Source organism: Sorghum bicolor, chromosome 4, assembly GCF_000003195.3.
Source record: "Sorghum bicolor cultivar BTx623 chromosome 4, Sorghum_bicolor_NCBIv3, whole genome shotgun sequence".
Lineage (NCBI taxonomy): Eukaryota > Viridiplantae > Streptophyta > Magnoliopsida > Poales > Poaceae > Sorghum > Sorghum bicolor.
The window spans coordinates 51,679,476-51,750,066 of NC_012873.2; the positions used below are offsets into that span (position 1 = coordinate 51,679,476).

The 70,591-nt window shown below is 43.1% G+C and overlaps 6 protein-coding genes, 1 long non-coding RNA gene and 1 other non-coding gene across 11 annotated transcripts in view; 3 read left to right on the forward strand and 5 right to left on the reverse strand.

Annotated features, from left to right (window-relative positions):
- On the reverse strand, positions 7,068–9,767 carry LOC8064222. Its single transcript, XR_002451922.1, has 6 exons — positions 9,623–9,767; positions 9,392–9,522; positions 9,235–9,282; positions 7,991–8,076; positions 7,845–7,917; positions 7,068–7,405 (listed from the first exon to the last, which is right to left on the reverse strand). It is a non-coding gene; the product is annotated as an uncharacterized LOC8064222 (long non-coding RNA).
- Positions 31,564–31,643, reverse strand: TRNAL-UAG. Its single transcript has one exon. It is a non-coding gene; the product is annotated as a tRNA-Leu (tRNA).
- On the reverse strand, positions 31,695–34,437 carry LOC8064223 (protein ORANGE-LIKE, chloroplastic). The gene is made up of 8 exons (XM_002453893.2): positions 34,116–34,437; positions 33,365–33,479; positions 33,144–33,257; positions 32,958–33,044; positions 32,771–32,847; positions 32,557–32,684; positions 32,262–32,386; positions 31,695–31,919 (listed from the first exon to the last, which is right to left on the reverse strand). Exons 1-8 carry the CDS (start codon positions 34,349–34,351, stop codon positions 31,842–31,844), a joined length of 960 nt encoding a protein of 319 aa, XP_002453938.1. The 5' UTR covers positions 34,352–34,437; the 3' UTR covers positions 31,695–31,841.
- On the forward strand, positions 36,950–37,995 carry LOC8064224. The gene is made up of 2 exons (XM_002452168.2): positions 36,950–37,170; positions 37,317–37,995. Exons 1-2 carry the CDS (start codon positions 37,026–37,028, stop codon positions 37,835–37,837), a joined length of 666 nt encoding a protein of 221 aa, XP_002452213.1. The 5' UTR covers positions 36,950–37,025; the 3' UTR covers positions 37,838–37,995.
- LOC8058654 (cysteine and histidine-rich domain-containing protein RAR1) lies at positions 38,483–44,694 on the reverse strand. Of its 2 annotated transcripts, XM_021458155.1 has the most exons (6): positions 44,454–44,694; positions 43,129–43,131; positions 42,967–43,049; positions 39,342–39,496; positions 38,924–39,144; positions 38,483–38,820 (listed from the first exon to the last, which is right to left on the reverse strand). In XM_021458155.1, the coding sequence occupies exons 1-6, from the start codon at positions 44,580–44,582 to the stop codon at positions 38,728–38,730; spliced, it is 684 nt and encodes a 227-aa protein (XP_021313830.1). In that variant the 5' UTR covers positions 44,583–44,694; the 3' UTR covers positions 38,483–38,727. The 2 variants fall into 2 exon arrangements, with proteins under 2 accessions (XP_021313830.1, XP_021313831.1); XM_021458156.1 differs by lacking the exon at positions 43,129–43,131 and having other exon boundaries at positions 44,454–44,692.
- LOC8064225 (mitochondrial fission protein ELM1) lies at positions 46,515–51,896 on the forward strand. The gene is made up of 10 exons (XM_002452169.2): positions 46,515–46,806; positions 47,010–47,242; positions 48,546–48,642; positions 48,910–49,059; positions 49,140–49,266; positions 50,167–50,279; positions 50,349–50,412; positions 50,503–50,596; positions 50,689–50,797; positions 51,339–51,896. The coding sequence occupies exons 1-10, from the start codon at positions 46,612–46,614 to the stop codon at positions 51,438–51,440; spliced, it is 1,284 nt and encodes a 427-aa protein (XP_002452214.1). The 5' UTR covers positions 46,515–46,611; the 3' UTR covers positions 51,441–51,896.
- On the reverse strand, positions 57,531–58,935 carry LOC8058655 (probable F-box protein At2g36090). The gene has a single exon (XM_002453895.2). It carries the CDS (start codon positions 58,756–58,758, stop codon positions 57,817–57,819), a length of 942 nt encoding a protein of 313 aa, XP_002453940.1. The 5' UTR covers positions 58,759–58,935; the 3' UTR covers positions 57,531–57,816.
- LOC8064226 overlaps positions 70,210–70,591 on the forward strand; it is a 3,752-nt gene continuing 3,370 nt past the window's right edge. For all 3 annotated transcript variants that reach the window (XM_002452170.2, XM_021460529.1, XM_021460530.1), the window contains exon 1: positions 70,210–70,407. The gene's annotated coding sequence lies outside the window, so the exon portion shown is untranslated. The remainder of the gene's footprint in view (positions 70,408–70,591) is intronic.

A 70,591-nucleotide genomic window follows, 5' to 3' on the forward strand; every position in this document is an offset into this window, starting at 1 on the left:
TTCCATGCCCATTAGCGAAAGAATGTCTATCTCCAATCGCCCGTCTAGCCCCTCAGGTTGATAGAACTCTCCGCTATTATCTTGTGGGTCATAGTTGTAGTCATCATCGTTTGGGAGAGGCGCTTTACCACGTGGCGATACCAAGTGCACAAGGTACCAACCCTCAAGATCCTTGTCTTTTTGGCACGCCCATGGGAGATAATAAACTTGCGTGGCCTGTTGAGCCACAATATAGACATCTTCTCCTTTATAGATGGAATCTTTTCGAATTTCGACTTGCCCAATGTCATCAGCTCTTCTGATGACCTCAGGATCGAACCAATGGCATTTGAACACCACTGGTTTAAGAGCTTGGCATTTGAACACCACTGGTTTAAGAGCGGGAGATTAGACCGTACCGGGACGAATTGCGGCTGGGGAACTCCGACGAACGCCTCGGGACTTGCGAGACCTCCTGGGCTCCCTACCCCCTGTCGCGTCGCGCCCTGCTGCTTGGTGTTTCCTCTGCTCTTCGGGTCCCTCCTCCTCCCTCTGGAGAGAGAGAGGACTCCTGCAGCGACCGTGCAGGATGCAGCGAGGCGGCGGCGGCGCACGGGGCTGGGGAGGGGCGAGCCAGGGCCGGGGGTGGGTGCGGTGTAGGCTGACTGCGGCGGATTTGGTCGACGGCGGTGGCGGACGGGGTGCGGCGGCGGCGGCACGCGGGCGGCGGCGGCGTGCAGGGTGAGCGTGTGTGCGCGTTAGGGTTAGGCGCGCGTGTCGGGCCGGGCGGCAAAGAAATAAGCTCATTTTTTTATGAAAACAGCCTTTGCCGAGGGCCGGCTAGTATGGCTCTCGGCAAAGACGCTTTGCCGAGGGCCGGCCAGCCTGGCTCTCGGCAAAGCCCCTTTGCCGAGAGCCTAACGCGCAGGCTCTCGGCAAAGAACTGCTGTCTTTTTCTATTCTTTTTGAATTTAGAGCTGAGTTTTTTTTTGTGTCCTTGTGACCTAATTTCTAAATATATTTTAAATTTTGGCATTAATTAGACTTTTTTTGCTATATTTAACTAATTAATCTTGTTTCTTTAAATTTTTTCACATAATTCAAATTTCAACTGCAGGTACATGAAATATTAGAACTCAATGATTCAAAAAATGATAGTCAAGATATTTGGTGTACGTTGAGGCCGTATCCACAACCACACTTGAAATCTCAACCCTCTCGCTAACATAACATGTCGAGAGATGTGAGGAAAAAGTGATTTATAATTATATAAATTCCAAATAAACTCTAAAAATCACGAAACTTGGCGACGTATCGTGTTATCGCATGTGGAGGCTGTGGTAAAAAATTCATAAAGTTCCTAGCAAGTTGCGACACCGGATGTCTAAAACCCAGACATCTCCACATGTTATCGAATGTGATCACATGCGGAGATGTTTGGGTTTTAGATATCTGGTATCGCAACTTACTCGAAACCTTATGATTTTTTTACCACAGTCTCCACATGCCATAACATGACACGTCGTCAAGTTTCGTGATTTTTGGACTTCATTTGGAATTTATATAATTAAAAATCACTTGTACGGCACATGGATGGTCATGTTTTATATACAAGAAATTCAAACTCTTGGGTGAGTTTATGGATACAACATCAAAATGCAGTCTTGAACATGAGTATCATTTTTTGAATGACTATATTTTATTATTTTTATACTCCTGCAGTTCAAATTTTCTTTTTCAAAAAAATACAAATAAAATAATTTAATTGTTAAAATATAGCAAAATGTTATAAAAAGCTCCCAAATTTGAACATGTGCTTATATACAATATTTAAGGGTTACAGAAAAAGTTTGGGTCCAATATAAAAAAAAACCTTTCTTCTTTGCCGAGAGCTTGACAAGGTACTCGGCAAAGACCTCCTCTTTGCCGAGAGCCTAACGCCGTGGCTCTCGGCAAAGGTGACGACAACAGTTGCCGTTACCAGCGCTGGTCCTTTGCCGAGAGCCTATCTTTGCCGAGAGCTAGGCTGTCGGCAAAGCTAGCCTTTGCCGAGGGCCTGCCTTTGCCGAGAGCTTGACCATCGGTAAAGGTTCTTTGCCGAGAGGCGTTTTTGGCTATCGGCAAAGGCTGTCTTTGCCGAGGGCTAGCTCTCGGCAAAGCTGAGCCCTCGGTAAAGCTCTGATTTCCCGTAGTGGTGGTAAATATTGTCCAATCATAGACTAACTAGGATGAAAAGATTCGTCTCATGATTTACAGGCAAACTGTGTAATTAGTTTTTTTTCGTCTATATTTAGTGCTTCATGCATGTGTCGTAAGATTCGATGTGACGGGGAATCTTGAAAACTTTTTGGATTTCGGTGAAAACTAAACAAGGCCTTACTAGTAGCGCTGGCATAGTGCAAAATTGTAGCTACGAATGGAGCAAATTAATTAAGATGAACAGACTTACAACTATAGCTAGAATTGCACTTTTTTTGGCACAGAAGCATTACTAATTATTTATTTCTTTAAATTTCCATACTATCATGTCATCAAGGAAGTACGCTTCCAGCAGTGGAAGATAAAAAGGTAAAATGCTTCATATGAATATTGCTTCTGCATATGCTTGTTAATTAAGTGTGGAACATTTATTTTGTATCTATACATGCCTGTATTGTCATGTTTATTTTTGCTGAATTGTGAACTGCACTCCAGCATTCATGTGCTAATTGAAATTAAAGAGCAAATCTCTTGTACAAGCAGTACTACCAGAAACATGATATGCATGGTCGATGCGCGCGTCATGACACCGTCATCACTCATCACACATCCTGTTGCACGTCTTGTTGTACTAACATCTTATCTGATGACTTTGGAGTAATATTGAATGACCGGGTACAAAAAAAAAAACCCAGGTGTTTCACGCCACCTCTCGCCGACGATCGACTAAAAAGCTTGTGGTGGTCAACTTAAAGAGATTGTCACGTTCGCCGCCTCGCTCTCTATCCCTTTTTGCGGAGAAATAATGAAATCCACCAGCTAGCTAGCAACCCACCAATTGTTCCGGAATGCATCCTGGTTGAACTTGTCGTGTCCCCCGTTTTTATCACAAAATGTGCGTGGCGCCGTACGTGATGACACGACCTTGTTTTTTTTTTCCCCTTCTAGGGCCCTGTTTAGTTTCCTACCAAAAAATTTTTCATCCATCCCATCGAATCTTTGGACACATGCATGAAACATTAAATGTAGATAAAAAAATAAACTAATTACACAGTTTGATTGAAAATCACGAGACGAATCTTTTAAGCCTAGTTAGTCCATGATTAGCCTTAAGTGCCACAGTAACTCACATGTGCTAATGACAGATTAATTATACTTAATAGATTCGTCTTGCAGTTTCCTGACGAGTTATGTAATTTATTTTTTTATTAGTTTCTAAAAACCCCTTCCGACATATCTGATGTGACATCCAAAAAATTTTCATCTACAATCTAAACAAGCCCTGGATAGTGGCATGCATTGCATTTCCCTGTCAAACGCTGGCTGCCGTCATACGCATGCGCGCAGTTATCCGGAAGCCGCCAATCCATATATAGTCGTAGACGATCGATCGACACTAGACGCTCAAAGATCATACAAGTCAGAAGGTGCGGTGCACGGCATGGCATGTTCTACATACATACATGCGTGCCATATGCATTGCCATGCCACTTGTACGAGTGGCGACGACGCCGGCCACTCCACGAAAAAGCGACGCCGCCGCAAGCCCTATAGCTAGGTAGCCTCGCGCGCGAGTACTAGAGACGGACGGCACCGCATTGTCATTCGCAGAGAGGAGAAGTCACGCGAGACAAGCACAGCTGGAAGAAAAAGTCCATGTCCATGGCATGCGTAGCTCTATAACAATATATGGCGAAGACGACGACAGCACAAGCATGCGCACCAACACTAGCTTTCAGTTCGTTCGTCAGCAATTAACTGGACACGATCGAACTAGTGCCACTGACAGAAGAATGAAACCTAGAGATAGAGAGAGGCCCGTCGCTTTTTTCTTCGATCGGCAAGACGTACGACAGCGGAGACAAGCAAGCAGGCAGGCAGGTCGATCAGTCGTCACCCCATTCCATGGAGATCACAAAGACCATGTGGCCGGCATTTGCCAATAGTGCGGAGGTGTATGTGGTGGGGCTTTGCGCGCTTTATTACTAGACTACATTTCTTTTGTTATTACAATCTTCGATTTTGTTTCCTTTTTTTTTTTTGAGAGGATCTTCGATTTTGTTTCCAACACCTATATAGTACTAAGGGCCCAGCCCGCCTCAGCTGACGGCCCTGTTGGGATGAACTCATCCATTGTGGCCAGCCCAGTTAGAAACACTCCATGCTAGTCCGGAACTTTTTTTTAGCCAAAAAAGAAACTATATAACATTTTAAAAGAGCATCCAAACCAAATTTTCAGGTGGCCCTTTAATTTTAGTCGTGTCAAATGATGTGGCACGCACTCCACTAAAGTCACGCCACATATAGTGTCCTGCCTAACTAGACATATATAGTGACATATTCAGAAAACACTTTTTGTGTAAGTTGTTGATGACATGGTATGAGACTTAGTCGTGTCACTGCAGATGGTGTGAAGCATTGTTTGCCTAAATGGTTCTGTTTAAACTTCTATTTTGTGACCAACTATTTAACGTTTAGCATTTAGGATAACAATGTGCCAAAGTGTATGGTTTGACTAAGCCCAAATCTCTAACTTCTCTAATCTTGGATAGTAAAATCTAGATCTCAAACTCTCTTTTGACCAAGACCAATGTAGCTAGTTCATGGCTAAAAATCATCTCAAATAGCTCAAATCTTGAGGTTAGAAGGGTATAATGCACCATGGTAGATACGCTCAATGACACCATAGAAACCCTCCTACACACATGCAAGGATCACACAAGCATTCGGCACCCATTCTAAAGACATCACACACTCTACAATCTCTTGTTGATTAGACGGACAATCCGTTAGATTTCATACTTAGTCATTTTCATCTAAAGTACAGTCACCTTGACAGACAGACCGTTAGAATCTCTTGGTTAATCCATCTCTTTATCCTTTCTTCCCCCTCCCTTTTCCTTCTTGGCTTGATGAAGTGCTATAGGTGGTGCTTGAGCAAGAACTAGAGAGAGCAGGTGATGAACGAGAGCGAGAGAGGTCATTAGAGTGAGGGATAGAGCGTAACGGAAAGTGTCATGGTAAGCTAAGGGCCTATTTGGTTAACCCCTACTAAAATTTAGTCAGCTAAATCTAGTCTCATTTAGTTACTTCACCCAAACACTATAACTAAATAGGACTAAATGGGTTTTACCCAACTAGTCACCAAAATATTACTAAATAGAACCTCATCTTTTAGTCACTTTAAAGCTAAACAACCAAACTAAAAAGGGACTAAAAAGCCTCTTTTAGTCACCCAAACCAAACACCCAGTTTAGAGCAACTCTAACAGTTTTGTATTTTTTATTTGGTAAAACATAGAGTTTGCTAACTCACAAATAAAAAAGGCAAAGCTAAAAAGAGTCAATCTTCAACCATTTTCCAAAATTCTTTTACAAAAAATAGAATTATGGACCCACTTGTTGCCCGCGCATTTTTTCTCGCGCGCCACGTCAGTTCGCGCGGTTTTTGTTTTCCTTCGCCAATTCGCCTAGTCGTCAGCAATTGTATCCAGCCGGCCAGCAAGTCCTCCTAGGGAGGCACGTCTAGCGGTCTAGGCTAGGTAAAAGGTTGCTGGAGACTCCATCAAGTCGACAAGTGGAACTCCGATGGAAGATGGCGACACCACAGAGCAATGAAGATGGCGACACCATAGAGCAATCGCGCGGGAACTTCGACGGCGGCGCGCGGGAGGAGTAGGCGTGCGAGAGAAGGATACACGCGCGGGAGGAGTCTCTCCGTCGTGCAAAAACACCATTGTCAAGCCTCGCGGACTTTTGCATATATAATTCGTCAAAGCCAATTGTCAAACTGTTGGAGAGTAACTTTTAGACTTTTTTTTCAAAAAAAAACAAAAATACCTAACTCAATTGCAAAACCGTTAGAGTTGCTCTTAGAAAGGAAAACAAGCAGGGCCTATGCGAGAAAGGTAATCAAAAATGAAAGAAGATGAGTTTTTCTTTCTTTTATCACTTAGGAGCCGTGCGAGATGAAAGTCTCATGCACGGTTTTGCATGAGAGAAAGAAGTGAGGAATTCTTTTTTCGACTCTGACTCCCCCACTTATGTCGTTGCTTTTCTTACTTCGAAAGTAGTTGGCTTTTCTTACTTCGAAAGTAGTTAGCTTTTCTTACTTCGAAAGTAGTTGTTTCAGCTTTAGCCACACAAATTCTCGATATTTCTTTTTATTTCTCATTAAACAAATGACATCTTCTTCTAGAAATCCTAGCTATTCTTAGCATGATATTAGAGAAGTCCCTGCATTGTCGTGCTACTGTCCATCAGGACTCCGTCGATACCTTAGGACCATCGATGCCTACCTATGCTAGTAGACTCCATCAAGTGCTAGTAGACTGTCCTGTATGGCAGAAAAGTGCAGTTTTAAAGTTTTCCAAAACTTTGGTCAGGCCTTGTTTAGTTTACAAAATTTTTGACTTTGACTACCATAGCACTTTTATTTGTATTTAATAATTTTTATATAATCACAGATTAACTAGACTCAAAAGATTTGTCTCGTAAATTACAGACAAATTGTACAATTAATTTTTATTTCATCTATATTAATGCTCCATACATGTGTTCAAAGATTCGATGTGCCGAGAAATCTTAAAAACTTTTTAAAAATAAACCAGGCCTTAGTTTGCCATAGCTCGCAAAATCAGATGGCACGGTCGTCTTTGAAACTAGAAAAGGTTTCAAGTCCTAGATAATGAAGAATTAAGACGTGATTAGACAAGATTAATTTTGAAAAAACTACCCATTAAAAACATGGTTTCTATATACAGTATTATATTATATAATTTAATAAATGTAGAAACTACCTGTGGTTTCTATTATTGGGACTGTCCTAACTGCCCTCAAAAATCAGCAGTGTAGACGGTTAACGAGAACATTTAAAAATAGAGCTAATAATAATAATTGAAACCACTATCACAACAACCAAAAAAAAAGTGGATTCTCCTTAATCGTGCCTTGCTATGTTGAATGCCACATAATTTGTCAAGAACGATTATAAACAGAAAACGTCCAAGAGTTGACACCTCAAAACTTCATTCAATACAGAACAAAAAACTTCCTCAGTAGGAGTATATTAGATGCAGACAGACTTGAACCGCTACATCTGACAGGGCGCCATGACACTTGAAGTTGCAGCCTCCTTCCTCTCCTACCACCCTTTCTGCGCGTTGCTGTCAGTGGGGACTGGATCGAGTAGCATCCTATGTACACAATGAAGTTCCGGGTTAACAAACCTGCAAGAGAACTGATGGTAAACTTTGACGTCATATAACTTTTCAAAGGAAGATAAATACATTCTACCAAATATTTCTAGCAACCGCGGTAAAGTTTGATTTGTCATAAAACCTTTTCATCAAAAGATAATTATGTCCAGTACATTCTACAATTTATGTATGATATCTAAAAGCAGATGTATTTTAATGGAGTTATGCCTCCGTCCAGGTTTGGTTCAATGATGCCAACAGCCAGTTGGGCAAACTATAGAACAATAGCCAAATTATGTTTTCACTTATTCATAGTAGCTCAAACACTAGGCTAAGACTAAGACACTACTTAGCTTGGTTCTGCATAACATACAGCAGCAGACATCAGTTCAGATGAATGAAAGATGCAGAAGGGAAAATTCATAGGCCAGCATGCCAGATCAAGCAAGGGCTCTAAGGGCAGACCTACCAGGGCCAGGGGTTTTGGTCTTGTTTCCACCAGTAGCACAGAGTTTAATGTGCAATGCTGTGATTCCAAGCTCCTGAAATGGAAAATAAGAAAATGAGAACCAACTTATCAACAACAAATCTATTTTTTCCACAGTAAGAAAATACCTTGCATCTTTGTGCAACATCCTGTGAGGGAAGCATCGCAGCATAAGATGAGGACTCATCACGATCAGCTTTAACCTTCATGCCACCTAAACAATGCAAAAATTGTCAAATTCTAGTAAAAAGAAAATGGAAGACCTGAGTGCCTAGAAAAAAAACTTCCAATTTTAAGAAACCAGGACAATAGGCAAAACAAGACATTAGCTTTAATCCAACTCAAACTGCTATACAAAACAAAACAATAAATAGCTGTCTGAAATCTCATAGCTGAACGACATATTACGTGCATCTATCTATATAGACTAAATCACAACTAACAGGTGATCAGGAGGCCAATTTACAGTAGCCATAAGTTCAGGTGTCAGCAAATCTTATACACTCAGCCAATCTGCAGTTATGTTTGATTCAGCACCCATAGAAGCCTAACATAACTGGCCAAGTCAGAGTACAACTGGATCAGACACAACTTTTTTATTTTTTGAGAAAACTGGATTGTGCACAACTAAACAGAAGATTCAACACAAACAGAAATCATGTTCCCTTCCATGATACAAGCACCTTCATTCAATTAGCAATGGTATCCAGCAGGAATGACTCAGCAAAATCAGTGCAAAAAACAACTGACTGAGACCAAGCAAACACCACAGGATACACAATAGCAAGATGAAGACACCTAAAACAAATAGGAAGAGAGAGGACCCAGAGAAAAACTCTCTGGTCCCTCATTATCAATGTTGCACAGCTATGACTCGAACGCTCCCATGTGAATGAAAGGGAGGCGATCTTAAGGGCTGTGCTTGAGAAAGACGACTAGCCACTAATACAAAGCACTACCATATAGAACTCCTTCTATTCTATCACAAATAAACCAAGCTAGCACACCAAGCCCATCCACTGTAATGCTAAAACAATGCAACTGAATGACAAGTTCGTCCAGCCAAACTAAGCAGCATATTCATCAACTACATCAACTACAGCTACATCTCTTTGCAAAGAAAGAGACGGTCAATAGCCAGCAACACAAATAAGCATATGCAAAAATAGCAATGTCATCGCAATCAGAGAGTAACACCAGGACCACAGATCAACTACAGATACATCTCTTTACAAAGAAAGAGACCGTGATAGTAAATAGGCTACCCAACATTACCAATGTCATTGCAACCGAACAGTACCAATGTCATTGCAATCAGACATAATCCCAGTACCATAGGGACTTGTAAAAGAAATGCGTGAAAGCTAGGTACCAGTGATGATGGGACGAGCGTCTCCCTTCCGGAGAGATCCGTCACATGCTGCAACACCACGCACAAATACACATGTAAGTTTCGATTTTTCGCTCGTTTCTCCGAATCCTTCGCCCAGAATCGGATGAGAATGGAATCGGGGGTTGCTGCGTCTTACGATGAATGTGTCATTGAAGGACGCGAAGATGTGTGCGACGCCGAAGACGTGCTCGGCTGCTCGCCCTCACGGACGGCGGGGTCAAGCGTCACGTTCTCCTCCTTGGGCTCCCGCGTCTTCTTCCTCCGAGACTGCACAGCATCGGCACAAAAACATCAACACGGCGGTCATGGCCAACGCGCTTTGAGATCTAAAAGAGGACGCAGAGGTAGAGGTGGCAGAGCTACATACCATGGCGACGGCAACTGCTGCAAAAGAGGGGTACGCTAGGGAGGACGGCGGCGAGTGGCGGCGGCAAAACCCTAGCACGCAGCGGTTGTGTTTTGGCTTCGCTGCTTGTATAAAGTAGCGGTCGACCATTCGTGGCTAATGGGCTTGTTTGGGCCATCCGTGGCTACGGGCTTGTTTGGGCCATGCGTGATCGTCGAACAGGTCTCCATCTCGTAAAGAAGCTAAATAGGATACTGTTTCTGAATGGTGGATTAATAATAACATCTTGTTTTCATTTGGTATATATATCGACTTGTCAAACTTGTGCTAGCTAGTTCTTCCAATTGCCACTATGTCAGTGAAAAAATTGGTGAAAATTGTCAAAACAGATCTAAGAAATCGTATTGGGGACGGATTTTATGAATAATTATGTCAGGCCTTGTTTAGTTCACCCCAAAAACAAAAAACTTTTCAAGATTCTTCGTCACATCGAATCTTGCGGTGTATACATGAAGCATTAAATATAGATAAAAACAAAAACTAATTACACAGTTTGTCTGTAAATCACAAGACGAATCTTTTAAGCCTAGTTGCTCCATGATTGGACAATATTTGTCAAATATAAACGAAAGTGCTACAATATCAAAATCCAAAAAAAAAATTGATCTAAACAAGGCCTGTCAATAGCTTTGTGAAAAAAGAATTCCTTGATGCGATTCCAAATGATGATATCATACTTCCCAGACCCAGAATATGGACGACCTACCATACACATACCCATAAAGTTAGGTTATGTTATTGTAAACAAATTTGTTTTCTATGTTATTGCTAGCTTTATCTTTTATGAATGTTTAGTTTTGCAATATATCATTGGGTATTATGCTCGCTTTAGATTGTTGTAAGTTTGGTCATAAGTATGTGTCGACCCTGGTGATAGTTTATCCTAAGTTCACCACTAAACTTAAGTTTCAGTTTGGTAGAGTTGAATAAAAATACCCACCACAATCACTCATTACACAAAACCATTTGTTTTTATTGTTTCATCGCCTTTCGTCTTTTTATTATTTCATCGCCTTTCGTCTAAGCAGCATCACTCGTCCCTGCCTTACTTGCGCGCCTCTCCGTCGGCCGCCTCCAACCTCCATGGCGGAGCATGTCATACATTGGTCGTTGTATCCGAGCTTGCACTTAGACATGTCTGACGCCACCATCCCCATCGTGATCGGCGAACCCCCATTGCGGCTAGTGAGCACGACCACTATAACACTCTGGAATTTGAATTTCAAATCATAGTTTAAATTTGATTTAAATTTGGTATAGTTTGGAATTTTTAGGCAATTATTAAATAATTTACAAAATAAATAAAATAAAATATAAGGTAGAAACATGATTGAATGCATTCATGCCGCTGCATTTATTTTTGTTTGCTTTTATTTTATATCTGCTTGTGCTTAATTTAATTTTGAGTCAAGAAAGAAATAGAAAATCTGTTTTTTATAAAAAGAAAAGGCTTTTTTCGCTGGGCCAGCTCTCTCTCTTCCTTTCCCTCTCCCTCGGCCCAACCCTCCCCCTCCTCCCTCCCGGCGTGAGCTAGCAGGCCGTGACCCAGCCGCCCTGCGCCGCACTCGGCCCGCAGCAGCACTGCAGCCCAGCACACACGTGCTCCCTCCGCCCCACCCGCTACCGCTGACAGTGGTGCCCGCGAGTGGGTCCCACCGTCAGGGAGGAGGTCACCCCAACCTCCCGCCTGAGTCGGATGCGGACAGCGGCGCTGCTCGGCTTTCAAGCCGCACGTGCCCCAAGGATCCCCCGCGTCTATAAATAGTGCCCTGCACTTGCGCCCACGCCCCTACACAACCCTAGCCGCCTACGCAAAGCCCTAGCCCCGGCTTCCCATCTCGCCGAGATCCGCCATCGTCAACCTCGCCAACGTCGCACCATCGTCGTAACCGCCAAGGTGAGCTCGCCCCTGGACTCGCCCCGTCATGCCGACCCCGCCCGTGCCTTCGGTGCGTTTTCCCGTGCCGCGTAGCGTCGCCGCCGGGAGCTCGCCGCGGCCGGCCATGGGGCGCCGCCGCGGCCCGGCCGCCCCCCCAACGTCGCGCGCCTCCGTCCCGCTCGGCCCGGTCCACCGTGGACCGGTGAGCCAGCCCCCGCGCCCCTAGTCCACAGCGCCGCCCTGGACCGGGCCAACTGCAGGCCGCCACGTGGCCGCCAAATCGGCCACCCCGCACTCCCCTGCACCTTTTGCGAAAACCCCCCTATAGTTTTAGGAAATAAACCCGCGGTCCAGCTAGTTCAAAATTAATTAAATCTAGGCCCCTGGTTTTACAGTTTAGCCCCTGCAGCCACTGGAATTTGTACATTTAATCCAAATTGCAATTTTTATTCAGTTTTAATTAATTTAAATGCGAGAAATAGTTCAGTTAATTCACAGAATTGCCACCCAACTTGCTTTAGCCATATTTTGCGTTTTAACTCCGATTTAGGTGATTCTGGTCTCTATAGTTTCGTATCGACGAGTAGAATACAGTAGTGCAGTTGCTTTCTGTTTTTGAATGCTTTGGTGTACTGTTTCTAATTAAGCTTGTTTGCTTGCATGTATCGCTCCTTTGTGTGATGTTTGTCGTGTATAGCCAACGAGACGCTCGTAAAGGAAGAGGAGCAGGATCCCGCTGAGTTCGAGCAACCCAACTTTGATCAAGGCAAGTGCAGACACCGTTTGATCATTTTGAACCTACTCATCAATGTCATTTACTTTTCATGCATGTGTCCAATGAATGCAAACCCTAAGGACCTGACTAGTTTTACTTACTATTCCTTGTGCACCTAGGGTTATGTATATGGGTAGACTAGGGTTTTAGTAGTAATGCTTAGCTGCTCTACTCACCTCATATACATACCTAAACAAGTAATACTCTCTACTCAACTTGATGCTTATACTGTGTTGAATCTTTGGTCACTGCGGTGATGGCGATGTTGGATGCTTACGAGCTTCGTGATGATGGTGGTGATAGGGGGAGTGGGTACTGTTGGTGGTCTGGTTGTCGAGCGTGCCCGTCTCTGCTCTCTGTAAGGACTTAGTCATGGAGCGGCCTCCTGGGACATACAGTGCAGCTCCAAGCTATATGGCTCTGGCTTGACTAATTAGCAGGACCTCCACTAGTAGGGTGTTACTTTCTGGGTAGGCGTGAGGAAGTAACTTGGGTAATGGATATTAAGACGTCGGTTGCTCGGTATGCCATGGCTATGGGTATCGACTGCCGAGCGCCCCGGCCAAAACTTGCGAGTGGCATCCTATTAGTTGGACCCTGTGAAAGGTCTCGTAGTGAGACCCTGCCTGCTCAGCTTGGTAGTGTTTTGGGGAGTCATGACCCCAGACAAATGGGAATCACGACTTGAAGTGAACGTACACACCTCTGCAGAGTGTAAAACTGATATATCAGTCGCGGTCACGAGCGGCCCAGACTCTCACATGATGAGCAAATTGGATTCACCATGATACTTAGAGATGGAACTTGTTGAGGTTGCTACCTCGTGCTTTGGCGGAATGCCTATTCCGTGTTTGGCAGGATTGCTATCTTGTGTACTTAATTGGGGTTAATCCCTGGATTACAATAACTATTAGGATAATCTTTTAAAAGATGCTAATTACTACTTACACTAATTAAGGGTTGGGTTTATGCAACTAACAGTTAGTGATAGGTTGTTCTAATAATAGAGTTATAATTAAAAGTGATTGAAAGGTCCTAATATGGCTAGAGGGGGGTGAATAGCCTATTTAAAAATTCTACAAACTCACTAGAGCAAGAGGTTAGTAAATAACAAAGCGAAGCTTTTTCCTCTAGGTCTAAAGGTGTGTTTGCAAGCCACCTATCCAACAATTCTAGTTGATATAATCACTAGGCACACAAGAGCTATGTCACTACAAGCTACACTAGTGAGCTATACTACACAAGGCAAATTGAGCAACTAAACTAATTACACTACTTTGCGGTAAGTAAAAGGAGAGGAAGAGATATTTATACCGCCGTGAAGGGGATGAACCAATCACCAATATATCAACAAACAAGCACCGGGAGAATGTCAATCAATCACAATTGAGACACCGATTTTTCTCCCGAGGTTCACGTGCTTGCCGGCACGCTACGTCCCCGTTGTGTCGACCAACACTTGGTGGTTCGGCGGCTAAGAGGTGTAAGTAGAGCTACGTCCTCGTCCTCACTAGAACACCGCAAGAACCTACCCACAAGTGAGGTAGCTCAATGACACGAGCAATCCACTAGAGTTACATTTCGGCTCTCTGCCGGGAAAGGTACAAGACCCCTCACAATCACCGGGAGATGGCCACGAACAATCACCAACTCGTGCCAATGCTCCTCCGCTGCTCCAAGCCATCTAGGTGGCGGGAACCACCAAGAGTGACAAGAAAACCGCAGCCAAATCGATCTCCAAGTGCCACTAGATGCAATCACTCAAGCAAATGCGCTTGGAATCACTCCCAATCTCATAAAGATGAATAATCTATGAAGGAGATGAGTGGGAGGTGTTTGCTTAGGTTCACAAGGATGTCAAGTATGCTAGAATGCCAAGAGAGTGAGCCCCAAGCCGGCCAACAACTATTTATAAGCCCCTCAAACAAATAGAGCCGTTGGCTCTTTCACTGGGCTAAAATCGGGGTCACCGGACGCATTGCAGGTGAGGCACCGGACGCTGGAATAGAGCGTCTGGTGCTCCAAAAGCAGCCACGTGTCAGCTCTTTGAATCTCATGCGTCGAATTCCAACGGTCACCTGCAAAGCATCAGACACGGTCAGGTTGGCACCGGACGCGTCCGGTACACACCGGACCCGTGCAAAGCAGAGAGGTCTGCAAACTCGCGGGGTCACCGGAAGCTGAGCACCGGACCGTCCGGTGCTCACCAATCTCATACCTAGAGAGCATTGCAAAAACACGGAACACCGGACTCAAATCACTGGACGCTCCAACAGGGTCTAACCTGCGTCCGGTGCCTAACCCTAGTTGAGCCAGGCACTACCTGCACACCGGACGCACAGACACAGCGTCCGGTGCCTCTGGGCCAGCGTCCGAAAACACTCCCGCGACTTCTCCAATTTTCCCACCGGTGCAATGTTGATGGTCCTTAATGCTCACATTTAACCGTCAACTAATCATAGAAAAGGATTCAAATGCAACTGACACCTAGACTTAGGGTTTTATCTAACAGAATTCCACGAGTTTTGGTGTTTGTCTATTTCTGCAGGGGGTTATTAGGAAATATGGAGGAAAGGCCCACACGTCGGGTTTACATAGAGATATTAACGTGTGCGCCAATTTTCTATCATCTAGAAGACTCCAGAAGCCACGGGAACGAATGGGAGGTCGAGCGGGCCCGGGGGCAGGGCGCCCGCCCTCCCCCCTTGGGCGCCGGCCCTGGCTCAGCACCCAATCAGGCTGAGTCTCACGGATTATGCTCCACCGCCTTTGAGGATCAAGGAAAACCGTGCGATTAAGGTCGGTTTGATCCGACGGCCCGCATTCATTTGGAGGGGCTATATAAGCAGGCCCCCTGGCCCATAGAGGAGATATCTCTTCTACAGAATCAAAGCTAGGGTTTCAATTATTTATCCAAGTAGAGAGGATCCCTCTAGTTCATCTAGTTCTAGTTCTAGTTCATTTAGTTCTAGTTCTAGTTAGTTCTAGTTGTAATCTAGAAAATAAGGAGAGAGAAGAGGAGAGCGGAGGAGGAGCCGGATGTGTTGGATCTTCCTCAACATTGTACTTTTGCAGCAACTGGTTCGTTCTTCATCGTTCTCCAAGTTCTTCAATTCATAATTCCTGAGTTCTTTAATTACTTTTATTTACATTCAAGTTATTTATTGGATTCCTGCTTGCATCAAGTGCTCTAGTATTTGCAACGCTATAGTAGTAATTAATAGATTAGACGTGGTGTTTAGTCTTGTAATTACCTGAAATTGCACCCAATCTTGCGGATTGTTGTGGTAACCCTAAGTTAGTGACAGCCTTAACGGTCGACGTATTCCACCTCGTTCGGATCGGTGTTTGTAGGACCGTAGTCAGAGCTTCCTAGCCCCCTTCTCATCTCTTTCTGTGGTTAGTGTTCTGATGTCCCGAAATAAATAATCTTTGAAGTAATTCTTGATTCTTAGATCAACTAGAGAACTCTTAGGAAACTTCCTCTCTTCCCACCAAAAATAATTATCCTTGGGCGATCTTGAATCTTAATTATTACACTCACGTTCCCTGTGGAAAATCGATACTCTGGAATACTCCCGGGTGAAAGCTACATCGGTATCCGTGCGCTTGCGGATTTTTCTGTTTGCGTTTAAAATACCCAACAAGCTTTCTAGCGCCGTTGCCGAGAAACGGTAGCTGTGCTAGTTTCGAACCAAGTCGTCCGTGTATCCTTTTTCTTTTCCTTTTTTTACCACACTCACCTTACCATTTTCACCATACCACATGGATTTCACTCCTGTCTATAAATTCTTTGCTCCAAAGGGCGAGTTATTAGAGCCACCACTTTCACATCCAATTCTTACAGATGGCTATGACCTCGGCCCTGATCTAATAGCCATGATTCAGGAGCAACCCTTCTCTGGGCAAGTAGATGAAGATCCATACACCCACCATAGAGAATTCGAGCAGTTGTGCTCTTGCCGATCTATTTCCGGCATGACACAAGAAACCCTTAAATGGAAATTATTTTCGTTCTCCCTTTTGGGAAGAGCAAAAAAGTGGTATGCTCATTCTGTAGAAGGCGTTAATGGAAATTGGGATGAACTTCGGGACAACTTTTGTCTCGCTTTCTTCCCACTTTTTCGAATCGCTGACCTTAGAATCGAATTCCTACATTCAAACAAAGAGAGAAGGAAACTTTAGGAGCAGCTTGGGCTAGGTTCACAAGCCATACCAATTCTGGTCCAAACCTTTCCCTGCCTGACCATGTACTGTACTACCACTTTTATCGTGGTCTAAACAAGGAAGTTGCTCTTCACCTCAACATTGCTTTAGGAGGCTCATTCGCACACAAACTCATAGATGAGGGGAGAGCTATCCTAGAGAGAATCCTTGAAAATACCCCTTACACAGGCATTAATGATGAGTTTCCTGAAGAAGAAAAAGAAGTCGAGCCTGATCCTAAACCAAAAGATGAGGAACTTGCAACCGAGTTAGAAATTCCACCTGACCCATCTATTAATTTGGTCGTAGAGAAACCTCCTGATAAGGGAATGCAAAACCAACTAAGGGATGATGAACCACCACCTTTAGAGCATCCATTTGAATTCGAGGAAGATCTTTTTGAAGATTATGGAAACACCTCAAATTTTCCTATCCAAACATGACCTCTAGCAGGGACCACTCAATCCGTTCTAAGAGTAGGATCTGTTGACATAGAACACATCAAAAGCCTTTCAGCTATTCTGAGTTATGAATGGCTAACAGAAGTAGAGCTGTCTCCTGAGGTAGCTCGGATCATCACTCCTTCAACCATTCTTCTGTGCCAAATCAGAGGGTCCGCTAGGAAGGTCCACTACAATCCATATGTTGGGATAAATGTTATTTCCAACGAGTAAGCTGACACTCTTTATCCCAACGAGTCTATAACCCCATCTCAAAAACTTTTACAAAGTCCATCTGGATTAATTCTAGAAAGCCATGGGGTATTAAGGGCAGTTCCTGTTAGAATCAAGGACTCTGGAATATGTCTAGATTTTCACATTTTTGACATACTGGAGATTCCCCTCTTGATTGGCAGACCAATCATGAAACTTCTACAAGAACAACCACAACGAGGTCATTTAGACTTCAAGGTTGGGAATTCCACTATTGTTGTTCCTCTTGCTAGATCAATTAACACGATAGTGGAACCCAAACTTGAACGAGATCCTATTGAGGAGATCTTAATGCTGACTCAAGAGGAGATGACCCAACCATTCTTTAATCATGAACACTTTGTTCAAGAAGAAGAAGAGTTGGTAGAACCCGTTGAGCTAGACAAAAATGAACAACCTTCACCTCCTTCAATAGAGTTAAAACCTCTTCCTTCTGGCCTTAGATATGTCTTTTTGCACAACAACCCAAAAACTCCAGTAATTATCAGTGACAAGCTTTCCGATTATGAAACACAACAACTTGTCACTATTCTTGAAAGGCATAGATCAACAGTTGGCTACTCTCTCGAAGATCTCACGGGCATTAGTCCCATTCTCTGCACTCATTGTATCCCTATTGATCCCAATTTTACACCTTCAAGGGAACCACAACGGAGAATTAACAATGCTATGCGAGAGGTTGTTAAGAAAGAGGTCCTCAAACTCTATCATGCTGGGATTATTTATCATGTGCCACATAGTGAGTGGGTTAGCCCTGTCCAAGTAGTGCCAAAGAAAGGAGTGAAAGCCCTAGTTTGGTTTTGGATAATTGATGAAACCCTAGTACTAACCTCTATGCTAAGTGTGTGTAGACTAAATAAGGTTGGTACATGCCAAGTGATGGAACAAGTGATGATCATGGTGATGATGGTGATGACTGTAACACCCAAAATTTGATTTCGGATTAATAGGATTTAATTTGATTTAATTAAGTATTTTTGAGAGCATTTAAATTTAGCACTTAAATAATTTTGTGGAAAATAAAATTTATTATAAGTTTAGAAACATGAATGTGCATTCATGCTGAGACATATTTTATTTTGTGTTGATTGTATTTGGTTTATATTTAATTGTCCTCAAAATCCTTTTTGAAAAAGGCTTTGAAAAAAAAGAGAATAAAACAAAACAGAAAAGGAAATTGGAAATAGGAAAAAAAAAGAGAAAGGAAGCCTCCCAGGCTGCAGCCCGAGCATCCCCTTCCCCCTCGCCTCGGCCCAGTGCGGCCCAGGAAGCCCGCGCGCTGATTTTCCCCTCTCTTCTCTCTGGCCGACAGCCGGGCCCCGCCCTCTCTTTCGCTGACCTCCGGGGCCCGCGTGTCAGCGAGTCACCATCCCCTTCCTCGAGTCTGAGCAGGACCCGATTCCATGCCGAGCTCGATCCCAGGAAATCCGCGATTTGTTGTCAACTGCGCAAACCGAGACCCTATAAAGCCTGGTGCTCGCCCCCGCGACCCCCTCTTTGCTTCTAGTTGCCAAACCGTGCCCTAGCCGCTGTTTTTCTTGTGCTTTGGATCTCGCCGAGGCGAGCTCTCCTTCCTTGCCGCGAAACCAAGGCCTGCTTGTTTCTCGGCTAGAGTAGACCGTCTAGGTGAGTTCGCGAAGTGATTCTCCAACTCTCGGTGCTTTTCTTTCTAGAAACGGCGCTCGGAAACGGGAAGCCGGACGACGCCGGCGAGCTTCCGGACGGTGGCCATGGCGCCACCGAGCGACCTCCGGCCGGACGACGACCCTGCGTTCCGAAGGGCTGTTAGCCATCCAACCGAAGGCCTGCTAGCCATCCAACCGACGATCAACGGCCGAGATTAGAACTTACCTGTTCGCAGTGAATCTTCATAAAGAGTCCCCGGAAAGATTTGTTATTTACCCCGCGGTCCCTGGCGTCCTGGAACAGATTACGTTTCGTTGTGTTGAAAGCGTATTTACGTTCGGTTACGGCCAAATACGCTTTCGGTTATTTACAGCTTTGCCATCAATTTTATAATGCTCATAAAATATTCATCTTAACTCCGTTTTTGTCCATCCAAATTTCGTTAGATTCGTTTCAACGAGCTCTACATGTTAGAAATATTAGTTTACTGTTTTGAAACTTTTTAATTCTGCAGTAGCATTTAATTAATTATTTCTTTATAGGAAATCTTAGAAAATTCATATCTTTCACGTTTTAATTCCGATTTTCGTGAACTTTACGTTTGTGTGATCGTAGCGCTGCGTAGAATATTTTGATAAACTTTTATATTTGTTTTACCACTGTTTGGTGTAATGTTCTAATTATACCTTGTTTGCTTTGTGTATGATTGTCTCCATTGGATTGCGTGTTGTTGATTGATGTTTGGGAATAGACGGTGAGCTGTACGTTGGTGACCAAGACCAAGCTTTTGAGGACCAGCAGGCTCAAGAGAGCTTTGAGCAAGGCAAGTATAACTTGGGATCATCCTTGATTACCTATACACAATTAATACAATATATATCATATGCATGCTTCCACCTTGACGACCTTAGCAAAATCATAGATGATTGTTACTTGGATTCCTTGCTACCTACTTGATATGCATTTGTTGTAGATGTGCTAGTGCTTGAGATAATCCATGATCTTGTAAGATGATTAATAGCTATGCAATGAACATAAAAGAATGACACATATAACTGTATGAGATCTTGTCTGTAAGTGATCACCGGGACAACAGTGCAACCATGAGGGCTATAATGGCTCTGGCTTTAGCTCAGTATGAAGCACTTTTCTAGCTTGTTAGAGGTTACCCGAAAGGGCGGAGGGGCTGAACCGTTTTGGGTATAGTGTGGCCTCTGTCTGTATGAGTATAGGCTGCGAGTCATTGTGCCATCGGAAGGGGGGCTCTATATCTGCGCGCAAAGGAAACCTTGTGGCCCTAACTTGTTAGACGAACTTTTGAAAGGCTTCATAGTGATCCCTGCCGACCTCCCTAGGAAGGGGGTTAAGAGATTAGCTACCTCGGGCGAAAGGGTAAATCATGACTCATGGGTAAAGATGTACAGCCTCTGCAGAGTGTAAAACTGGTATACTAGCCGTGCTCACGGTTATGAGCGGCCTTGGGGGTTCTTGCTGCGCCGACGATGAGCTTATTAAGTTGTTATGTTCATTTGATTATCGTTTATGCAATGGATTAATTATGCTTACACATGATCATGGGATTAATGGATTATTTATGCTTCCTTGACAATTGCTATTTAATTATGAACATGCTATCCACTATTAAAAGCTAAATGCAGTCAAACCAGTGTCAGCTATTTGAGCCTCATGAACCCCTGGTTATACTTGTTGAGTACGATATGTGCTCACTCTTGCAATTTCCCAACACCTCAGGGTATGATAATGAAGATGACTGGAATGAGGATTATCGGTATGAGTACTAGGTTTGGAGTCAACCAGTCAACAGTGTCCCTGTGTGGAGCTTCCGTCGAGAGCGTTGTTTACTTTATGCTATCATTTTTGTATGAGACTATGTGATTCAATATATATTCTGCTATGTAATAAACACTGCAATGGTACATTTGAGATTTGTCTACTTATGTGTGCGACTATTCCTGGGGCACATATGAGTCTTTTATGCATCCGATTTTGTTCTTAAAATATGGGTGTGACAATGACCACAAGATGATCAAGTGCTCAACGTGGAAAAGAAGAAAGAGAAAAACAAAACCTTATGGAGATCAAGGCAAAGGTATTGCTTAGGGTTGTGGTTTTGGTGATCAAGACACCATAGAGGGTGTGATCACATTTAGGATAGATAGCCGTACTATAAAGAGGGGAATTCTTTGGCTAAACGGTTATCAAGTGCCACTAGGTGTCATTGTTCTTGTGCATGCATTTAGAACCTAGTGAGCTAACTTAACTCCTTCGAAGAAAATGATTGTGAAAATGCTAACACATGTGCACATGTTGGTTTACACATTGTGGTGTTGGCACACTTTGAGAAGGGAGTTGAAGTTTGAAGGGTAAAGAGAGGATGGGTTCCTCTCTCCCTCCCACCGAGCTTGCTCGACGGGATTTGGCGCTTTTTGAGAAAATAAAGTGCATATTTTCTATTGCGCCAGTGGGAAATTTGGAGAAGTCACGCGAGTGTTTCTCGGACGCTGGCCGTTGAGGCACCGAATGCATAGGCTGTGCGTCCGGTGTGCTGTGGTGCTAGGGTTAAGCACTGGACGGTGAACACCGGACGTAGGGGAGCTCCTGTTTGTGCGTCCGGTGCTATCTGACTTTGGCCGGTGTGTTTGACTGGAAGCACCGGACGCTCAGGGAGCGTCCGGTGGTGTGCGTCCGGTGATCTGAGCGTTTCGCAGAGCTCTCTATGTTTAGGACCGGTGCTCAGCGTCTGGTGACCCTGTGTTTCTGTAGACCTCTCTGTGTTTAGGACCAGTGTACACCGGACGCGTCCGGTGATAACTTGCTCAGCGTCCGGTGCTTTGCAGGTTACCGTTAGACTTCGACGCTGAGTTTCAAAAAGCTGACACGTGGCCGTTTTTGGAGCACCGGACGCGGGGGTTTGAGCGTCCGGTGCCCCTTTAAGAGCGTCCGGTGACCCCTTGTTTTGCCCAGTGAAAAGAGCCAACGGCTCTATTTGTTTGAGGGGCTTATAAATACGTGTTGGCCGGCTTAGGGCTTACTCTCTTGGCATTCTAACATACTTGACATCCTTGTGAGCCTAAGCAAACTCCTCCCACTCATCTCCATCATAGATTAAACATCTTTGTGAGATTGGGAGTGATTCCAAGTGCATTTGCTTGAGTGATTGCATCTAGTGGCACTTGGGGATCGATTTGGCTGCGGTTTTCTTGTTACTCTTGGTGGTTGCCGCCACCTAGACGGCTTGGAGGAGCGGAGGAGGATTGGCACGAGTTGGTGATTGTTCGTGGCCATCTCCCGATGATTGTGAGGGGTCTTGTACCTTCCCCGGCGGAGATCCGAAAGGTAACTCTAGTAAAGTGCTCGTGTCATTGAGTTACCTCACTTGTGGGTAGGTTCTTGTGGTGTCCTAGTGAGGACGAGGTTCGTGCTACACCTCTTAGCCACCGAACCACCAAGTGTTGGTCGACACAACGGGGACGTAGCGTGCCGGCAAGCACGTGAACCTCGGGAGAAAAATTGGTGTCTCAATTGTGTTTGATTGCCATTCTCCCGGTGCTTGATTGTTTATATTGCTGATTGGTTCATCCCCTACTCGGTGGTATAATTTTCTCATCCACTCTTTTACATTCCCACAAACTAGAGTAGCTTACTTACTTGTATAGAAACTTTAGGTGGCTTTCTAGTGTAAGTAGTGACATAGCTCTTGTGTGCCTAGTGATTATATCAACTAGAATTGTGGGATAGGTGGCTTGCAAACACCCTTCTAGAGCTAGAGCAAAAAGCTTCGCTTTGTTATTTACTAACCTCTTGCTCTAGTGAGTTTGTAGAATTTTTAAATAGGCTATTCACCTCACCTCTAGCCATATTAGGACCTTACAAGGAGGAATGACGGTTGTTAGGAATGAGAAGAATGAACTCATCCCTCAACGAATTGTCACTGGGTGGCGTATGTGTATTGACTATCGAAAACTCAACAAGGCTACAAAGAAGGATCACTTTCCATTACCCTTCATTGATGAAATGTTGGAACGGCTTGCAAACCACTCTTTCTTTTGTTTCCTTGATGGTTATTCTGGATATCACCAAATCCCAATCCACCCTGATGACCAAGAAAAGACTACTTTTACATGCCCGTATGGAACTTATGCATACCGACGAATGTCGTTTGGATTGTGCAATGCTCCAGCTTCTTTCCAACGGTGCATGATGTCTATTTTCTCGGACATGATTGAGAAGATCATGGAGGTTTTCATGGATGATTTTACCGTTTATGGCAAAACCTTCGATCATTGTTTGGAGAATTTAGATAGAGTCTTGCAGCGATGTGAAGAAAAACACTTAATCCTGAACTGGGAGAAATGCCATTTTATGGTTCAGGAAGAAATAGTGCTAGGATATAAAGTGTCCGAACGTGGTATAGAGGTGGACAAAGCAAAGATTGAAGTTATTGAAAAACTTCCACCTCCCACGAATGTGAAAGGAATCCATAGCTTTTTGGGACATGCAGGGTTCTATAGACGTGTTATCAAGAATTTCTCTCAAATTGCTAGAACCCTAACTAGTCTCCTAGCTAAGGATGCACCTTTCATCTTTAGTGATGAGTATCATGAGTCTTTTCAAATTCTTAATAAAGCACTCATCTTAGCCCCGATTATCCAACCACCTGATTGGAATCTTCCTTTCGAGATCATGTGTGATGCTAGCGATTTTGCGGTTAGTGCCGTTTTAGGACAAACCAAGGATAAAAAGCATTATCCCATATCCTACGCTAGCAAAACCTTGTCTGGACCACAACTCAATTACACTAGAACTAAAAAAGAGCTTTTGGCTATTGTCTTTGCTATAGACAAGTTTAGATCTTACTTAGTGGGGGCAAAGATAATCATCTATTCAGACCATGCTGCTCTCAAGTACCTCCTCACTAAGAAAGATGCTAAGCCTCATCTAATTCAATGGATTCTTCTACTCCAAGACTTTGACATACAAATCCGAGATAGGAAGAGAGTAGAGAATTCCGTAGCCGACCACTTGTCTAGGCTTCAATATAAGGAAACACATGATGAGTTTCCCATAAATGACTACCTAAGGGATGACACTCTGCTTAAGATAACACATGCAGATCCATGGTACGCAGACATCGTAAACTTTAAAGTAAAAGGCTATGTCCCACCTGGTACAAACAAAAGGAAGTTGCTTCACGATAGTCGTTTCCACCTTTGGGATGAGCCATATCTTTTCCGAGTCTGCGCTGATAGACTCTTGAGAAGGTGTGTTCCTATGGCTGAGGCTACTCAAATTATGGAAAGATGCCATGCCTCGCCATATGGAGGACACTATGGAGCATTCCAGACACATGCTAAAATTTGGCAAAGTGGCTTTTTCTGGCCAACGATGTATGAAGATACAAAGGACTTTGTCAGGAGATGCCACCGATGTCAAAAACATGGGAATATCAACTCACGAAATGAAATGCCTCTCACAAATAATCTTCAAGTAGAATTTTTCGATGCATGGGGCATTGATTTCATGGGGCCATTCCCTATGTCCGGGAATTGCGAGTATATCTTAGTAGCTATGGACTACGTGTCCAAAATGGGTAGAAGCCCTACCTTGTCGATCAGCTGATTCAAAACATGCCAAGAGAATGTTCCATGAAGTAATCTTTCCTCGCTTTGGTATACCCCGGATAGTTATAAGCGATGGAGGTTCCCACTTCATCGACAAAATCTTTCGGAAGTACCTAGCCGATCATGGAGTTTGACACAACGTCGCAACACCATACCATCCTCAGACTAGTGGTCAAGTCGAAACATCTAACAAACAAATCAAAAATATTTTACAAAAGACCATAGATGAGATGGGTAAGGGGTGGAAGGACAAACTTCCTGATGCACTTTGGGCATATAGAACTGCATTCAAAACACCCATAGGCATGTCACCTTATCAACTTGTATATGGAAAAACTTGTCATTTGCCTGTGGAAGTAGAGTTTAAGGCTCATTGGGCACTCAAGAAATGGAACATGGATCTCCACCTCGCTAGCGAGAATCGTCTGATGCAACTATCTGAGCTAGAAGAATGGAGAGAGAAAGCCTACCACAATTCAAGGATCTATAAAGAGAGAACAAAACGATGGCATGATAAGAGAATCAAGCACAAGGAGTTTAAGCCTGGAGATAAGGTTCTACTATTCATTCAAGAGATAAGCTCTTTGGGCATGGTAAGCTACGAAGTAAGTGGGATGGACCATACAAGGTTATTGACACTTCAACTCATGGAGCCATTACCATCCAAGATGACATAGGTAACACTTTTAAGGTAAATGGTCAACGCTTGAAAATCTATCTCGAGCCACAAAACAACCAGGTAGAGGAACTTGATGTGATTGAGTTCATAGAATTCTCATATTAAGCTCTCATAAGCTCTAGACAATTACCTAACCCTAAACATGCTCCACGAGTTTTGTTGTCTATTTGGGTTGTGCAGGATTTTGAGGCTTAAGAAGAGTGAGACCGAACATGCAAGCCACAAGAGTGAACGACTATGTCAACATCCAGCTTGGGGGAGGCACCCCCACGTGTATCTAGATAAGTATTACTTTTCTTTCTTGGTTTTATTTACTAGTATTCAGAAATAAATAAAAAAAATGCATAACCATGAAACCAAACAAAGTTTTTCTTTTGAGTAATATAAAATAGTTTTGTGTAATCCTAAGTTTTAAATAAAATAAAAAGAAAGTTTAATCCAAGTGTAGGTAATTGACAAACATGATATGAGAAGGTCTGAGCTACTATTTAACTTGTTTCAAGTTTCGCTAGAGTTCTAGAGATTTTATCTTTTGAAAATCTAAAAATTCAAAAAAAATGAATGAGATCTTGTTTGACATAATACCTAGAGTCTTATAAGATATAAATATTAAAACTGTGGGCACTTGCTTTGTTTAAGCCATTGTTAATTCTTGTAGTTTTGGTTGAGAGAATTATCATGCTCTAAAGATCAAGATCTTTTTGTTTTAAAAATATAAAAGATTCACTCTTCCGAAGTATTATTGCGTTAGAGGCATGGGACTATGCAAAAATTTGATTCGAAAAAAAAGAGTGAGACGAGAGGTAAAAATGGACAAGTGTCCGAAGTAGAATTAGGGGTACAAAGATACCCACCTGAGTGGAAAAAATAGACACGTGTCCGACAGTAGAATTAGGGGTACTTGGTGCCCACTTGAAAAACAAAGAGAGAGACTAAAAAAAGAAAGAAAAAAATGATAGCCCATGGTCCCTCTAATAAGCAATATGCCAGTAAGAGATGACAAACTTTTCAAAAAGGTCAAAGGTCTTGATCTAGAGTATGACATTCCTCTCCCTTGCTCCGAGCATTGACATAGCAAAATGCAAAGTAAGTATGCTAAAACTTTTAAAGCTCTACATATATATCTTTCGAGAAGAAGACAAATGCCTCAGTTTTATTTTGGAAAATTACAAAAAACTCCAGAACAAAGGTAAGACAGAAGAACTTGAGACATAGTGCTTGACTTGATCGTTCTGTTTTTCAATCACTTAAGACCTTAGTGATAACTTAAAAACCCTGTAGTAAGAGGCATAAAAGTAACCTCTGTTTTCTTGCTGATTTTAGCTTTGCTTAGGGACGAGCAAAGGTTAAGCTTGGGGGAGCTTGTTGACGGTCCTTAATGCTCACATTTAACCGTCAACTAATCATGGAAAAGGATCCAAATGCAACCGACACCTAGACTTAGAGTTTTATTTGACAGAATTCCATGAGTTTTGGTGTTTGTCTATTTCTGCAGGGGGTTATCAGGAAATATGGAGGAAAGGCCCACACGTCGGGTTTACATAGAGATATTAACGTGTGCGCCAATTTTCTATCATCTAGAAGACTCCAGAAGCCACGAGAACGAACGGGAGGCCGAGCGAGCCCGGGGACAGGGTGCCCGCCCTCCCCCCTTGGGCTCCCGCCCTAGCTTAGCAGCCAATCAGGCTGAGTCTCGCGGATTATGCTCCACCGCCTTTGAGGATCAAGGAAAACCATGCGATTAAGGTCGGTTTGATCCGACGGCCCACATTCATTTGGAGGGGCTATATAAGCAGGTCCCCTGGCCCCTAGAGGAGATATCTCTTCTACAGAATCAAAGCTAGGGTTTCAATTATTTATCCAAGTAGAGAGGATCCCTCTAGTTCATCTAGTTCTAGTTCTAGTTCTAGTTCATCTAGTTCTAGTTCTAGTTAGTTCTAGTTGTAATGTAGAAAATAGGGAGAGAGAAGAAGAGAGCGGAGGAGGAGCCGGATCTATCGGATCTTCCTCAACATTGTACTTTTGCAGCAACTGGTTCGTTCTTCATCGTTCTCCAAGTTCTTCAATTCATAATTCCTGAGTTCTTTAATTACTTTTATTTACATTCAAGTTATTTATTGGATTCCTGCTTGCATCAAGTGCTCTAGTATTTGCAACGTTAGAGTAGTAATTAATAGATTAGACGTGGTGTTTAGTCTTGTAATTACGTGGAATTGCACCCAATCCTGCAGATTGTTGTGGTAACCCTAGGGTAGTGACAGCTCTAACGGTCGACGTATTCCACCTCGTTCGGATCGGTGTTTGTAGGACCGTAGTCAGAGCTTCCTAGCCCCCTTCTCATCTCTCTTTCTGTGGTTAGTGTTATGATGTCCCGAAATAAATAATCTTTGAAGTAATTCTTGATTCTTATATCAACTAGAGAACTCTTAGGAAACTTTCTCTCCTTCCACCAAAAATAATTATCCTTGGGCGATCTTAAATCTTAATTAGTACACTCACGTTCCCTGTGGAAAATCGATACTCTGGAATACTCCCGGGTGAAAGCTACATTGGTATCCGTGCGCTTGCGGATTTTTCTGTTTGCGTTTAAAATACCAACACGCAATAGTAAATATGCTCTTCATTTTCTCAAAAAGCGCCGAATCCCGCCGATCCTCTCTCTACCCTTCAAACTCGATCTCCTTCTCAAAGTGTGCCAGCACCACAATGTGTAAACTAACATGTGCACGTGTGTTAGCTTTTTCACAAACATTTTTTTTCAAAGGAGTTAAGTTAGCTCACTAGGTTCTAATTGCATGCACATGAACAATAACACCTAGTGGCACTTGATAACCGCTTAGCCAAAGAATTCCCCTCTTTATAGTACGGCTATAATCCTAAATGTGATCACACCCTCTATGGTGTCTTGATCACCAAAACTAAAATCCTAAGCAATACCTTTGCCTTGAACTCCATAGAATTTTGTTTTTTTCTTTCTTCTTTTCCAAGTTGAGCACTTGATCATCTTGTGGTCATCACCATCATCACCATGATCATCTCTTGCTCCATCGCTTGGCATGTACCAATCTCATTAAGTCTACACACACTTAGTATAGAGATTAGTACTAGGGTTTCATCAATTATCCAAAACCAAACTAGGGCTTTCAGTGATCAACTAAAATTGCTACCGCAATCAAACCAAGTCAGCTTTACCTTGTTTTAAGTCTTGCATGTCATTACTTTCCGTCTGTGCTTGCTGAGTTCGACATAAACTCACCCTTGCTATAATCATTAAAGGTTGCTCGGACGAACCAGAGTACAATTGTGACTTCCCTGAGGACTACCCTGAGTCGCCTAGTTGTTAGGCTCGTGTGATTCTGCCGTCGACCTTCCTGTGGCAAGGTGGTCCTGCTACGTCGGCGTCTTTAGTTTCTCTTTATATTATGAAACAATTTAGTTTATGCTTCCCGTTCGTACTTTGATCCATTGGCTTGTAATAATGATACTTTATACTCATTTATGTAATTCATTTGAACACTGTGTTTTGTACCATTGATGATGTCAATCCATGTGTGTGAATTTGAGATCCTAGCGCACATGTGATTTGGCACCCGAATGCTCTTTTACATCCGAGTATGACAACCACCACCATGGTCGACTATCCACCGCGATGGGCACTCCCCACGTGGTACCTACCGAAGAAGGTGAGCTTTTTTCAATTTTCTTTCTAGATATTTTTACGATTACATGTGATAGAAATACTTGGATGAAACCCAAAATATATAGTGGAGCTACTCCACGGTTGATCTAGAGCTGCTGGAGCTCTTCCAAACATGCCCAATATTTTTTGGTTGTGACAACTAGGATTTGGGGTGAGAGTAAGAGCGTCTCCTATAGTTCCAAAAATCAACTAATAATTCAACGGGTTTTTCATGCAGGCTAAAAAAGATAGGAGTATATGTGATGATCGTTTCCCAGGGTCGGTTGGGCGCGGTTAGGCAGGGGCATGGGCGGCAAATGAGGGTGGCTGCGTTGTAGAAGATTGGCAGTAGTGCTAGGGTGGGTGGCCGTTACGGCACTGATGCACCGGCTGCAAGGCTGGGCGGCGGCGTGTGTAGGGGCGAGCGCAGGTCAAGGAGGCAGCAACTAGAGAGATAGAGAGGAGACCGAGGCTTAGAAGAGAGGAAAGAGAAATAAGGAGCCGAAGCCCACTTCTTGCTTAAGATTAAAATGTCACATCGTCCTTGTATTTATAGTCCTATAGCCCCTAAGCTATCTAAAATTATCCTCTAAGAAACTAGGAAGAGAGTCTTTATATATTTGACAGTTTTTATTATGAGTAAACTATTTATTTTCTAATAAATTGTAATCTATTTTATCTAGGCAAATCTCTTATTTATTTTCCTACCTTTTTTACTTTTCTATTTTATTCTGGATCTCCTCGGATGTTGAGAGTTGTGAGGTCGGCTGTGGCGTTGCCCCCTACTGGTTGCGCGTCCCTCTGTCGTGCAAGGAGCACCTCTGGTTTCTAGACGAGGCCAGGTCGTGGGCTCCCGCAGGCCTGCTGAGCCCATTTTGGGGGCCCAATTAGGTGATGACAGTATATTTGTTGATCTTCTCCAACAATTTTCAAGTCTCGCTCCTATAATCTTACATCAGAAATTCTGGACTATTTCTAAATCATCCTAAAAGTTTTTATACTTCTCTATCTCTTATACATTTGCATTGAGCCCTGTCGTACTTCTTATTCTTCCTCAAATGAAAAGTAGTGTTCAATGTCTAGATTTTTTAATTTTAGCCTTTTTATTTTAATTGTTGTTTTAACTAGGAAACATGTTCATGTGTTGCAATAGAACCCAATACATATATGAATCGGACTCTGTATCATTATTAGATGTGGGTTGTTCTAACTCATATGACTACGAATCATGAGTTCGAATCACATGTGAGATATGTAGAATACGACCCAATACGAATTAGAATCAAGCTCCGTATTCATCATCGCTAGAAATGGTCCTACCTCATGTCGGCATGGGTCATGAGCTTGAGTTAGGACAAGGAGGGCATGAGTTCGAGTCGGATATATGTGAACCAATCTACCATACTAATACCTGGGCGCGCAACCTGTCCACCATGGTGTGATACTTATATAGTGTTTAGTTGGAGAGACCAAGTGAGATGAAATGAGACGACCCAGTTCTAGTGGTGTTTCCTTTAAAGTCAAGCTAGAGTCAAAGACATCACACTATAAAATATTCCCTTAGGCCTTGTTTAGTTTCAAAAAAATTTGTAAAATTTTTCAGATTCCCCGTCACATCAAATCTTGTGCACATACATAGAACATTAAATATAAGTAAAAAAATAACTAATTACACTGTTTGCATTTAATTTACGAGACGAATTTTTTGATCCTAGTTAGTCTATAATTAGACAATATTTGTCAAATACAAACAAAAGTGGTACTATTCATATTTTCCAAAAAATTTTGCAAGTAAACAAGGCCTAGATGGGGTGACTCTTCAGCCCCACCCAAAAAAACAAAAAAAACTGAAGCCTTGTTTAGTTCCCTACCTAAAAACTTTTCATTCATCATATGAATCTCTTCAACACATGTATGAAGCATTAAATGTAGACAAAATAAAAATTAATTACACAGTTTAGTTATAAATCGCGAGACGAATCTTTTTTAGACTAATTAGTCTATAATTGGACACTAATTGACAAATAAAACAAAATGTAGCTAGGCCTTGTTTAGTTCCACCACAAAACAAAAAAGTTTTCAAGATTTCCCATCACATCAAATCTTGCGGCATGTATGGAGCATTAAATATAAATAAAAATAATAACTAATTGCACAGTTTGCCAGTAATTTATGAGACAAACTTTTTGAGCCTAGTTAGTCCATAACTGAACAATAATTGTCAAATACAAACGAATGTGCTACAGTACCTAAAAAATTTCATCCCAACAGCTAAACAAGACCTCAAAAGATTCGTCTCACGATTTACAAGCAAACCATGTAACTAATTATTTTTTTATTTATATTTAATGCTCCATACATGTGCCGCAAGATTTGATGTGATAGAAAATCTTAAAAAGTTTTTAGATTTTGGATAAACTAAACAAGGCCTAAATCGGTAAACAAGACCTAAATCCAAAAATTTTTATGAATAAGCGAGGCATGAAGGACAGAAGTCATCACAGGGGGACATGAGCGTGTGCATCCCTTTTGTTCTGCAGTAGACTAGATAGATTGTGTATGGTTTTAACATAGCAACTTTTAAATAAAATAAAAAATAACGATATTTTAAAATATCTCTAGATAGATTGTGTATGGCTTTAACATAGCAACTTTTAAATAAAATTAAAAAGAATGATATTTTAAAATATATATCAAAAAAATTGACAGCTGTGGGATTTGAACCCACGCCCTTTCGGACCAGAGCCTAAATCTGGCGCCTTAGACCACTCGGCCAAACTGTCATATTATACTAAAAACTGGAACAGTATATCATATATAGATAACACACCAAGTGAGCTGCAGGCAACCTTAGCTAATGTATGGAGAGATTGATTCAACTCGTCACAAACCGAACGTACATACAATACAAACATGAATCTACTGCTGTTATCGGTAACATATTTGCAACAAAACAAATGAAAACATATTGTCATATCAACCTAATCAAAAGGGTCAATCCGTGGATCATGCTCACTTGCCATCGCCATTCCTGTGCACAAGCACGTCGGGCACATCACCTGGGAAACATGGAGATGCAACAATAAAGGAAATTTATACTTTATGGAGGCAAACATGTTACTTGTGCAAGATGATATGGAATGCCCTTTCTAATCTGCAACCAGGAATTCCCATATGCACTCCCACAAGAACTCTATGCAATACTTTTTATTTCAAACAAGACTCAGACGATTTCTGTGCAACATTGAATTTAAGCATAAAGTATGTGTTTGATCTGTGGTATCACCTCCTCATTTTACCTAAAGGCAGTACCTCAAGTCCGATCAACTTTTCTATTGTTCAAATCTTCTAGAATGCATCAAACCGACTATTGTGAAACACAACGGCAATATATAGAATACCTTTCCAGCTCCAGAACAATTCTGACACCTTCCTTTCATTGACCACATATTATGCCCCAATAATGAAAAGTGCTTTGTGTTCAATAACATCCCACTAGCAGAGCAGCGAGCACATGGCAAGTATCCTATATTGCAGAAGCAAGATTAGTCATCAGAGTAAATTTAAGGCTCAAGCTAGTTAGTGTTAGTGTAGAATCTTTCAGGGATATTCCATTTTTATTTGGAAGGTGAATCATGTATTAGTAATGACTGAGCTATGCTTGGGTCAGGTAGTTGAAAAGTATTTTGTTTGTACCAGTCCCATGGCAATATGTGCATCTTTTCTTCTCTTGCTGCCTGACATTTCTCACTTCAACCAACATTAAAGCTGAGATAACACCAACTGCACCACCTGAAAATGATGCCACTATAGGATCTACCTGACTGAACAGCAGCCAACAAAAATGCATCAAACACTTTTCTAAGTACTGCCACATAATTCACTATAAGAGATAGGTTCCTCAAAGCACCTCAATTGAAGAGGTAAGTGCAAGGTCCTAATAAAATCTTCATAAGATGTGCCACCCAGCCCTAATTTCAGTTCAAGCTGCATCGAAAGACAGCTCTTCAGGAAAACTTACTATATCACCTAATAGTGAGAAGAGGTTCTGGTAAAAATAATAGGGAGTGCAACCATAAAGTGACGCATGTACTTACTACTGGGGCTACCAAGCCTCCGAAAATGATTATCCCAGATATGACAGAGAATGATGTCATATAGAGTTGCTTCATAGTCTTTGGTGACTGTTTTGAGGGAAGGAAAAGATAAGTTAACAGAAGTTAGAACAACTTCAGATGCCAATGTGATCATTTCTCAAAAAATAGATAAGTGCTGTTGGTCACCGCATCAGGCATAAATGGAATAGTTGATGGAATCTCAGGCATTTCATTTTCTTCAGTGTTGGCATCTTTGCTTTCAGAAGTTCGGATACGCTGCTGCACTCGCAATCGTCTAACCTGATAAATTTTTCCATACAGGAAACTTCACAATGTCGTCTTAGCAAAGCTACAAATGGATAGCTAGAATTGGACAAATGAAACACATAATCTGCAAAACTGAAAACCTCTTCCATCAGAAGGAAAATTTTGTTACGTCGGCTCTTGATGTTGTCCTCAATCTCTTGTGATTGCATTTGAACGAAGTCCTCGATTGTCTCTGGACCTTCAATTATACAAAAGCTGCAGAAAAGAAACATGATTGATCCTGTAAGGCTGAGCCAGAACGGATTAGCATACTTATTGTTCAGCTAAGTTTCCATAGAAAGATATTGATGCTTACTTCTAGTAGCACTTACCAGTTAGGGCTATTAACTTTTGTTTTTTATTACCCCAACACTACAAGGTTAATAATGCACTTCAGATCTATCAATTTGATCTGGCATATAAATATCTTTTTTATGATATATTTCTAATGTCTAATATGAATATATCTCGGTGAATCTTTGATGTGATCTTCCCTCTAAGGTCAGAACTTAGCGTTAATATAAACTCTAATTTTTGAACTAGAGCAGGAAGCTCGGAATTGAAATATCTTGGGAAGATGTCCCCAGCAGATGTCATTACTCATTAGAGGTGGATATGCTGTAAGCTAACTGGGACTATATAATATCTTCCCCAAGCAGCTTCTGCAAAAAGTCGCAAACTTGACGAGTGGATGCTAATGCTATCCCCGCCGCCGGCAAGCAAGAACTCATCATACTATACTAGCTTGTAGTACTAGCTGCTAGTGCTAGCTCAACAACAACAACCCCGTCCCTCGAACCATTTCGTAACTGAAAAGGGGGAAATTTCAACAGTGAATTAAGGTAAAGCAACCTGGAGAGGCCGCCGTCCCCGGACGCCGCTCTGGACTCGCCAGTCGGGGAGCACCGCCGCAGCACCAGCGGCCGCCGGGCGCAGCAGGCTTCACCCCGTCCCGTCGTCGTCCCCCGCGCCGCGTGATAATGCTGCAGGCCCCGACACGGCCATGTCGGGCGCAAAGGAGCGGCCGCGCGGAGCATGCGCGCTCCCGCCGTTGGCGGTGCCGCCGGCGGCGCGGCGAGGTAGGACATGGCCGGCCAACCCAGCGCCGCGTGGCTGTTGGGGGGCGGTATGGAAGCCTCCGTCCGCTGGCGCCTGGCTGTGACGGATTTGGATAGGCGACGGCAAAAGCGGGTCGGGTACACCGTACGCGGAGGGCGTTACGCCGTTACCGCATGACCGCGGGTAGATGACAAATGTGGAAAGGCAAAGAATCTCGCGACAACGGACACTAGCATCGAGATTTCCTTGGTTGACGCGCTGCAGGCTGCGGGTGGCAGATTCAAAGTTTTGCACAAGTCGTAGTCAGAGATGATCGTATAACCTCACCACAACAGTTTCATCTTCCCTCTCTTGTGTGTTCCTGTGTCTCTATCAATAGATATGGATGAGAGCTTTTTCGTTGGTATGAAAAATTATGACTGAAAATATTATTCGTCGATTTATCGTGAGAGAAAAATATTATTATAAGCGAACGGAGCTTGAGCCTTAGTCTTTCGGGTTGTCTTAACTAATGAGACTAATAGTCATTTTATTATTGCTAATACTAACAGTGACATAGATCAACAAGACTGGTAGGCATTTTATCATTGCTAATACCGACGGTAATCCAATTCGTACATGAAGAATATTAGCAATAATAAAGTAACTACTAAGTCTTTTGTATCCATTTACGAGTTGGGTTACTGTCGATATGCTGTAGCAAGAGTCTCATAAAAATGACAAAGGAGCCATAGAATCCACATAATGTCTAGAGAAAATTATGATATCAATTCAGAGAAGTAGCAAGTGAAGCATATAACTCTAGGGAGAGATAAACCGTAAAGGGGAAGCAAGATTCCAAAGGAAAGACTCAAGGAGGGGAGATGAACCTAGAGGGGAAGCAAGATTCCAAAGGAAGGACTGAAGGAGGAGATCTGTTTTGATTTTATAATAATTATGGATATCCCCTCTGGCTTGTAATTCAAGCTCTTTGTATCATTTGGCTTGGTCTTTACCTTCATCTATATCTATATGACAACTCGGGTCCAACGTATCCTTACACACGTCCCTACCCTGAGAGGCTCCGAAAACAAAAGTCATTTTGGAGCAACCCTATCTTAATTTAATAAATAAAAGATTCCTTGCAGAAATATTTCCATGAACGGCACCATGTTTAAGAGATGGATGGAGAAGCTGAACAAGAAGGGTTGTTTGGTTTTTATTACCTGGCCCCACAATAGCAAATTGTTTGCTACATAAAAGTGTGACAAGATCGATGTTGAAAATGTTGTTTATGATGACAAGTGGGGGTACAACATGTAGATATTACTAGCCACAAAAAAAGACGAGATTTGAGCTCGGATGATGCTCTTAATTGATATTTGCCTCCCTCTATCTTTGAATCGTAATAATCAAGTAGAAATTCTTTACTAGTACAGATAAGAATGGGTTATTTTCCCTTCGAACTTATTTGCCTAAACTTGTATCTATCTTAATTCATGTGTTAGAGTGAATTGTAGTATAAGTTAGTTATTTTGTCACCCCCAATACATATGTATTGAGGTCGATACGAGTGCGAGGGAGCATCCTTGCTGACTTGTGACAGTCATTGATAAATGGAAACTAAGTAAACTTAACTTTTTTTATGAGGACATTATATTGGTTAACAGTAACCAAATGAAAGCATTTATTATCACATTTAGGTTTTCTCGTGGTGGAACCTTTATATGCGGGTTCAAATTCTCGGTGGTGCTCGTATTTTTCTGAAACTTATTCTAGAATTTAACATCGCTACTCTTTCAATTGTAGATGAAATGTTTGTCGACAGCAAGACTTGTGTAGTTGTATGGTATGGTGAGTGTTTGTGTATGTATATGAGTAACTGCATATGTACTAGTAGTACTATGTTTTGCAGAAACAAGAAAAAGAAATGTCTACAGTGCTAAAGCTTTTTTTGAGCAGATGCTAAAGCTTATATAATATATATAATTTTAAATAAAGAAGTCCCTCAGTTTGCATGGGCCCGACATCACAAGTCCATGGGATGATATACGAGCTTAATTAAGCCCAAAGCCACTTCTTCCATGCTTGTACTCTCTTCAAGTCTTCATCAACCCACAACCCTTGAGTAGAAAGTTTAATGTCGACGTTTGATGACCCTAAGTAATGCTAAAAAAAAACTGTGTTAATATCTGTGCATTGCCTATAGTCCCGATGTGTTACTGAAACCATCTCCCACGCTCCCACGCTCCCGCAGCCCCAGCGTGCCTGGTCCAAATACGGGCTGTGTGTTTACTCCACGCTACGGCCTACATGGCTTCAATGGCGTACTGGTGATGCTACCAAGAGCCTTGCGTGCGCACGTCCTTTGGTTGGTGGACTTGTGCGTCTTCCGCCCTCCCTCCTGTTCTTTTTTGTTGGGAGGTTCGGCCATTTATGCCGTTGTTGCTTGATGAGTTCTGTTGAGCGCCAGTGCCCCCCGTGGTGGAGGCTGACAAGTTGGTTGGCCAGTGGCCACGCTACATGATGGCCGGCCGGCGGCCGCCGTACGTGATCGGTGATCTCAATACAGCCAATCTCCTCTCCTCGGACGGGACTACAAGTACCCGCCACAGCGTTGAGCAGGTGGATACAACACATGCATCTGGTAAGCGTTGCAGTGCAGTGCAGGCGGTCTCAACTGTCGACCGCGCCACCTTTCCTTGTCCAAGCAGATCATCGCCTATGGCTCCTCGGTTTCCCCTCGTCCTCGTCGGGGCGCTCCTCGCCGTCGCGCTCGGCGCGGTGCCCTGCGAGAGCGCCGCGGCCGCGCCCCGCCTCCGCGGCTCCGTCGCCTGCCTCGACTGCGCCGCGGGACACGACCTCTCCGGTACGTACGCGTAGTACACTACACTGGTGGTCTGCTCTCGCTACTTGTGTCCCTGTGTCGCGTCAGCCAGGTCCAGGCCGACACGCGGCGCCTGACATGCATGCATGCACGTGCGCGCGCTGGTGCCTTTTGTGCTTGGTAAACAGGTGTGGTGGTGGCGGTGAAATGCGCCGGCAACGGCGACGGCGGCGGCGCGGGTATGCACGCGGCGCAGACCGACGGTGGCGGCAACTTCGACGTGGCCGTGCCAGGAGCGTCAGCCTCTTCGGCCTCGCAGCCGTGCGCGGCGAGGGTCCTCGGCGCCACGGAGCAGCTCTGCGCGCCACAGCGGCTCACGGTCGCGCGCGTCGTCCCGGCACGGGCGCGGGCGCCTGGCTCCGCCGCCGCCGCCTCGTATGTCTTGGGCTCCCGCCTCGCCTTCTTCACAAGGTGCGCCGCAGCTACCGGCAGCTCCGCTGTCGCGACGACCATGGCGGCCGACCGTGACCACCACCACAACCAGGGGAACGCCCCACCGGAGCCAGAGCTAAGGCCGACGGCCCCGGCGGTGCCGACGCCGGTGTCGCCTCCGCCATTTGCTGGAGGCGGCAACAGCCCACCCTTCGGTTTTGGAGGACTGCCTCTCATCGTCTTCTTCCCGTTCATCCCGATCATCGGCATCCCTTGAACGTGAACGTTGCCGTGTCCGAAGTACTACTAGGACACTTATATTTGAATTACCATGTCCGGTTCTAAGTAATCTTCAGGTATCATGACATGATGCTAGTGTATGCACGCTAAACAGCAGCCAATAATGCGCAGGAGATTGTATTTTCCAGCGAGTAAGGCCTTGTTTAGTTTCCAAAAACTATCCAAAAATTTTCAATATTCCCCATCATATCAAATCTTGCGACACATGCATGAAACATTAAATATAGATGAAAACAAAAACTAATTGCACAGTTTGACTGTAAATCGCGAGATGAATCTTTTAAACCGAGTTACTCTATGATTGGACAATATTTGCCAAATAAAAACGAAAATGCTATAGGACCCGAAAACGAAAAATTTTGTGAACTGAGCGCAGCTACGTTTCATTTCATTTCATTATCGAAGATGGGCAACAACTTTCTGCTGCAGGGGAGCAGCACAACAAACTATTGCATGGTCCAGGCTTTGCCTGCTCAAACCAAGCAAACCAGTACACGAACAGGGCTTCACCAGCTGCCATGGTAAATTGGTAATAATGGACCACACACAAGAAACACACTACACAGCACCTCTACTGCTCCACCACATGCGCTAACCTCTCTGGCTTTGACACGGTTAAAAATTAGTAAAAACCTTCAGCTTCAAACAGATAACATCCAATTTAAATTCAGACGTCAAATGTTGTAAGTTATGGTCCAGAGTACAAGGAGAATCACGTATTTCCAGACAACCACCTTGCGCAAAGCTTAGGTGGCTCATCCTCAAAGTTTTCTCACACTTCCAAATGAAATTGTCAATAAATTGCAGAAAGGTGGTGTTTACATGTTACGAGATACAACACGAAAATAGCTTAAGCGTGGTGTGAATTCACACCGCGTCAGCATTATGCCAACCCTTTGTGCATGGAGGTATCTCCATAAACTCATCAAATTCCTTGACATGAATATCACAGCATTTCCACTGCAAGAACATATATGCGGTTTAGGGGTTTAGGGATGACGAGAATAGTTATTTACAGAGGCAGAAATCAACATATATAATATAACTTTGAACAGATACATACCCCTCTCATCCTGTCATGGAAAACAGCAGGACCTGGATGGTAGTCACATGCAGAATCATGGTTATCCTTCTCCTTGTAGGATTTACCACATCCTTTATTTTTACATATCCTCGGTTCATTTATATCGATCCTTTTCTTGGGCGGTGGAACAGAGGATTTCTCAACAGGTTCCTTGTTTGTATCATCAGTAGCAGATGGTTTTTGTGGCTTGGGCTGTGATCCTGAAAACATAGCAGCGCAAGCTCCATTTAACAATTTTTTAATAAGTAGCTAATAGTGCTCTTTACCAAATTATTACTGTAAAGAACCTAGACCATATGGTGTGGCCAAACATATGTGCAGGGTGGTAAACTGCTAACACTTACAAATAGGAATCAATCAGTTTAACAAAAACAAGATTGTGTAAACACAAACTCACCATGATCAGAGCAAAAGAAACCTTGACGACACCTTGCACACGCTTCAACTCCCACACCCTGCTTAGAGGCCTGGATTGGTGTTGCCTTTATAGGGTTATTAGTTGAAACAGCTTTTGTAATTGGTTTTTCGGTTGTATGCTTTCCTGTTGTGCATCTACACCAAAATAGAGCATGCGGTCAGTTACTTCTTTCTCTGGTGATGTAAGAGGTGGTTGAATGATATTGGTCTATGATGATAAAACACCATGATCAAAACCAGAACGTAGACCAGCTTAAAAACACTATTTCATAGCGAATAATGGTAGAAAGATATCAATTCTTGAATATCTATTCACCAGCAAACTGAGACGAAAATCTCGATCTCCATGGAGAGTAGAATAAATATGTTGAGCTGAGCCCATTCATGCAGGTTTTATTAGAGAATTTCCCACATATTTCTACTAGTGTGTTCTTAACCATCAGAAGCACTTTTCATCAACTGCTGATTAAAAAAAAATCACTTCATCTACAGTGAAATATTAATCAAGCAACTTATGGTCAACCATAACCCACAACTCTTAACCTTAGATAGTTAGATATTAGATATATATAAGCAACTACCACTTAGCCTTCTTTATTCTTTCTTTATTAATTTTAGTCAACTGTTGCCTAAAACTCAATGGTCATCTAAGGCCTTGTTTAGTTCCGAAAAAAATTCGGATTTCGCTACTGTAGCACTTTCGTTTTTATTTGACAAATATTATCCAATTATGAACTAACTAGGATCAAAAGATTCGTCTCGTGATTTATAGACAAACTGTGTAATTAGTTTGTGTTTTCGTCTATATTTAATGTTTCATGCATGTGCCGCAAAATTCGATGTGACGGGGAATCTTGAAAACTTTTTGGATTTCGGGGTGAACTAAACAAGGCATAAGTCACTTCATGGTCGTGGTGATCATTGCCATCCAGCAATTTGAAATCAAGCACTTATATCAACTCATTACCTACAATTGCTGTTGGTAATTTATGTCAATTCAGTCTCTGGTAAATACTGCAGTTTACAAGTTTAAATCAAGGCACCAAAATTAACGTGAGCATCCAAATACAAAATATACCTGCATATTACTATAAAAAGCAAGGTGGCTAATTCACAAGCACCAAATTATCAGATATTCAAAGTGGATGTGGTGATCTGCCCAATGGTTTTTATATTGGGTTGGTAAGTAGCCAAAGCACAGAGAGATAGTTTGTGTAAACTAGATAGTTTGTGTAAACTTAGCGCATTACACGAAGTTAAAATAAAAAAAGAGCACATCTTTTTTTTATTCCTTCTGATCCCATATATAAGTCCATCTAACCTTCTCTCAAATGCACAAATATAAGTCCACTACAACTCCAATGCACCTTTTATTCTCATTCTTCCATGTCTGCCCCTAGTTAGATGCACCCTAATCAATGCAGCACAACTTGTCATCTATCTTAACTCAAGCAATCATTGATGGGTAATAGGGCCACTGTCCTTCATACCCTAGTTCTTGTGCCCAAGCCTAATTGACTTATATTTGGGATCCAAGGGAGTAAGGAAAAGGCAAAGCATCATATTTACGCTATATTCAAATCAGAAGCATACCTTCATTTGCTCTGCAGCGTAATGGAAATGCATTGAACATAATATGGCCAGAATAGGACGACTAATCACAATTAATTGTCCTTATTGTAACAAGGACCTCAATTAGAACCCTCGATCCGATTACCTCAACTAGAAACCTAATTGTCCGACTAAGCATGGGCCACCCAGACAACTAGTTGTACAGCCCAAGTAACTTTTATGGTGAGGGAAGATTTTGGTCCGTCTTAGCAAACCCATTAGGTTTCCAATATTATATATCGTGGACAGGAGGAGAGAAGCTCTCAAGTCACGTAGCCGCTGCTTTTTTTCACGCTTGCGCGAGATGTGCTCATTTTTTCTGCACTGCTTGTTCCTCCCCCCCTCGTTCTGGTCCTCCCACCAGTACCTAGAACCAGGAGGAGCTCCCTTCCTCTCGCTGATCCTCAAGCAGTCAAGTTGCAGTGGCCGCAGGTGCTTCTCAATTCTCAGGCATCTCCAACTCCAGGTTCTCAAGCAGCAGCAGCCTGTGCTCAAGCAGCAGTAGTCACAGGTTCATCCTCAACCGACTGAAGTGCTTGGCTGCTTGCTTTGTTTGCCTCTTTCATTTGCCAATTTATGATGGTGTTTACATACATTTACACTATATATACATGGGTATTCGATCTAGACACCTGGACGACTACATGACCGACTAACTGGCCCTGATGACGACTAATCCGTCTGATCAGTGGTCTTATGACTAGCCTCGACTAGATGATCTGATAACATTTGTCCGAAGTAACAAAAATCTTAATGTCATATGAAACCCAAACAACAACACAGAAGTGAATCCACACAACTGCAAACAGATTTTTCCCCCTTTCAGGCAGCAGAACCTTACAGAGAAACTGCCATACATCGTATCTTTATAAAAGACTCTACTGTATTACTATCATGTATAAGAAACTCCAAATACTCCAGGAGTAAGGAGTAAGTAAAGAACAAAATGAGCACAAAACACAAAGGAGTTGTTGCTCAGTAATAAAGCTATGTTTGCTCTATCATAAAATAGCCAAAATAGAACATAAATCTAATTTGTGAATATCAATGATGTAACAGTATTATATACTCCCTCCGTCCCAAAATAAGTATCGTTTTGGATTCCGTGTAGGTCAAACTTTCTTAAGTTTGACTAGATTTATAGAAAATATTAACAAGATTTGCATCTCCAAATAAGTTTATTATGAAGATATATTTAACAATTAATATAATGATACTTATTATGCATCATAAGTATTAATGTTTTTTGTATACATTTGGTCAAAGTTAAAAGTGTTTGACTTATCAGGAAGTGAGATGACACTTATTTTGGGACAAAGGGAATAGAGAAGAAGACTTGCTGGCATAGCTGCATTTTCACAAAGCACAAATTTTGCCTGTTTGGTTCATGTCCCCACAGAGCAAAGTTCTTTTTTTTTGGCAAAGCTAACTTATTGGCGAAACCTAATTTTGATAATTACTACATCATTTGTAGTTGACAACCTGCAGGGACACCAACTGAGCTGAGTGAAGCAGCGCAAGTGATTTGATCACTCAAGGATTTCCTACACGTGATGTTAGATTTTGTTTTGGGCATTACCAATTATTGGTTAGGTTTAAGTCAATTCTCAACCAGACAACCATACTGACAATGTCATAGTACATCATACTCCCTCTGTCCAAGAAAGGATGCAACTTCAGGTTGTGTGCCAGTTAAAGTAGACAAGTAGTTCACGTTTAACCAAATTTATAGTGAATGGCATTCACATTTATGGCCCCAAATCAATTTATTATGAAAACACATTTCGTAATTAATTTAATGGTTTATTTCATATTCATAAATATTAATACCTTTTTATCTACAACTGGTCAAACTTATAAGATACTAAAACATGACACTGTGCTAGAATTGCATTCTTTCTTGAATGGAGGGAGTACACAACTACACACTAATATTAAAGTCAAAATATTGTCAGTGCCTCAGTGCGTACCAAGGTAGGAGGAGGGATCCTTACCCAGGTATCTGCAAAAATAAGCTGAAATCATGGCTTCTTTGCTTGCAGCAGCTCCACTCTTTCATGCCGTCATGAAACATAGGCTGAAAAAAACATATATCTTAAGGAAACTGACGATGATTTCCTAAACAGAAATGCCTCTCAACAAAGGGGAAAACTTACAGCCTGCAAGAGAATAAAAACAATTGGGAAAGCAGTTAGAACTTAGAACAGTAGTTGTAAAATAAATGTGGAGAAAGCAACTATACTTTAGAACACACTTGATGAAACATAAAAGGAGGTTTCAAATTCATCATGTAAGATAAGCAGGAATGCGTGCATAATGTAGTGTCTTGTTATTTGTATGAGGTTGTACTGTGTGAAAAATCCTATATGTGCCACTAATACTCCATAAGCACCTTCAGTGGCAGTATCCAGTAGTGTGAAGAGTGCTTAAAAGTCACAATCACCTCGAATATAATGTTTGTGGTTTTCTGATTAGTCAATTTAATCCGAATAAAGCAAGATAATAATTCCTTGTGGAACAGGTAGCCATTTTTTCCCTAGTGTTTCAGTCATTTACTTTTGACAAGTACAGTTATTAACTACTCCCTCCATCCCAAGTTGTAAGTCATTCCAAGAATCTTGAAGAGTCAAACCATCTCAAGTTTGACCAAAATTATAGAAAGAATTGTAAAAAATTATGATGTCAAAGAGATATAACTATAAAAATATAATTACTGAAGAACCTAATGATACTTAGTTGGTATCATAAATGTTATTATCTTATCATATAAGTTTGGTCAAACTTGAGATGTTTTGACTCTCCAAGATTCTTGGAATGACTTATAATTTGGGATGGAGGAAGTATAAAAGATTGCAACAGTCATGAAAGGTGGTACTGACTATTTTCATTTCAATGGAACATTTTGCACAACTAGTGCAGCTAGTGAACCACTACAAGGGATGGATCAAGTGAACATTTTCAGCATATAAGGCACCTGGTCAGCAGAAGAAACTAAACAATACTGTGAATTAAGTGTCTACCCGTGTGGAGGGAAGAAACTTCATTACCCTTTTTATTATATACTGATGAATTGTAATGTGACCCATGACCCATCTAGCATGGGACAGAAATATTCCCCAGTTGCTCGCCTGTCACATACCGCACAAGCTCTCCTCCTCAACCAAGAAGAAAAGAGCGGGTAACTTAAAGCACATGTTTCGAATTAGCAACAACTGGGTTGAATCTAGCTGCCAAATATGTGCCTGCTTGAGTGCAGGCTCTGGACAATCCCCTAAACCTTAGTACAAAGATTGAAGAATCCAGCCCAGGGGTAAGAAGGGTAAGAACTGCAGGGCCGGCGCACGTACTCAGGGCAGGCGAGCAGATGCCAACTCCCGTCTATTTGAGATTTAAAAGCAGCGATTCGACTCATAATTGTCTTGCCCGGGTACCAGGGTTTTGGGAGGAGAGGGGGGTTAGATGAGGTGGAGGAGGAGCTTACGGAGGGGTGGTATTGGCAGGAGCCCTCGGGGTTGTCGTCGTCGGTGAATACGGCGTCACAGCCGATCCGCTGGCACCTCACCGGTGCGGCTGTGCCACTCTTCGCCGCCGCCTCCGTCGTCGTCGACATCGCCGGTGCCCTCTCTCTCTCCCCGAGTCCCCGTCGCGCAGTCTGGAAAAAAAGTGGAAAGATCTCGCTAGCTCTAGAGCCCACGGAAGGAATAAAACAAGGGGCAGCCGGGCACGGTCGTCCGCCCCAAAACGGGTCTGAATCGAATGTACGAGCAAACGGAACCGAGACAGATACGAATACACAGTATTTCTCGCATCCGGATTTGTACTACAGTAATATTAGATGGGTCAGATTATGGCATTTTTTTTAAAAAAAAAATGCAAAATCGACACTGTAATAATTTCGTTTGTATTTGATAAATATTATCCAATTATGAACTAACTAGACTTAAAAGATTCGTCTCGCAAATTACAGACAAATTGCGGAAAACGGGGACGGAGACTGCACAACCATCCCCGCCCCCGCCATCTCCGACGGGGATAAGTTTGCTACCGTTTAAATCTATGTGGGGATTAATTTTGACCCATCCCCATCCCCGTCCCCTAATAGAAGAATTCTCCGCGAGGAATCGGGGATCGAAGCCCATTGCCATTCTTAATTAGTTAATTGTATCTTGCTTGGCAAAAACAAAGTCATATGATATACTCTTGCCATCGGGTTTTTTTTCTTCTCATTTCCTTCTTCTCCAAGGTTGAGCACTTCATTTTATTATGATCATCATCTCACCATCTATTTTGCTTTGCTCAACTCTATATATCTCATTGAAAACATTAGTCCACTGGTTATTACTAATTGCTAAAATCAAATTTAGGGCTTTTAACAACACTCCTCATTCCTTACGTTCGACGCCTCATCCAAATTTAAACATCCAATTCAATTGGCATACAAACAACATAGTTTGTCTGATCTCCAATTTTATATCAAGGGTGATTTATATTGAACCCAATTTAAATGCACACGTGGCTCTTCGAGGAGTTAAATTTTTTAAACTTGACCAAATTTATATAAAAATATATTAATATTTACAATGTATAATAAACATTATTAGATCAAGTATGGAGTATATACTAAACTATTTGAAGGTAAAAACATCTATACTATTATTTATTTATAATTATTTAAAATTTTGACTTCGAAATGAGGAGTATTCATACAGACTCTTGCTTTGATGGAAGTTTCGCCTTTCTGAGTCGAGATACATCGGGCTTTGTTTAGTTCTCAAAAAATTTTGTAAAATTTTTCAGATTCCCCGTCACATCGAATCTTTAGACACATGCATGAAATACTAAATATAGACAAAAATAAAAACTAATTGCACAGTTTAGTCGGAATTGACGCGACAAATCTTTTGAGCCTAGTCAGTCCATGATTGAACAATATTTGTCAAATACAAACGAAAGAGCTACAGTGTCCATTTTGCAAAATATTTTGGAACTAAGGCCTTGTTTAGTTCCCAAAAAATTTTGCAAAATTTTTTAGATTCCCAGTCACATCGAATCTTTAGACACATGCATGAAGTATTAAATATAGATAAAAATAAAAACTAATTGCACAGTTTGGTCGAAATTGACGAGACGAATCTTTTTGAATCTAGTTAGTCTATGATTGGATAATATTTGTCAAATACAAATGAAAAAACTACAGTGTTAATTTTGCAAAATATTTTGGAACTAAACAAGGCCTAAACAAGACCACGTGTGTGTATGTGTGTGTCCCCCGTGTGACAGCGAGGGTCTGAATTCTTGGAATGGAAGACAAGAGAGCCACAAACATACGCCCCTTCCGACCGAGGCCTTTTTTACTTCACCCAAAAAGTAAAAAGATTTCAAGATTCTTCGTCACATCGAATCTTGTGGCACATGCATGAAGCATTAAATATAGACGAAAGTAAAAACTAATTACACAGTTGAGCTAGAAATCGCGAGACGAATCTTTTGATCCTAGTTAGTCTATAATTGGATAATATTTATCATAAACAAAGGAAAGTGACCAAATCCCGCATCGCATCGAACCCTCCGGCCTCCAAGCGATTCCTCCTCCCCTCTCCTCCCGGTGCGAATTCAACCGCCCGCAAAACCCTGGGCCGATGCGGCCGATCCGGCTACCCGAGCCGCCGGGCGTCGACGGCATGGAGACGCCCGAGATCTTCTCTGGCGGCGGCGCTGGCGGCGCCACCGTCGTTCGCCGCGCCGTCCTCATCGGCAACGCCTCCCCCGGCGCAGAGAACCAGTGTCTCGGCCTCGCCCGCGCCCTCGGCCTTGCCGACAACCTCACTCTCTACGTCAGTTCCCTACTTCCCTGTCTTCTACTCCCCCTAATACCTACTACCATTCCCGTTTTACGCATTTCTTCTCTGTTGTATTGCTGCAACGGGACGCCACGAATGGAAACCCCGTTTCGATTTCTCGTGTAGTTGCGCCCGACCGTCGCAAAATTTAATGATTTTCTGGGTTAATTTTGCTTTGGGGGGGCTTGGCTTTGCAGCGTGTCACGAGGCCGAGAGGAGGGATCAATGAGTGGCTGCACTTTCTCCCCATTTCCATGCACAAGTTTATAGACCAAGTGCTCAGGCAGTTCTTCAGCAACACGAGGTTCGCGATAGTGATTCAGGGGAGGAAGCCGTACCGCGTCCTGAACGCTGGATCAGTTGGGTTGTCTGCAGTTCTGGAAGCAGACGTCAAGAAGATTGTAACTGTGGCCCGCGATACATATGAGAAGTAAGTCCCTATTACTGCTGTAGCTTTTCTCAGTTGCTTCCTTCTATAAACCTATGCACCAGTCTAACGTCTTTTAAGTTGTAGCAATTACTCATGCTAAGGGTCACCGAAATAATTGACTAGTTCATGAATTTTGCTCATTGGCCAATGAGAATTGTTAACCTTATTTATCGCATTATAATGGCCCTTTTTGGTCTATCAGTTTGTTTATCATCTTAGGAGCTGATCACATACTATGATTATTGGACCTTGAAATTTATGCAATGCGCACACCTGTTATGAATACATGATTCTGTGCAGTATGCTTAAAGGAGGAAACATTGGAACATGGTATATGAGGCACAGTTATTTGCGATATACATAATTGAGTTCAAAAGCCAATTACTTTATGAGCACCTTGAAACTGCACATAATAAATATTATGAAATAGTCACCTGACAATAACTTACGAGAGACTGTTTTCTTTCTATTTTTTCAAACAAGAAGTCGAACCCAGTAAACAATTGCATCCAAAGGAATGTTCTAGTGGGGGCTTAAGCTAGAGCTGCTCCTTATATCACATTGGAATCTACTAGTAAAGCGATGGGCCTTCTTGTCTGATCTCTGCATCACCGGGAATGCAGGAAAAACTTCTTCTCACCCAGAGTTCCTAGCAGCTTTAAGCCTGTTTGTTAGCTACTTGTCCATGTTGCCCCACTGTTTTTTGTTGGAGAGATAGAATGGAGTGCTTTATGAAATTTGGCCTCATTCAAGTATCATTCATCTGGCTGGTTGTTTTTGCTGTTGTAGACCATTGTATCACAATGGTGTTTTGAGCTGTCACTTTGAGTGCATTATGTGATGCTTGGCTGGAGCAATGGGCCTCCAGGAGCCTCTTGCGAGGTCTTTTGGGAGGGGCCCATAACCTTAGTGTGGTGGTTCTGGTCATTTTGTTTTCAGTTTTTTATTTCAGTGCTCTTCTAGCGTGGTGTGGGTGTCTGAGTGTTATTGAGGGATTTCTTCCCTATGTTTCAAACCTTTCTTCTTATTGAAACGATACACAGCTCTCTCAAGTGTTTGATAAAAAAACATTGTATAGTTGTGTAGAAATACCCTTCATATTTTCTATAATTTTATGGTTGTTGTGTGTGGCCCTGCCAGGGTGTGCCCTGTTAGAAAATCTAAGTTCTTTCCTAAACATATGTATTGTTTGTGGGTTGGTTGTCAGGTTTTGTAACTTCCTCGAAATCAGGCAGTCCTACTGGCTTTTGAATATTATGCTAAGATGTGAACACAACATTATGACAATTCATTTTTCTTCCAGGGAAGGTCCGACATTAGTCGTTGCGTGTGGCTGGGACACCATATCATATTCAAGCTTGATAAGGAAAGTAGCTTCAGATAATGTGTTTGTCATCCAGGTAGTATCCATACCTAATCTGCTGACTTTCACTGCTACTCCATCCATTGCAAATGATAAGACGTTTTGGATTTTCTAGATGCATAGTTTTTGCTATGTACTTAGATATACATTATATCTAGATACATAGTAAAAGCAATGTATCTATAATAAAAGCAAAATGTCTTATAATTTGGAATGGAGGGAGTATCTGCTAATAAAGTAGATCCACACAATAAACTTGCAAATTTTAATCTGATTCTTGTAATGTGTGCTGTTTTTATTTCAGATCCAGCACCCACGGTCTCGCCTTGATAGGTTTGATTTGGTGGTGACTCCTCGCCATGATTACTATGCTTTAACTGCTAGTGGACAACAAGAAATTCCACGTCTGTTCCGCAGATGGATTACTCCACAGGAACCTCCCAGGAACAATGTGGTATGCTGCCTTTTTGTACTCATAGTTTTCAAGTAATTTGCACAGTGGTGGCATGCTGATTCTGAATTTTGAATAACCAGGTACTTACTGTTGGTGCACTACACCAGGCTGATTCTGCTGCGCTACGGCTTGCTGCTATAGCCTGGCACGATGAACTTGCCCCTTTGCCTAAGCCGCTGCTAATTGTCAACATTGGGGGGCCCACCAGTAATACTCTGTCTCCTGTGCATGTTTTTGCATAGTCCTGTTTTGAGTTTTCTGCAGAGTAAATCTAGACATGATGCCAGTTGTTGCTCTCAAACAGGGATGCTGTCAGTGTGGCTTGCCTAGCGCATAGTTGCATATAACGAGTGAATGTATTATTTCCTTTACTGATTGGATGGTTTTCCTTTATTTCGATATCATATTGGGTAGGCTTGCTTGTAGTATTATGATCCTAATAAGGACTGGTTAATATGGCATTGTTCATTGATTTAGATATTCCATCTATTCATGTTATCCTGGACTTCATCTCACCAATAGAAAAAAACAATTATAGATACCAAATATCTGGTCTATGTCCAATTTAACAAAAGAACTCCACATGTAAGCCCATTGCCCACCCAAGGGCCCAACAAGTTAACCCTGGCCTCAAACTGCGTGGTTATATGAAAAGGGAAAAGAGACGAGCATCCAATGGGGTGTAGAAATAAGAATAGTTTACTCGAAAGAAAATTCTCTTAATATTTTGTTCCATTGTTTTTTGTGGACCTCAGTTGACGTGAACAGTGCAGCATATCAGTGCATCATGTTCCCTCTCAAAGTACTTAGCAAACCCATACACAAGTCAACTTAAGTCAATTGATCCAGGGTGCAGTTTGCCCTGTAGCAAATCTGGCAGGTAGAAAACAAGTGCATTGCCATTTTCTGTACATGCTATGAGGTACTGTCAACTATTTTGGACTTTTCCCTTTCCCAACTTGCATACCTATTGGCCTCGAGCCATTCCAATTTTCACATCTTATTCTTTGGATACCATTTCCAAATGTGTTTAATTGTTTTGTTAATGGCTTTTCATATCAGATACACGTTGATCTTTCTAATGTGTTTTTTCCTTTAAATGTTCAGGGAATTGTAAATATGGTGTAGATCTTGCCAAGCAGCTCATAACTTCTCTGTATAATGTGCTAGATAGCTGTGGGAGTGTCAGAATCTCATTCTCTCCGAGAACACCATGGAAGGTATGATATTTGGCAGTTTTTTCTATAGTACAAGTTGGTAGGCTTGACAGTTCAACTGTCTGCTTTCAGGTCGCTGATATTGTATTTAAAGAGTTTGCTGGACATCCCAAGGTCTATATTTGGAATGGTGAAGGTAGAATCTGAAGACTAGCTCTAAGTTGTTCAGTATTTATTATGCTTTTTGCTCAACTTGTTGAACTAGCAACTATTTTTACTTCTGCAGAACCTAACCCTCACATGGGACATCTTGCATGGGCTGATGCTTTTGTCATAACAGCAGACTCAATAAGTATGTTAAGTGAGGCATGCAGCACAGGGTAAGCTGTTTTCTTATTGGAAAGACTTGCACATTGCAACCTTTTTATGAAGTTTCATGAGTGTGACTACCTTCAAATTACCATCGGTACAGGAAACCTGTTTATGTTATTGGGACCGAACACTGTAAATGGAAGTTTTCAGCTTTTCACAAGACACTACGGGAGCGAGGGGTTGTTCGCCCGTTCACTGGATTGGAAGATGTAAGTTTTTAAATATTGCTACTAATGATAATCTGTTTGGAGTGCCCACTTTGATACTATGAGCAGATTTTATCTGAGTATGTTATTCCATTCAAACTAAGTTTTAGTGCCAATCATTTCATTTTATTTTTTGCCCATAATTTATATGCCAACTTTAATCCGAACTATTAAACCATTCTGTGCTTGTGAACATCGCTGGTAGCATCTCATGCACAAATAGTTATCTACATATATATGGCAGTGCAAATGTTGTATATTTACTCTTGGCGTCATTTATAGTTCCTGTGGTAAATACCACAGTATTCTAATTGTTCTTGTGAAAATTCTAAATACATTAGAAATATCTAGTTGGTGCATAAATTATTATGAATTGGAAGTATGAGTTCTACAGCATATTGGTACTTGATTGTTTTGCATCATGTAGCTTGCCCCACCATATAGAAGATTTTAGTATATACTGGTAGAATGATCAAAATGAAGAGAGTTCTTGAAGCTCAGATGGATGTACTTGCACAGCTTATCACTTGACTTTCCCTTGTAGATTTCAAATAGCTGGAGCTACCCTCCCCTAAATGACGCCATTGAAGTAGCTACTCGTGTTCGTGAAGTGATTGCAGAACGAGGGTGGACAGTGGGGGGATGATAGTGATCATAAGCAGCCCTGTATTATTCTGTCAACTTTGGTTCAGATATGATATATATGGTAAACTATAGAGTTTGGTTAGCATCACCTTGGATTCAGTTTGTCATTCGGAAGAAGGAAAGAATAACATAGCCATGGAATGGCCTGTACAAAAGCTGACCCTCTCTTTGGTGGTATACCCCAAGCCAATTTTTTGAGTAACTGCACAGCTCCGGGAGCTGTTTTTTGTTTGGCTACTGGCAACATGTTGCCTGATGTAAATTTAACGCTGCTAGAAGGAATTGGAGTAGATAGAGTTGGTAATATGAAAAATTGAAGCTGACAGCAAGCCAGGCGACGTTTCGGGTGTTGTATGGTTGTATGCTTATGACTTCACCCTGTTTTGGTTAAATTTGTGTATGATGAAACATGCAGAACCCATCAATTTTTGCCAAGACTGACGCCTTTTTTGCTGTACATGGCGAGACTCGGATGGTCCTTGGTTTTTCTATTGCATACCGGAACTGAGCACACTCGTCAACTGTGCTGCCTCTCTGCCTACTTATCTGGCTGCATGTAGCAGCTCGCAACCTGCAGCTATTCAATACCTGATACCTTTTTTTAGAATATCTCTACGTTATATGCTAACTGGGATGTATTCTACTACTTGTTATTATGGTGAGACGAATGTCTGCGCACTTAATTGATGAACAAATTTCCATTTGAAACCAGTATTGTTAGGGCACTCACAATGCAAGACTCTATCACAGAGTCCAAGACATTTAATTACATATTATTTATGATATTTTGCTGATGTGGCATCATATTTATTGAAGAAAGAGGTAGAAAAAATAAGACTCCAAGTCTTATTTAGACTCCAAATCCACATTGTTTGAGGTAATAAATAACTTTAAACTCTATGATAGAGTCTGCATTGTGAGTGCCCTTAGGGCACTCCAAATGCAAGACTTTATCACAGAGTCCAAGACAATTAATTACATATTATTTATGGTATTTTGCTGATGTGGCAGCATATTTATTGAAGAAAGAGGTAGAAAAAATAAGACTCTAAGGGCACTCACAATGCAAGACTCTATCACAGAGTCCAAGACAATTAATTACATATTATTTATGGTGTTTTGCTGATGTGGCAGCATATTTATTGAAGAAAGAGGTAGAAAAAAATAAGACTCCAAGTCTTATTTAGACTCTAAGTCCACATTGTTCGAGGTAATAAATAACTTTAGACTCTATGATAAAGTCTGCATTGCGAGTGCCCTAAGTACACATTGTTCGAGGTAATAAATAACTTTAGACTTCATGATAAAATCTGCATTGTGAGTGTCCTTATGCATGTATAGGTTGCCCAACATGTTTACTGTCTTACTGACCAAGAGAAAGAGGCTTTGTTGCGAATAGGGCCTCTAGTCCAGTGTCTAGTGGGATGCTACCCATCAGGTATTAAACTCTGGTGATCATATTTTTCCAAAAATCAGTACATACACGCGTGGGCAGTAGTGGAGTGTGTGGCGTTCAAATTGTACCTAATAAAAAACAAAGGAACTCGCTTTGTTATGCCTGCATAGGTTTGTCATGGTGATGGGCCTCAATGCTGGGCTACTGGGCTGAACCTTATGGGCTGTGGTTGAGACCCTTTGCTGGGAAGGAGCAAGGTGTGGATGAACACATTCAGGCAGCACGTGAACAGGCATCAAACAGAAATACAGAAAGTCGTCTTCCACCTCCGTCGGCCTGCTGTTCTTGCTCCTCTACCCTGATTTCCTGCTCTTCCCATTCTAATCTCTCTGGTTCTTATCAATTTGCACCAAGTACTCTTGTACATGCTATTCAGTACTGATGCCTTGTTTAGTTCGCGAAAATTTTTAGGTTTGGTTACTTAGTATTTTCGTTTGTATTTGATAATTATTGTCCAATCATAGACTAACTGACTCAAAAGATTCGTCTCACAAATTACACTGAACAATTAGTTATTTTTTATCTATATTTAATGCTCCATGCATACGTCCGAAGATTCGATGTGATGGAGAATCTTGAAATTTTTTGGAAACTAAACAAGGTTACGCCCAAAATCCAAAAACTTTTCAAGATTCTCCGTCATATTGAATTTTGCAGCACATGCATAGAGCATTAAAAATAGATAAAAATAACTAATTACACAATTACCTATAATTTGAAGACGATTTTTTAAGCCTACTTAGCTCATAGTTGGACAATAATTATCAAATATAAACGAAAGTGCTACAGGATCTAAATCTAAAAATTTTTTGGATCTAAACAAGACCTAAAGTATCATGACAAGGTTGCCCAACACGTACTGGCCGATCAAGCCTGTTCGTTGGTGTGAAAAATCATAGCTGAAAGTAGTATTCGCTATAAGACAAGCGAACGGAAGAGGCCGTGCAAGAGCAATGATCAGTTTGGAGAATTTCTGCATCGGCCAGGAGGTTTTGTTCCCATTTTCCCAATTCCCATGCTTTGAACTTTGAAGCTACACATACTCTGTTACACGTTCGGTCTGAAAGAGCCTCGCAGCGCAGGGCGGGGTATAACGTATAATACTTGCACCTTGACACTACCAGGATTGTTAAATAGAAATACTACAATACTAGTCTACTTTGACCATGATGCCGAATTGACTGTCCGGACCCTTTCAGGTCAGCAAATCAACTGTGTCCACCAAATAAGGTCAGTTCTTGTGGCTGGCGCCCTTTGTTTCATCATCAGGTCTCGCAAGAAGCACACGCTTTGAGCTGGATTTAGGTGGGCATTTGGATAGTGTATATGTGTAATGGACAAGTTTTTTTTTTTTTTTTTTGCGTGAAGTTGGTAGAGTAATTTCCTCGACAACCAAAAAAAAAAGTTGGTAGAGTAATCGCAGCACGGTTGGTCTAGTTTGGAGATAAGCAACGGGAGAACCCCAGCCTTTGGAATTACAACTGTGCTTGACCGGTGCAACGTCGTTGACAGCTCGTGTAGTCGAGTGACTCCAAGTCACAGGTCGCACAGCACTCCAAGGGGGGGCAACGCGATTGTGATTTGGCAGCACAGCCGAGCCAATGCTTATATACATCTGTCAACAGATTTATATAACCTATATATTTTCCAAATTTGTTAGCTGTAAAATCAACGCTGTTGATCTCTTCCTCTAAGCCTTATCCCTTTCCGCGTTGCAGCTGACTCCAACTCGAAGCTCCTGTCCCTCGTCAATGCCTCTGAGATCAGGGCACGACAGTGGCAAAGCTAGACTTTTTGAAGCCCGATCAATTTTTATTTTGTACAAAAAATTTAACTTTTTTTTAGAAAAAAAAAGCTTTACTCTGATCTCTACATAAGTTATAAGTTATGCACTCAATCAAAGTTTAAAACGAATCAGAAATCTGATAAAGAACAAGCTCTCAAAAAGCTTGGAAGAAATAAAAATAAACTATGCAGTAAGCCTATTCGAAAACGGCCACCCATGTTTGGCGAAGATCTCCAATTACGCTAGTGTCTCTATGATACGACTTGCCCACTTCAAAATTGGTCGGTCATAGTTCTTCTATAAGATGGACCAGATTAGAAATAGTGTTCCTATTTAGTATAAGTAAAATTATTTTCTTTTATAGTTTGGCAATGAACCTAGACAAGCCAGGCAGGGTCGTTGGTGTTGAGCCTCACTTGGAAGAGAGAAATTGCAAAAGTAGAGGGTTGAGATTTTTGCTCTTTGAATCTTTGAAGAGTTAGGTTCTTAGGTAAGTTTATGACATCCTAATGTCTTTTAGAAGTTTACTCTTACATTTTTTTTCACTAATTTCTGCTCTCATCCAGAGAGGTATTGTTGTCAATTTTTCCATTTTTTTTAGTAATTTTGACCGAGTTACTGATTTTTCCTAACTTAATCGTATGTAGTAGGTTCACGTCAATTTATTGTTACTCCGTCAATATTTCTCTCTCCGCGAATGTACAAAGTTTTTAGATACAAGTCTAGATCTAGACCAATTTGTACCGAATTTTTAGTTAATTTCCTTCAGTAGTTATATGTGAATACTATTTGATGGCGAGTTCAATAAAATTGATTAGATGCTGGTGATTTCTTTTCATTACTAAAATTTAGATAGTTTTGAACAAAACTCAAGCATATATTGTCTTGTCTCGTAATAAATAAATTTCCTCGTGCCTTGATTAGCGAGGATATTGCATAGAGCACCAATAATACGGAAAGCCTTTATCACGGCATCCACTAAACTTTTGCTGGACAGTGGACAGTGGATACCGGATATATACTACTATATATATCTTGCGCAAAAGTAAGAGCCAAAAATTCACTGGCTAAACCCTCAACAAGTGAGCAAGCATTCTAGCTTACCACATCATTTTAATTAAATTGAGCATAAGAGACAAGCACTCCAACAATTTTAATACTTTAGATAAGTTTATATAATTTGGGTGAAACATTGTAACATATCAATAAAGATCTAAGAGCATCTCCAAGGGCTTTGCAAACAAACTTTGCATTGCCCTATTTGCAAAAAAGAGTAGAAAATACCCCTTCAATGGTTTTGCAAATAAGGTTTGCAATTTGTTAACTTTACAAATAGATAGAGGTTGAGGCTTTGCATATATACAAACCTTCCCACCACTTTGCATCTACAATTTCGGCCTTCCACGTCGGACTCCGTCCCCCCCCACCCCGCGTGATTTCTCTACGCCCGTCCGCCCTCCTTGCCACGCGCGCCCGCCCTCCAGCTGCTGTGCGTGCCACGGCGCGGGAACGGAGGTGGACCTTCCCTCGCGGGGACCTTCCCTCGGAGGAGGACGGAGGTGGACGGAGCCGAACTGACGCGAACGACGAACGCGGCCTGGGCTGGGCGGCGACTGACGCGAAGACCTGGGCTGGGCGGCAACTGGCGGCGACTGGCACGCACGACGTACGCCAAAATGGCGCGAAGGGAAAAAACGCGCGGGCGCGATCGGTGAAAAAAAATTCAGGGGTGAGGTCCACACTTTGGGTTTGCCAAGTCTAAATGCAAAGTCCCTTGGAGTTGAACTATTTTTAGACTTTGCAAATGAGTTTAGGACTTTGCAAATAACACCAGATGCAAAATTCATTTGCAAAATGCCTTGGAGATGCTCTAAGCACTCTATTTTTAATATAAAACAATACAACATGGTAGAGATTTTATAGTATTTTAAATGGTACTCACTCTATATTTGACAAGTAAATTTAGAGCATAAAACTTACATCAATAGATTTATGTTCAAGTGCCTTTGAGATGATATTAATGTGTTTAACAATTGACTACTCCTTCTATATCTATAAAGAAAGTTATTTAGGACAACGACATAGTCTCCAAAAACTAACTTTTACCCCTTGTTTTTATAAAAATATTTATCAAAAAGTGGTATAGTATTTTTCAAGATAAATTTATTTCTATGGTTTTCATATTTTCAAACTTAACAACTTAAAAGTTATTCATAATTTATATTCCCAACGTTTGACTTAAACCTTGGCCAAAACGACTTTCTTTATAGGTATGGAGGGAGTACATATTATATTATAAGAAAAAATAAGAGTTAAAATCTACTCTATATGACTTTTCCTCCCGTCAAATACAATTAATTAACATTTGCAAAGGAGGGAGTATTGCATTAGAAAAAACGAATAATTATTGTACGTACTAAATCTATCTTATTTTTACAAATTAAGTAACGCATATAAGATTATAGGCAGTGCTGAAACACGTTGATGAGCTAGTATAAAAAAATGATAAAATAACCAGAAATAATAATGGTTGACGTAGAACTCCTAAAGAACGGCACAGTCTACTGTCAAATTGGACGTTTCGTTTTGAAAAGGTCATGTTGAACGCGGGAAGGGTAATGCTTACACGTTGACTCGTCGTCGGGAAAGCGAAATAGCACTGACGGTGACGGTGATGCAGTATTGACTGTGCGATCTTTTCTTTTCCCTGCCACGACTGATCAACAGACCGGGAATCTTTGGATCTGTACGTGTGCCCCCGACAAGTCTGAGATTTTGTGTTTCAAGCTTCACAGGTTTGTGGTTTCAGATCAGATCTCTAGAACGTTTGGATTTCATCGAAATTCGTAAGAATCAAAATAGTCCCCACATGACTGTAGAGAACATGTATAAAATTTCAAAAAGAAGAGACAGACAGATAGAGTTACATGTTTTCCTCTCTTTGGTTTCACTGGAAAATTTGTTGTACATGCTGTATCACCAAATTTAGCACTGTACTGTACCTAATAAATAAAATAGCAACCAAATTGAAAGAAAGAAAGAAAGAGAACTCTCCCGGCCAGAGGTATTCACATGATGCTAAGAACTCCTAAATAAATAACGTTGAGGATGAGAATGCATCGTGCATCGTCAGCTCTACCGGAGCACGACGGTGGCGATGAAGCTGAGAACGGCGACGGCGCTGACGGCGGAGCAGCAGAGATCGACGAGCACCTCCTTCCTAGCCTTGGACTCCTTCCTGCCCCTCTTGCTCCTCACGAAGTCCTCGTACCTCCGCTTGGCCGTCTCCACCTGCTCCTCCTCCGCTCCTTTCCTCGGCCCCGCCATGGCCGCCGCGAGCAGCCGCAGGGTGCCTTCGCCGCTGACGGCCGCGCCGTCGGCGTCCTCGACGGTGAGGCTGATCTCCCGGACGTGCCCGGTCTCCTGGGAGCAGGTGACGGTGGCCTCGAACTTGCAGCCGCCGAGCACGACCGCGTAGCGCACCAGCGTGTCGCCCGTGTACCAGTGCCTGTCCACGGCGACGGGGCGGCGGCTGGACACGTTCACCGCGCGCCCGCTGCTGGGGTCGATCACCACCCAGCTCAGCTCCAGCTCCGCCGGGGCATGCGCAGGCACGGCCACGGCGGCGTGGCTCTTGCACTCCACGGCGTCGACGCAGAACGGCGAGGTGAGGAACCACGAGGAGGAGGTGGAGGTCTCCACGACGCGGGAGAGCAGTGGCTCCCCGCGGTGGTAGACGTCCACGGCGGAGACGAGCTCGCTGGTGACGGGGACGGGGAGCAGCTCAGCCGAGGAGGCATCGCACGGGAACGGGAAGGCGTCGGCGAAGAGGCGCTGCGGAGAGACGGCGGAGGAGGAGGAGAGGAGGAGGTCCGGTCGCGCGGCCAGCGACGGCCAGCGCGCGTGGCAGAGCGCGCGCCACGTCTCCGGGTCCGCGGCGAGCGCCCGGAGTCCCGCGGTGGCGCAGCTGGCGGCGGCCAGGGACGGCCCGTCGAGTCGGCGCAGCGCGCAGGCCAGCACGTCGGCGGGAAGGTCCTCCACGGTGGTGCTCCTTCTCGCCATGTTCTGGGCCACCATCGAGCACGTCGGCGGGGACGAAGCAGGTCCTCCTCCACGGTACGGTGGTGCAAAGCAGAAGCAAAAGCTCGACGGGGTCGAGTGACTCCACTCCAAGTCACAGGTCGCTCCGTCCTCCAGGTCCAGTCCAGGCTAGTGCTAGTGACAAAGCAGGAACGGGATGGCAGCCGCAGCGAGATGCTTTGGTCCTTTTAATAGGGCTAGTGGCTGGCTACGATAGGATACCGTGCGACAGCGTCGTGCCGTGCCGTTGCTATCGGGCGAATGGCCCTTCGCGAAGAAGGCGACGACGTGACAAACCCCTCACGGGCCGGGTCCGTCCGGCCGCGGCGTGAGCGAGACGGGCGCGTAAACGCTTTGGCCTCCATCGTGCGGTGCCGGCCGTGCGGGGAACGCACGCACTCGCAGTCGCAGCGCGCCTGTGCCGCCTCGGCGGGGACGGCGTGCTCCCGTGCCGTGTGGGCAACACAGCCGTCTCACCGCCCGGCCGGTTCCAATCCACGTTTTCTGCCTGTGCGCGCAACGGCGGCCGGGCTTCGTGCTCCGCGAACGAAGCAGTCGGGCACATGTCCTTTTAATTTTTTTTTTCTTGAAAACTATAGAAGCAGATATATCGCCACATTGTTCCAGAACATTTAAATTTTTTTTTTGCATATATATATTCAACTTAATCTCCATGATCACGCCCTTTTCCCTGGTGCCACCGGCTAGTGGCCAGCGGATATTCCTACCTCACAAAGATCATGCATACAGCATACACGCGTCGCGTGCAGTTGTGTCCCCGCTGTAATCCTAGAATAGAGTAGTGCAACGTTCTAAAAAGAAAGAAAAAAAAAAGAGACAAAAGAGTAGTTCACAGCCTTACAATTGGGCCCTGTTTGGTTCCGTCTACTAAATTTTAGGTAGCTAAATTTTAGTCACTTTAGTAGCTAGAGTTTCAAACACATTGACTAAAAGGAGCTAAAATAGTTTAGTTTCATTAGGGCACTCACAATGCAGACTCTATCATAGAGTCTAAAGTTATTTATTACCTCGAACAATGTGGACTTGGAGTCTAAATAAGACTTGGAGTCTTATTTTTTCTACCTTTTTCTTTAATAAATATGCTGCCACATCAGCAAAATACCATAAATAATATGTAATTAATTGTCTTGGACTCTATGATAGTTAGAGTCTTGCATTTGGAGTGCCCTTGGTCATCCAAGAGTAGCTAAAATTTAGCAAGGGGAACCAAACAGATAGCGAGACAGATAGCCTAGTATATAGTACAGCTAGCTCCTGCAACAAGCCTGCAGGGTCATGCCAATTGCCATATCAGCGCGATCGAGGCAGGCACAGTGCAAAGACGTTTATATAGGCCTTGTTTAGATGCAAAAAGTTACATTTTCGTTTTTATTTGATAAATATTGTCTAATTATGGAGTAACTAGGTTTAAAAGATTCATCTTGTGATTTACAAGTAAACTGTGCAATTAGTTATTCTTTTTATCTATATTTAATACTTTATGCATGTGTCGTAAAATTCGATGCCAGGGCCTGTACAACGGCAGGCGCAGCAAATTTCTTTGCGAGCGTTATGCAGGCATGCAGCAAGCCCGGCGCTTACGAACGCACGTGGCGCTTCGTGAAGCAGTGGCGCTGGGACAGGCTCTTTGCAATCTCGTGGAGAAGAACACATGTAACGACTGACAGTTGAGCAAATGCAAGCGTTTCACACTATTTTATAGGTTAAATTTTTAGAGACGTTTATAATGCATGGTTTAGTATTTTTTCTATCTTTCTATAAGAGCCTATGCATTGTAAGCCATCATCAAGCATCTGTATACGTACAATGAAATCGACCATTTCTACAGATGCTTAAATGTTTCGATAATTATAGGAGCTTGTCTATGCAATGCATGCATGACCTATTTAGGCTAATATTTAACAAGCTTCAAGCGTCTGCTCCTGATTTCACGAGATGCATGATCCAAGCACCCACTGCTGCCTTTTTCGCATGCAAGCGCCCCTCATGCTTCCACTCTGTCAAGAGTTATTAATTGACTCTTAGCATCTCCCTAAGAGCAAAGTCAATAAATAGAGCCGGCTATAAGCCAAGTTATTAGAGCCAAGTTATACAATAAGTTGTCTCATACTTGTTTCTAAAACACATTCTCTTTCCTATTCCTTCTCACAACACTTGCTATTTGAGCCCACTACTACCTATGCATCCATGCCCAGCTGGTGCTTACATAAGAGTCAAGCTATTATCTCTCTCCTCTCTTCTCTTCTCCACGTAGCATTAGCTTGGCTATTATATCTGCTCTAAGCGCCGGCGTTGCACCCGGCCTAATCCAACTCAGGATTAGTTTAAAGGCAGGCCCGGCGATCAGATTGGTCGTCGTACGACCTCCTCGCAATAAAGTGTATTAGGATAACATATCTCTGCTGCTCTGGGTTTGGTTTTTGCTGATGCATCATGCTTTGCATGCATGGCCGGGAATACATACGTAGTACATAGATAACATAGATTGGTGGAGCCGGAGGTGTATGCTTATCTAGCTACTCTCGGCCGTTCTCTCGAGTTTTATGGTTCCTGGTGCCTTTGCCGGCAACGCCCCCTGTCCTAGCTGTCTCACTCTCACAGCCGGGGTCGGGGTGGCGCCGGTTTCTTACGTGAGCGCGCATGTCGGTACGTACTCGGAATTTTTCAACCCTCTCGCGACTGGGCTTCAGAGTTTCCACAAATCTATGAACTGTTTATGGAACCGCGCAGGTTATCATCTTGTTGTCGGCTACGTGAGTATGCATTTATTTAACTTACGATCACTCGTCATGTCAGCTGTTGATCTTATGAACATTATTCATGCACCCACGACCAACAAGTGCATGCAGATGCACCTGTGTGCCTTTTCCCCACGATAGCTGCAGTTGACATGGTCGTACGTACGGGCATTTTTTTTTTTGCATGTGATTAGGAAAATATGTTATGTGTGTAAATTAAGGAAATATAACATCCACTTCTTCCTTGCACCCGGCGTCTTTTTTTCCTCCTTCTTCCTTGTAACCGGTGGCCTCGCTCTTCTCTTCTCTTCCTTGTGTTTGTTACCTCCTATTCTTCATTATCACCGGACGATGAGCAATGGAGGCGGAGTTCATCTGAAAAGTGTCTCACACATGCGACCAAACTTCAATTCCATGGTTTTGTACATCCAAACAAGAATCAAAACTGGAGCGCTTCCTAGGATTCCAACACCTAATTTAATGGCCATCCAAACAACATAATTTGAATATATCGTGACCCATTTCACAATATCATGGCTGGTTTGGTATCGAAGCCAATTCATTTCCATACCCTCCAATGTTGACATCCAAATGGGGCCTAGGATTTTGATTTGTTATAAGTTAACATTATGAGTTAAACTGCACTAAGTTTGATAAAGTTTATAGAAAAAAACAATAGTATTGACGACACCGAATTGATATCGTTATATACATTATGAAATATGTTTATATAATTTATCTCTTTGATATTGGTATATATATTGATACTTTTCTCTACAAAGTATAAACCATGACAAACTTAAAAATTTTGGTTTAGACGACATTTCAAAATCCCTCCTTATTTGAGGACTGAAGAACACGTATCTAAAACGAGACGTCGGCAGCCGTCTTTTGCCATCGTAGCAGCCTAACAAAGGTTTGAAACTTGGAGTTTAAAAATGAGAGGTCGAACGGGTAACCTTTAAGGAGGATTATAAATTTATAATTATTCAAGTAGAAAACTGACCTCACACTTACTCACAGTCGTCTCTGAGAGATAGATTAAAGAACGGGAGTAGAGTCGTAGTTGAAACCACAAAACATCAGCAGACAGCAGCATGCATCACGCTGATAGCGGAGGTTGCATGCATGCATCAGTTGGATCATTTCTTTTGTGTCGGGGCCCGGCGGTCCGCCATCTCCATCAGGCGGCCGCCATGATTGGTACCTGCTGCGCGTGTGTATCGTCTGCTGTGTCCCCATCAGCATGTGGAGCACTGGAGATCGGGCACGGACGGCCGCTGCACACTACCAGCTCCCGGCCACCCTCTCTTTTCTTTTCTGATGTCATTCTTTTCAGGAACCTGCCCCGGCCCGGGCCAAATGTTTGCCGTCCCGGGCGGCGTCCTCTACCTTTCTTTCTCTGCGCCTTTTGAGTTTTCATGACAGGAGCCCGCAGCTTTGTCTCTTCTCTATCAGGCCAGGCCCAACGCAGCTTGTAGCCTCGGCTTCCACGTCCGCACCAGACTGCCACCTCAACTCGATTGATGGCCTCGCAGTCGGTGATGGGATCTTGCAGAAGCAGCGTATGCTTCGTCAGGTAAAAGCTGCAGGCAGCTAGCAAGTTTTGCGTTGGATGAACGAGGCACCCAAATACATACTATGAGGAACGCAAAAACTAATTACACAGTTTAGTTCACTCCAAAAAGCAAAAAGTTTTCAAGATTCCCCGTCACATCGAATTTTACGGCACATGCATGAAGCATTAAATATAGACGAACGCAAAAACTAATTACACAGTTTAGCTGGAAATCGCGAGACGAATCTTTTGATCTTAGTTAGTCTGTAATTGGATAATATTTGTCACAAACAAACGAAAGTGCTACAGTACCGAAATCCGAAATCTTTTCGGAACTAAACAAGGCCGAAGTCTGCAACCGAGTAAAAAGCAAAAGCAACTTCTGTGTAGGTGATGAAAGCAGTGGGTCTTCGTTGTATTGCTTTGGATGGGAGTTTTGAAGCCTAGAAATTTCATGTCTACATGGACGGTACCTTTTTGCTGAGGCTAATAAACTTGTTAGCCTCGGTCGGGGAAGCCCTCAGCTTGTCCCATAGTACTGTAGGAGAATATTCAGCGCAGGAGGAACATGTGGTGGTCCTCGCCGGTGGTAGTGCTGCAGTCTCGATCGACCATTGGTCGATCACTCACCAAGGCTTTGTTTAGGCCCTGTTTAGATTGCTGCTGAAATTTTTTTGGATGTCACATCATAAAAAAACAAATTACATAACTCGTTAGGAAACTGCAAGACAAATCTATTAAGCATAATTAATCTATCATCAGCATATGTGGATTACTGTAGCACTTAAGGCTAATCATGGAGTAACTAGGTTTAAAAGATTCGTCTCGTGATTTTCAACCAAACTGTGTAATTAGTTTATTTTTTATGTACATTTAATGTTCTATACATGTGTCCAAAGATTCGATGGGATGGATAAAAAAATTTTGAGTGGAAACTAAACAGGGCCCTTTAAACGTATGCATGGAGTATTAAATATAGATGAAAATAAAAACTAATTGTACAGTTTGGTCGAAATTGACGAGACAAATCTTTTAAGCCTAGTTAGTCTATAATTAGACAATATTTGTTAAATACAAACGAAAGTGATACTATTCTTATTTTGCAAAAAAAATTTGCAAGTAAACAAGTCCCAATTCACCATGCATGGTTGTGGTCGGTCCAAGCTCGGTCGCGTCAATTCGAGGGCCAAGCACCACGCTCGTGCCGATGCAAGTGCCAGATTCCACGTTCTTTCCACGGCCCCATTTCTGCCATGGCCATCTCCTTCCAGGAGACAGATTGCGCCCTGCAGTCCTGAACGCCGCCCGCCAAGAACTCGCGCCAGTCCGTCGCCCGAGACTAGAATAGATGCACGGTCGAGATCAGGCCCATGGGCTATGGGGGCAAGCCTACAACAAGCGTCGTGGGCTGTCCTCTTGACTCTTACGAAAGCCCGTCTACCGACCTGTGCAAGTAGCCATCTCCCGTGTGGCCGCTGGCCGGTCACTAGGGGCCTTGTTTAGTTCAAAAAAATTTTGTAAAATTTTTCAGATTCCTCGTCACATCAAATCTTTAGACGTATGCATGAAGTATTAAATATAGACGAAAATAAAAACTAATTACATAATTTGGTCGGAATTGATGAGATAAATCTTTTGAGCCTAGTTAATCCATGATTGGACAATATTTGTCACAAACAAACGAAAGTGCTACAGTATCTATTTTGCAAAAAATTTTGGAACTAAACAAGGCCTAGGCGTTTGTTCTGTACGGCTGTAACAGAATAGAATAGAAGAAAGTAAGTAAACGACTTTCCTATAGTAGTTCTATAAGGCGTAAGTGTTGATCACCCTAGGCTTACAAGATATAGAGCGCGTGTTTGGATCCTATGAGCTAATAACTAGTTGACTGAAATTTAGTCCTTAAGGATCCAAACAGATGGACTAGTAATTGGCCTAACAACTAGCGAAAGCACAAACTAGTTATCAGTTCACTAGTCCATATAACATAACTAGTCGGACGAATTACTAGTCCACCTATAGCTAGTGGTAGTGGTTATTAAAGCCTAATTTTGTTCTAACGTTTTGCCTCTAGTGTGTATTAAAATTTTAAAGACTCTTTTATTCCTTTGCCTACCATCTGAAGATCCTTGCACTGCCACGTAGAACACAGGAAAGCAAGGAGAGGAGGACGATGATGGCAATGGTGGCACACAACTCGTGAGGGCTGTGATGTGGATATATCTCCCTAAGTTGCACCTCTCTCAGTTTTTTTAAATCGCATCTCCCTCGAAGAGAGAGTTGGAGGAAAGAAGAGTGAGGAGGGAGGCGGAGGTGGTTTATAGACCTTACATGTCAGGCATATAACTATATAGAGTTAAACGCATATAGGCGTGTTTGGTTGCCTGGCTAGAGCCTAGCCAGGCTTCCAAAATGCAGCTTCAGGCTGTTTGCTGGATAGCCTCTAAGCTAGGCTTGTGGAAGCCAAAAAGGGGAACAAAGGTTGCGTTGCTAGAGATGCTCAATCCCTACGTATTAGCTAAGCCTGGCTTGTACAAGCATGTGGCCCACCTGTCGGTGCTCCTCACCACCGTCGGAAGGAACTGGAAGGAGAGAGAAGACATCAACGACCTCAGCTCCGACCATCATCGTCAGCCCTGCCTCGCTCCGACCACCATGCGTGAGGAAGGGGAGGGTTCGCCGGCTATCTCCCGCAGCTCCAGCCACTAGCGCAAGGAAGGGGACGGTCCGCCGAGCACCTCCCTGAGCTCTGGCCACCACGCCTGAGGAAGGGGATAGTTCTTCGGCCAGCACGGCCCCTGTCGTGCATGGTTCTCGGGGAGGAGCTTGCAAGGAGCACGCAAGCAGCTCGCCAGATCGGATCTCGCGAAGGAGCTCATGCCGCTGCCACGCGAGCCCATGCTGCCACCACCACTCGCCAAGAAGAGGAGGCTGCTGCTCGCCAGGAAGAAGAGGAGGAGGCTCATTGGGAAGAAGAAGAGTAGGCTCGTCGGGATAAGGGGAGGCTCGCCGGCATGCTTTTGCTGGAAGTTGTACATGCTTACTAGCGAGACAACCAAACAACGAATTTGCTAGCCAAGCTTAGCTTATATAGATGAACCAAGCAATAACAGGTTGTGTTGCTGGAGCCAAGCTTGAAGTAACCTGAGCTAAAATTTAAGTCAGGCCAGGTTAGCCTAAATAAGTAAACACACCCTATATGATTTAAATCTCGAACAACATTTCGAAAACCAGAAGAGAGAGATAACATGACGATATAAGTCCGCTGGCATATAAATTTTTTGTGACAACTAAAGATGTGCAACGGGCCGGCACGGCTCGACACGGCACGGGCCCGTGCTAGGCACGACCCGTTAAGGCACGGGCCCGCATGGCCCGCGTGCCGCCGTGCCGGGCCGACACAGGACACCGTGCCTAGCTAACGGCCCAGGCACGGTCCGTGGGCCGTTTTACGTGCCGTGCTAGCCCGTTTGGCACGTGGCCCAATAGGCCTTCGGGTCAGCCCGTAGCCCACACCACTAATTTGGCAAAACAACTTGAATGTCAAATTTAAAAATACCAGATTTGATCACAGGAAACACAAATAGAGCAAATAAACAAGATGTACCCAAAATGATCTCCATGAGCTGTCTGCAATGCCGTCTCATTAAAAACCTTTCTAGGTAAAACTCACACCTTGTGAGATAAAACCCTAGAAAGGAAAAGAGTACGACCAGCTCATGGAAAATATTCAATCATCAAAGATTCAAGTATCAAAGTTATTACAAGCCAACATTCAAATGTTTTTAATGTCTCTCATCTCACTGCCTAAATCATCTTAAGTCTTTGAAGCCTCTGTTACTTCGGCATCTTCATCAAGGAACTGGGTCTTCATGTAGTCTTCTAACTCTTTGTCCACCACAGTGTGCTGTCCATGCTCCTCGCCAAGCTCCCAGTCCTTGGTGCAGATCAGCATCTCCACAATGTCGGCGCCCAATCGCCGTCGTCGCTCCTCATTTCCTCAACCACCCTGCCAGAGAGATTAAAAGTAGACTCCGAAGAAGTAGTTGATATAGGAACAGTCATAATGTTTTTAGCCAATAGACAAAGAACTGGAAAGGTTAGTTTATGCTCATGCCACCAGTTGAGAACATCAAACTCATCATTATAGGCAACAACATTGTCACTGTCAAGGTAAGCAGTGAGCTCAGATATGCCAGCAGATGAAATAGATGAAAATGATGAACCATTTGAAATAGATGTTTCAGAAGAAACTGATCCTCCAAAAATCCTGTCCCATGCCTGTTTCCTCTTACCTGTCAGGCCAGATGGATGTGTTGTCCTAGCTGGCCTAGCTGCACCAAATCTAGATTCATACTTGTCATATAGTGCATGCAACTCAGATTTAACCTCAGCAAGATAAGCAATGTAACTGATATTGTTACACTGAGAAAGCAAGTCAAGCACATTTTGCAAACCTCTGATCTTAGCCCTTGGGTCCAGAACAAATGCAAAAGAATATAACAAGGGTATTTTTTTCCAATACTTAAGAAATTTAGTTTTCATTGGCACAACAACATCACCAAGCTGGTTATCATTTTCATAATTTCCCAGGTGGGTAGCAATCTCAAGAATGTGATGCAGTACTAGTGGACTAGTGGGGTAGTACACACCAGAAAGTGCAACAGTTGAATCATAGAACAATTCAAGAAACTCCAATACCTTTTCAGCAATGTACCAGTGTTGTTCATTCAAGAGTGCATATCCAGATTGAGAGTTGATGAAAGCAGAAAAGACAAATCTATATGGCATTAGATGTTTAAGCATAAGATAGGTGGAGTTCCATCTAACATCCATGTCCAAACAGAATTTACGAGGCTGATATCCTTAGCAAGACAGTAGTCCTTGAATTGAGCAACACGATGATTAGATGAATTTAGAAAATTAATTGCAGTTCTAAAAACTTCTATGTAAGTTTTAAACCTTTTCAAGCCAGATTTGACAATCAAATTAATTATGTGGCAAGCACAGCGCTGATGCACAATATGATATATTTTTTTAGCAGGATCCCTAGGATCAACATCATAGCCCAAGTAACCATCAAACATAGGTGTCAAACCACTCATAGCAGTTGTATTAGCAGAAGCATTATCAAGGCTAACAACAAACACTTTGTCAATTAGGCCCCAATCTCTAGGCACAGAAGAGATAACTTCAGCAATGTTAATACCACTATGAGTCACTTCAATCAATTTAAAACCAATGACAGATTTTTAAGTTCCCAATCATTAGTGATATAGTGTGCAACAACAGTTATGTAATCTTCCTTAGAATTTCCAGACCAGATATCAGATTTCAAACAAACATAGCTCACATCAGGAAATACTTCATTTTTAAGGTGCATCATTTTCTCATTAAAAATCTTAGACAGGTCTCTAGAAGTGGTATATCTAGACACTCTCTTATATCTAGGATTGTGAGCACGCTGGATATACTCATCCCAAGTATTATTATTAGCAACAGAAATAGGCAGATCCAGTCTAGCTATCAAACGACAAAGCTCAATCCTAGCAACTTCAGGTGAATACTCCCAATTTCTATAAGATCCATCAGGGTTTAAAGCAAGCCTAGTTTGAATCATACTAGCATGATCAGATTTCTTTTGGCATGATATATGATGGCGTTTTAAGTGACCAGTGCCATTAGCAGAAGTAGCAGACAAACGAGACTTACAGAGTTTGCAAACAATAAAACAACGATCCTCACCATCAACAGTATCATGAACTTCATCATTGTGTTCCTAGACAGGAGATCTACGCTTACTGTTGCTGGCCGATGATGCAAGAGAAGCAGCGTCGCTAAGAGAAGGAGCAGTAGAAGCAAGAGCACTAGGCGCTGCCACTGCAGGAGCGCCGGGCGCTGCACTGCAGGAGCACCACGGCCTCGGCCAGCAGCACCAGCACCAGCCGCATTGCCACGGACACGGCCACGGCCACGGCCGCGGCCACGTCCAGCACCAGTCACAGCAGAAGCACGACCAGCACCAGAGGTAGCCGATGGCACTGCACCGAACAAAAGGTCAGTGACATCGGTCATGTCGTCGTCGTCTTCTCCGGGCAACCTGCAATCCCTGAGCTCATCGGCCAAGGTTGGCAAGTACGAGTAGCCGTCCTCACCATCGTTGTTCGCCATGGCCACCACTCGGCACCGTTCCTCAATGCCTCCGGCGGCACCAGCTTCACACCGATGACCTGCGAACAGAGAAACGAACTAGGGTTAGATGGATCTAGGGTTTAGTCGAAGAAGGGTAAGAAGAAGACGAGCGGTCGTGCTTACCTGCTCGGAGACGGAGCCCGGCGCCGAAGAAATGGAGAAGAAGAGCGGCGGATAGACGGGGAAGAGTTGAGACAGAGCCCGGCGACGAAGAAATGGAGCAGACGAGCGGTAGAGACAGAGAAGAGTGAAAGACGAACGAGCATCTTGTAGATCCGGCGGTGGAGAACTCGCCGGAGTGCAGGAAGATGACCGGTGGCCGGTGGGGAGCGGCGGCGTAGGCGGAGATTAGGGTTTGGAGCAGGGTGCGGAGAAGCGGCGCGGGTGGGGAGGGGGAGCGGCGCCGAAGGAGATTAGGGTTAGGGTGTCCCCTCCCCCGGCCTCAGCCCTCGGCTTATATACTGCCCGGGCCGCTAACGGGCCGGCCGTTGTTTGCGGGCCGTGCCGTGCCGAGGCATCAGCCCAGGCACGGCCTGCTACGTGCCGCGGGCCGGCACGCGCCCGTTTCCAACCGTGCCGGGCCGTGCTCGGACCAGGCCCAATTGCCGTGCCACGGGCCATGCCTCGGGCCCACGGGCTGCATGCACATCTTTAGTGACAACCCAGCCGAGATTTTTGACCTTTCTCCTCACTGATTTCGGATGGACCGAACTACCGGAACGGAGCATTCCTTCACCCACCGTCGGACGGCCCCACCATCAGACGGCGGACAGGCGGAGTCGCGGAGACCGCTACCGCAACCGCAACCCCCACCGCACCGCACGATTCGTGACGGAGTGCGGAGATGGCACAACGGCTACCGTCTGATCGAAACAACTTCCCGGTGTCACGTCACGTCGCCCAAACCTGGTGTGGGTCCCTCAGCCCGCGGCCGTGCTCCTCCCCATTTTCCGCGGTTTCCTCACGTTTTCTCTTTCCTCTTCTCGCTTCTCTTCCTCCCAAGCAACCGCTTCTCGCCGGCGGCAGCTGCCGCGTGCCGCACACCGTCTTGGCGCCTCGCCGTACTAGCCCCAGAGGCTTCTCCGATACCTGGGGAGGCGTCGCCCGCGGCTTCGTCGCCCGATGAGCCGCTGCCCTGTGAGCTATCCTCTCCTGGTCTCCCTTCCTCTCTTCTCGTCTCTATTCCCGGTACCTGCGCCGGTGACCGTGGTGTTACCAACGGAATCTAAGTTAGTATAGTGCTGCGATAGCGTCTGCTAATTGCTCGTGTTGGCAGTTGGCGTCCCTCGACGTGGTCGGGTTTGCCCCCCATAGTTTCCTC

Bases quoted from the DNA above. Each gene is read 5' to 3' on its own strand.
- LOC8064223 (XM_002453893.2), bottom strand. From the start codon at position 34,351: ATGTCCTACCTCGCCGCGCCGCCGGCGGCACCGCCAACGGCGGGAGCG. The intron at 33,045-33,143 runs GTGACCAACAGC...CCCTCAAAACAG, and splicing joins TTCCATTTATGCCTGATGCG to TCACCAAAGACTATGAAGCA. The intron at 32,387-32,556 runs GTACAAACAAAA...TCTGCAATATAG, and splicing joins CACATATTGCCATGGGACTG to GATACTTGCCATGTGCTCGC.
- LOC8064224 (XM_002452168.2), top strand. From the start codon at position 37,026: ATGGCTCCTCGGTTTCCCCTCGTCCTCGTCGGGGCGCTCCTCGCCGTC. The intron at 37,171-37,316 runs GTACGTACGCGT...CTTGGTAAACAG, and splicing joins CGCGGGACACGACCTCTCCG to GTGTGGTGGTGGCGGTGAAA.
- LOC8058654 (XM_021458155.1), bottom strand. From the start codon at position 44,582: ATGTCGACGACGACGGAGGCGGCGGCGAAGAGTGGCACAGCCGCACCG. The intron at 39,145-39,341 runs GTGAGTTTGTGT...CTATGTTTTCAG, and splicing joins TTTCTTTTGCTCTGATCATG to GATCACAGCCCAAGCCACAA. The intron at 38,821-38,923 runs GTATGTATCTGT...ATGTTCTTGCAG, and splicing joins TCCATGACAGGATGAGAGGG to TGGAAATGCTGTGATATTCA.
- LOC8064225 (XM_002452169.2), top strand. From the start codon at position 46,612: ATGCGGCCGATCCGGCTACCCGAGCCGCCGGGCGTCGACGGCATGGAG. The intron at 49,267-50,166 runs GTAATACTCTGT...TTAAATGTTCAG, and splicing joins CAACATTGGGGGGCCCACCA to GGAATTGTAAATATGGTGTA. The intron at 50,280-50,348 runs GTATGATATTTG...GTCTGCTTTCAG, and splicing joins CTCCGAGAACACCATGGAAG to GTCGCTGATATTGTATTTAA.
- LOC8058655 (XM_002453895.2), bottom strand. From the start codon at position 58,758: ATGGTGGCCCAGAACATGGCGAGAAGGAGCACCACCGTGGAGGACCTT.